The sequence below is a fragment of the Microcebus murinus genome, chromosome 20 (assembly GCF_040939455.1).
Source record: "Microcebus murinus isolate Inina chromosome 20, M.murinus_Inina_mat1.0, whole genome shotgun sequence".
NCBI lineage: Eukaryota > Metazoa > Chordata > Mammalia > Primates > Cheirogaleidae > Microcebus > Microcebus murinus.
In genome coordinates, this window is record NC_134123.1 from 42,029,919 (window position 1) to 42,102,007 (window position 72,089).

Below are 72,089 nucleotides of genomic sequence, written 5' to 3' on the forward strand. Positions count from 1 at the left end.
AAATCATAGCAACAACATCCAACCCAACAGAATGATCAGTAATCTACCTTACCTATCAGTTCTCTCAATAAATGTGAATGGCTTAAACTCTCCACTCAAGAGACATAGGCTGGCTGAATGGATAAGAAAATACAGGCCAAGTATATGCTGTCTTCAGGAAACACATCTAACCTGCAAGGATGCATATAGACTAAAAATAAAAGGGTGGAGATCAATATTCCAAGCAAATAGAAGCCAAAAGAAGGCTGGTATGGCAGTTCTAATTTCAGACGATTTAGTTTTTAAACCAACAAAAGTAGTAAAAGACAAAGAGGGTCATTATATAATGGTGAAGGGCACAGTTCAAAAAGAAGAGATAACAATTTTAAATATATATGCACCCACCTTAGGTGCACCCAGATTCATAAAGCAAACCTTACTGGAGCTAATCAAAGGGATTAATAGCAACTCCATAATCGCCGGAGATTTCTTTTTTTTTTTTTTTTTTTTTTTTTTTTTTTTTTTTTTTTTTTTTTTTTTTTTTTTTTTTTTAGGGGAGTTAATACAGTTGTATTGCTTTTTAATACAGTTGTATCGCCGGAGATTTCAACACCCCACTGACGGCACGAGACAGATCCTCCAAACAGAAAATTAATAAAGAAATAATGGAGTTAAACAAAACTCTAGAACAATTGGGTCTGACTGACATTTACAGAACGTTCTACCCAAAATCCACTGAATATACATTCTTCTCATCAGCTCACGGGACATTCTCTAAGATTGACCATATCCTAAGACACAAAGTAAACCTCAAGAAATTTAAAAAAATAGAAATCATACCATGTACCTTCTCAGATCACAGTAGAATAAAACTAGAAATCAACCCTAACAGAAACTCACATTTCTACACAAAAACGTGGAAATTAAACAACCTCCTACTAAATGATGACTTCATCAATGAAGAAATCAAGACGGAAATAAAAAAATTCTATGAAGAAAACGACAATGCAGAGACAAGTTATCAACTCCTCTGGGACACAGCTAAAGCAGTTCTGAGAGGAAGGTTTATCTCCATAAATGCCTATAACCAAAAGACAAGAAGATCACAAATAGACAATCTAATGAAACGACTCAAAGAGCTGGGAAAACAAGAACAGACCAACCCCAAACTCAGCAGAAGAAGTGAAATCAACAAGATCAAATCAGAACTAAAGGAAATTGAAAACAGGGAAGCTATTCAGGAGATCAATAAAACAAAAGTTGGTTCTGTGAAAAAATAAACAAATTTGACACACCATTGGCTAACCTAACGAAAAGTAGAAAAGAGAAATCTCTAATAAGCTCCATCAGGAATAAAAAAGGAGATATCACAACTGATCCCAAAGAGATACAAGATACAATTTATGAATACTACAAAAATCTTTATGCACACAAAATGGAAAATGTGGAGGAAATGGACAAATTTCTAGAAACACACAGCCTCCCTAGGATCAATCATGAAGAAATAGATTCCTTGAACAGACCAATCTCAACAGCTGAAATAGAAACAGCAATTAAAAATCTCCCTAAAAAGAAAAGTCCCGGTCCAGATGGCTTCACACCTGAATTTTACCACACTTACAAAGAAGAACTATACTTATCTTGCAGAAACTATTCCACAACATCGAGAAGAACGGAAACCTCCCCGACACCTTTTATGAAGCGAATATTACTCTGATACCAAAACCAGGAAAGGATGCAACAAAAAAAGAAAACTACAGACCAATATCCCTAATGAATATAGATGCAAAAATTTTCAACATAATCTTAGGTAACCGAATCCAGACGCTTATCAAAAAAATAATCCACCACGACCAAGTGGGATTCATCCCAGGTATGCAGGGATGGTTCAACATACGTAAATCTATAAATGCAATTCACCACATAAACAGGAGCAAAAACAAAGACCACATGATTCTTTCAATAGATGCAGAAAAAGCTTTTGACAAAATTTAACACCGTTTCATGATACGAACACTTAAGAAAATAGGCATAGAAGGGACATACCTAAAAATGAACCAAGCCATATATGACAGTCCCATAGCCAAGATCATACTGAATGAGGAAAAATTGAAATCATTCCCACTTAGATCTAGAACCAGACAAGGCTGCCCTCGCTCTACACTTCTATTCAACCATAGTGCTAGAAGTCTTGGCTACAGCAATCAGACAGGAAAATGGAATCAAAGCTATCCAAATAGGGGCAGAAGAGATCAAACTTTCACTGTTTGCTGAAGACATAATATTGTATCTAGAAAACACCAAAGATTCAACCAAGAAACTCCTGGAACTCATCAATGAATTTAGTAAAGTCTCAGGATACAGTATCAATACACAGAAATCAGAGGCATTCATATACGCCAACAACAATCTAATTGAGAACCAAATCAAGACTCAATTCCCTTCACAATAGCAACAAAGAAATTAAAGTACCTAGGAATATACTTAACCAAGGAGGTAAAAGACCTCTACATGGAGAACTATGAAACCCTGAGGAAGGAAATAGCAGAGGATGTAAACAGATGGAAATCCATAACATACTTGTGGATTGGCAGACTCAACATAATCAAAATGTCTATACTACCCAAACTGATCTACAGATTCAATGCAATACCTGTTAAAATCCCATCAGCATACTTCACAGATGTAGAAAAAATAATTTTATGCTTTGTATGGAACCAAAGAAGACCCTGAATATCAAGAGCAATTCTAGGCAACAAAAACTAAATGGGAGGCATTAATATGCCAGATATCAAACTATACTACAAAGCTGTAGTAATTAAATCAATATGGTATTGGCACAAAAATAGGAATATTGACCAGTGGAACAGATGTGAGAATCCTGATATAAAACCATCCTCTTATAGCCATCTAATCTTTGACAAAGCAGACAAAAACATACGCTGGGGAAAAGAATCCCTTTTCACTAAATGGTGCTGGGAAAACTGGATCGCGACCTGTAGAAGGCTAAAACAGGAACCACACCTTTCACCTCTCACAAAAACCAACTCACGCTGGATAACAGACTTAAACCTAAGGTATGAAACTATTAGAACTCTAGAGGAAAAAGTTGGAAACACTCTCCTAGACATCGGCCTGGGCAAAGAGTTTATGAAGAAGTCCCCAAAGGCAATCACAGCAGCAACAAAAATAAATAAATGGGACATGATCAAACTACAAAGCTTCTGCACAGCCAAAGAAATAGTCATGAAAGTAAACAGACAACCTACAGAATGGGAGAAAATTTTTGCATCCTATGCATCCGATAAGGGACTGATAACTAGAATGTACTTAGAACTCACGAAATCAGGAAGAAAACATCAAATAACCCCATTAAAAAGTGGGCAAAGGACTTGAACAGAAACTTTTCTAAAGAAGACAGAAGAATTGTCAACAAACATATGAAAAGATGCTCAACATCTCTAATCATCAGGGAAATGCAAATCAAAACCACAATTAGCTATCACTTAAACCCAGTGAGAACGGCCTTTATCAAAAAATCTGCAAACAATAAATGCTGGCGTGGTTGCGCAGAGAGAGGAATACTCCTACACTGCTGGTGGGACTGCAAACTAGTTCCACCTCTGTGGAAAGCAATATGGAGATATCTTAAAGTGATACAAGTGATTCTACCATTTGATCCAGCAATCCCATTAATGGGAATCTACCCAAAGGTCCAATGACACTCTACAAAAAAGACACCTGCACTTGATTGTTTAAGGCAGCACAATTCATAATTGCAAGGCTGTGGAAACAGCCCAAGTGCCCATCAATCCAAGAATGGATGAAAAAAATGTGGTATATGTATACCATGGAGTACTATTCAGCTCTAAGAAACAATGGTGACATAGCACATCTTATATTTTACTGATTAGAGCTGGAACCCATACTATTAAGTGACGTTTCCTAAGCATGGAAAAACAAGCACCACATATACTCACCAGCAAATTGGTATTAACTGAACAGCACCTAAGTGGTCACATAGGGACTATAGTAATAGGGTATTGGGCAGGGGGGAGGAGGGAGGGGGGCGGGTATGAGTGAGATGTGCACATAATGAGTGAGATGTGCACCATCTGGGGGATGGTCATGATGGAGACTCAGATTTTTTGGGGGGGGAAATGGGCATTTATTAAAACCTTAATATCTGTACCCCCATAATATGCCGAAATAAAAAAAAACACACAAATTGTAAACACACATGGATGTTCTGGGCCAATCGTTTCCAGATTTTTGAATTTCACAGACTAGTGAACTTACAGGAAATACGAATGAAGGAGGTGCCCTGCGTTTGTTAGTATTTCTTTTCTTTTTTTTTTAGTTTGGCTTGGAGGAACAGTCTATGCTGTTGATTTTGTGTCCTGTTATCAGCTGTTGTTCTGGGTGGTGCTGGGTTGGGTAAGCCTGCCCTCAGGCAGTTAGCAGGAGTCAAAGTTCTGTTCTCTGCTTCCAGGGAAAGCTGTCAGGGTGGGGCTAGAATGGTCCTGCTCAGCCAGAAAGTCTGGGTGTGGGGGTGGGATTGTCTGAGACCTGTAGTCTGGAGAGGGCCTCGCTTCTTTCCACCCTCCCCAACTCCACAGCTACTCCTGAGCCTCTGCCAGCAGGCCAGACCACAAGCCACCAGGCCTCCCCGGACTGTGATGCCAGCGGGGAGGTTCCCTGCACAGGAACGCCACCTGGGTTAGGCACACGGCCTCCTCCTGGGAGGAGGGTTGCCCTCTAGGATGCTGATCTGCCCCTGGAGGCACACACACCTCAGTAGGCTGTTCACGTATAACCCTTCTGTGCCCTGGGCAATGCTAGCCCTCGGTGCAGGGGATCTGGTCTGCAGATCCCACCTCTGGGTCCCAGAGTTCAAACTGTATTTCCACCAGGGAGAGGATTTCCAGTCCCAATTCACCCACAGGAAGCCCAAGCTGGGTCTATGTCTCTCAGCCTCTGAGTCAGCACCGTTTTCCTGGGAACTACGTGCCAGCAGCACCTGGGAGGGCAGGCAGGTAGGGAGCTCACAGTCTGAGTTCCCCTGAGTCAGCTGTAGGGTCCCAAAAGGGAAGGTCCCATTCCCTGGAGGTGCCTCTGGCTGGTGGCTGTATTGTCTCTCTGGGCAGCCGCGGGTAGGGCCGGCGGAGGGGAGGAGGAGGCAATATGGCGCCTGCCGTGCGGCTCGCGTCTGTGCACACGAAGGTGCCCGGAGGATGTTGGGAACCTGGTGCCACGTCTGCTACAGGCTCACCGCTGGCTGGCGGCGGCGGTCTCTGGGCTGATGTCCGCAGGTCTCTCCACCCACTGGGAAGCCCACCAGCAGTCCCAAATGCAGGGGAAGGGAAACAGCAAATCCACCTACCCTTGCCGCTGGTCTCTGGGCTGCTCCGGTGGTCTCAGCCTCCAGTTCTCCTTCGCAGCCTCCTCCAGTGGTGTCTCAGGTACCCCTCCTTCCGGCCCTCGTCCGCTGTATGCTCATCTTCTTGCTTCTTTCCTCTAATTTCTGCTAGAATCTGTCCTTTCTGCAGAGACACTCTATCTGGCGGTGTTATTCGTCCGTCATCTTGCTCCACCCTCTTTTTTGCCATTTTTTATCTTCATTCCCTTCTACAACTGTATCTAAGCCATTCTTCTTTCTGCCTGTGCTGGGGCTACAATATTCTCACTGTTGTAGTCACCCCCAGCCAGTTCACACAGTATTTAAATTGTTTGATGATAAGTGTAGCGTATTTTTAATTAGGAAGAAAAAAACATTTTAACTAGAAATCCTGAGACCAGGCACAGGCTATACATATAGTATTCTGATTATTTAATTAAGATTAGAGAAATTCATTGTCCTAAGGTTAAAGTAAGAGCCTTAAAGTCCAATGAAAGATAAACAATTCTGAAGGCCAGAGGAGTAAATCAAGAACTCTGCATTTTTTGCTTAGTAAAAGCAAACTGTTACTAGATCCTGACATATAATGCCATAAATATGAAAATAATTACACTAAGTGAAGCATTAATATTAATAAGTGTGTGATGCATATGGTAAATACTATATAAAGAAATATGAGAATTTCACAATCTCTTAATAGGGAGTTTAAATAGCTCTGAATTTAATTTTCTCTGAATTACTTATAGTACAACATATGCATCCATCTAGAATCTATTTATGAGTGTGTATTTCAGTGTTAGAATATAATAGAATGCTTTCTCTGGATTGAAAATATTTGAAATAGTCTTTATTTATCTGATGTTTCAATCTTAGAGAATTTATTTTACATAATTTTATCTCCCTTTATTTTAGCAGGTGCAAGGCACAGTACAGAGTTCTCATTTTTAGTCATCTAACTGTGGCCAACAATTCGGTCATTCTCTCTAGAGGAATCTCAGGGATCATCACCACTTTTTGATTGAAATTTTCATTACTGATTTTGGAGGCAACCCTGTTTTGTATGCTCACAGTGACCAGAGTTGAGACAGTGAGCACCACACACCTCTTCAGTCTCTTCCATAACACGATCATCAGCACCAGGAAGTCCAGGTGTCTTTAGCTTTAAGTGAAAGCATTAAAACCCCTTTGATGTTCTATCCTGGATTATAAGTCGGCTGGTAAATATCAGAGTTCTATTGCTTAGGACTGACAAATTGAATGATAAAAACAGCATTCTCACTCTGTTGCCTTGGCTAGAGTGCCATGGCATCATCCTAGCTCATAGTAACCTCAAACTCTTGGGCTCAAGCAATCCTTCTGTCTCAGCCTCCCTAGTAGCTGAGACTACAGGTGTTTGCCACAATCCCCTGCTAATTTTTCTGTATATTTTTATTTGGCATATTAATTACTTTCAATTTTTAGTAGACACATGGTCTAATTCTGGCTCAGGGTGGTTTCAAACTCCTGACCTTGATTGATGCTCCTGCTTAGCCTCCCAGAATTCTAGGATTACATGTGTGAGCCACTTGGCACAGCCAGCACAAACTCTATTTCCACCAACAGCTCACTTAAAGAATTGGCTCAATTAGAAAAGTTAATTCCTTGGGATTGGAAATCTTCTGTTCCAACAGTTATATCTTCACCTAAATTTTTATAGTTCACCACTTGGGGCAGGGAAAAGATGCATCAGCAACCCTAGCTAAATGGGTCTACAGACCCACCAATACAAATTTCTGACACAAATTACGGGTCAGGAAATTTGGTTTGGTATTAATGCACAATTAAATTATGATGATCAGGCTATTTTGCAAATTCAACAGTGCTGTATTAAAGTGTGGAAAAAGATAGCTTCTCTTAGGCTGTATCTTCCTAAATAAATGTTAAACAAAATGTTAATGAAACTTATGTAGATTTAATTGCTAAATTGCAAGAAATATCAGGTGCAAGCAATGATTAGTCCTTCTAATTTAAGAAATATGATATTAGTACATTGGCTTTTAATAATGTTAATTCTAAATGCCAGCAGCTTTATGCCCAGCATAAGGAAACATCATGGTGCCACCGCTGCCATGGCTGCTGAGCCACCCGGGCTATGGCTGTGCTCAGCCAGGCACCCCAGCACCAGCTCCCCACCACCACACCCCAATGGCACCTTATGTAGCAACTGGGGCACCTGGCTGCTGAAATATCTTTTAAGAAATTCCCAAAAGGTTTGCTCAGACATTTAAAAGGCAACTTTTGGCTGAGACTGTTGGCACAAAAGGTAATTTTAGAGAACAAAAACCATCTTGTGACAATGGCCTGTTAATACCATCTACATATATATATATACATATATATATATCTACTGATATATATATGTATATATATATTAGTTATATATATAATCATTTATATATATATATATATTTTAGTAGATTATATAGCTTGCTGGACTCTGAAAATTGCAGAAATGTCTACAGAACTCATATGTTCAACACTGTTTTTCACTCCTAGACACATTGTAGAATATATTCCTTCCTCAATGAAAGAATGAGTGAATGAATAAAATATATAGTGGAGAACATCACAGACCTTAACGTCAGTGTTTAGGTACTTACTAAAACCAGGGGTGGCTTTATTCTCTGCTGGAGGTACTTTTGTTTTTGTATTTAAAAAATACCTATATTATAAAAAGTATCTAGAAAAATAAAATTCATAGAAATGAAAATTAAAATGGTGGTGCCAGGGACTGAACAAATGGAAAAATGGAGCTATGTTTACTGGGTGTAAAAAAGTTCTGCAAATTTCTTTCACATAGTGTGAATATACTTAACACTACTGTACTGTATACCTAACAATGTGTAAGATGGCAAATATTATATTGGGTGCATTTTACCACAATACAAATTGTAAATTACCTATATAGTCACCAAGTGGTTTAGAATAGGACAGGGTTATTCTTTCTATATTATCACATTGGTGATATTGGCCACATTGGCCAGAATGTTTTCTCAGTCATGAACCCCCATTTTTGTTTACATTTTTGCTTTTATTCAGATAACTCATAGAGGGTTTTGATTCTATGTATGTGCTTAAAATTGGGAGAGGTTTTATTCCTCTTTCAAAAAATTTTTTTAGAAAATAGATATCCAATCTGAGTTGCAATATTATGTCCATTACCTTGTGGGTTTGCCCTACACAGCAAGCCCTTTCCTTGCAGCATTCAGGGGCAGTTCTAGTAACAAGGAAGGTCCTCAGAAGCCAGAGCATGTGAGTGGAGCAAGAAGAGGGTGGGGCATGAAAGAAGATCCTGAGAGGTGAGAACATGGTGGAAGGGGTGTAGACAGAAAAATGGGTGACCTGAGTGATCTCTACTCCAGCTGAGGAGAAGCAAAGGAATGCTTTTGTCTCAGGACAGCAGAAGACCCTGGACCAGGCCAACTGCCAGAGAGTACTGAGAGAGCCCTGGACTGGATCAAGCAGTGGCAAGGCCACCATGGCACACCAGAGAGAGAAGGTGATCTGAGATGATATTTATCAGAACTAAATTGATGTTGTGCCAGGTGGCTTAGAAGGTGGAGAATGGGCTGGGTATACATACACCTAATGCTTGCAGTGCTCACCATCTGGGGGATCAACATAATGGAAGCTCTGACTCATGTGGGGCAAAGGTCATATACATAATGTAAACATTTTACTCCTATAATATGCTGAAATAAAAAAAAATTAAAAAGACCTCAATCTTTTCGGAAAGGTACTACAAGGAGCTACTAACCCAAAATGTCTATACTCATCATTACAGAAATGCCCTCCAAAAGTGAGAGACATGGTGATTGGTACAATGGGCAAGAGTGGCGAGGGCACCCCAGGAAGGAGGAGTCAGGGGTGAGGATGGGGGTTGCAGGTGATAGTGAAAGAGAAGACGTCTTTTTGCACACCCCAACCTCTTTCATAGACTTCAAAAATAGTAAATTTGGAAGGGGTGTCTCATTCCATATCACAGTGGTAAGTAGGCTTAAATCCCATCAATTCCTTAATATTTCTCTTACCCGACTCCTATGTTCTTACCTCAGTAAGAAATACCATTCTGCACTTCATCTCACTTCTAATATTACCTGAATCTACCTCTCTCCTTCCTCAATGCCAAAGCCTCAGCAGGGCCCTAGTCACTGCCACCTTGACTGGTCTGATGGGTTTCCAACTATGCTTTTCCCCTGAAAGTTGGCTCCTCCAACCCATCCCCTACACCACTACTAGCTAGAGGGATGCTAAACAGCCAGTTTTAACACATCAATCCCTCCATAAAATTCTTCAGAGCCCTCCACAGTCTCTGAGCTTTCATAATCAGTAAATCAGCTCCTTTGGATTGGACTCTAATACCTGATAGTTTCCTTCCATACTCTCCTTCATCATTCCGCCTGTGTTATTTTCATAAATGTTTAAGTATCTACTATGCAGCAGCCACTGCTGAAGGATTCTACACATGACCCATGCTCTCTCACCATTTACAAATAAATGGAATTCCTAATTACACCATGCCATTTTCTACTTCTTTACCTATACAAACATTGTGGTTTTTTTTTTTTATTCTCCAACTCCTGTGCCTAATTAACTACAGTCCATAGAAGCCTGACTACAGAGATAAAATATAGTGTGTTTTCTTTACTTATAACTTACCTGGTTTTCTTTAGGAGCCTCCAGCGACAAATTTCAGGAAAAAAAAATTAAGTCCAATTCCCATTTTACAAATGAGAAAACTGAGAGTCAGTAAGCATAAAGAACTCGTTCAAAGTTATATACCAAGTAGAGGAGCTTGAGTTGCCCAAAAGTGGTACTTATAAGTATGCCATATGCCTCTTTTCCAAATGACTTGTTTATGGAAATTTTTGCATTACTTATAGGAACTTTTGGCTGTGAAGAAGTTTTGCTATATACTGAGTGGCAAAAATTTGGTCCATTCAACCAATTTAATTAATCCCTTCTGACAACTTTAAGACTTTATAAGGAAGCACAATCACTCAATTAATGTCCCTTAGGCAAATGATACATTGGGGTAAAGTGAGAGAATACTAGAACTTGTATAGATGTTTACTTTTATCCTTAAATGTAGTGATGATGCTTTGCTAATATACTGATACTAGTAAATAAAGAGTATATGTATGAATTTTAGGGGTGCATGCCCCAAAGTATTTTACTCTAGGAGTTTGAGAGAAATAGTATAAGGACCCTGTTCTCTACTGACATCTGCACCTTTCTTTCTATTCTCCACACAAATCGCACCACTTGAGCCAAAACTCACCAAGCTCACACTCAGGTTCTTCCCACATATCCTCACACAGTGCACTCATTACCTTCATCCAGGCACCTGATCAAATGGATCTCCCTAGGGGCACAAGACCCACACCCCACCCCACCATCAACTCTCCTTCCACTATTCCTGTTTTACTCCTCTCCATCACAGTTACATTTACCTGACATTATATATTTGTGCCCATCACTACAAACAGAATGAAAGCTTACAAAGCCTGGGAGTCTTCTCTGTTTTGTTTCCAGCCTTTTCTCCAGTGCAGTAGGAATTATGACCTGAATGGATGAATGTAGATTTTGCTCTCTGTTACCATGTACACTCCTGAGTGTACATCATCCTTTGGCTAAGCTTGTTTGGCTGCCTTGTGGGTTTGTATTATGTACAGGCCAGTACTGTCTCTTCCTATGGCTGGTGTCTGCTTGGCATCCAAGAGAACATTCTTCAATACTGAAAATGTTTGGTATCCATGCAATAGTATAAGCTGTAGTCTTTAAACACATGTTGCTATTTAGCTCTAACTAGCTCTTAGTCTAGTGTAACTAAATTATTGTATTTGGTTCTTCAGAATGTTTACTGTAATTGTGAGAGGATTTCAATTTATAGAACTTTAATTAAGGTAAAAATATTTCCAATATACATGTTCAAATACAACAGTGATTATGCTCTCTCCTCCAATGTGTCAAGTGTCATATTCTAGAACTCCTTTATGATTCCTTAGTAAATCCTGGTGAAATGCAAATGTAATTATTTACTGAAACTAAAAGAAGAAGGGCAGGGCAAAAATGAATTTAAAGTGCTGGAAAGTGCCTTGTGATTTAATTTAGAGTAATTATGTACAGATTGTCAATATATCTCTTTCAATCTGTCTCGAAAGTTAACAAGTAAGGAACAACCACGGCAGAACAACCAGACATCAAGGGTGATGTCATCCTTTCTGCCTGTTTCACAGAACCCAGGATCCCTGGCTTATTTTTGTCCTCACCATGCTGGAAATCCTGGTCCTTTCTGGAAACACCACAGTCATCCTTCTCATTCAGCCCTACCCACCTCTCCACTGCCGTATATATTTTCTGATGACCAAGCCATCTATCATGTAGCAGTTCTATATGTCCATGTTTGTTCCTCAAATGGCCCTCAACTTTCTCTCTAGGGATCATGACATCTCTCTCACTAAATGTGGCATTCATCTCTTTCTTCTCATCACCCTGTCAGCAGCAGAGTGTCAGATGCTGGCCGTCCTGGCTTAGGACTTCTACGTGGCCATCTGTCACCCATTGCACTACCCCATCCACATTCCCCATGTTCTCCGTGTTCTCCTGGTACTTCCATCTTGGCTGAGGAGCGTGCTCAATGCCTTGATCCATGTGCTCGGCCCTCTGACTTTCCATAACTTCCCTTACAGGAAAGGTCATCATTTTGTTTCTGTGATCCCAGCTGTATTTAACAGTCTCTGCTGACACGTCCCTCTATATAAGGGTCTTTTTATCCACGGTGTTATTTTCCTCTTCCCTCCTATCTTAGCTATTATGGCCTCCTATGTATTTATACTGTCCACTTGACTAGTTGCAGTCTCAAGCCTGGGGCACATGGAAACTCTTGCTACTTACTTCTCTCACATGCCCCTGGAGTCTCTAATCTATGTGGCTTCAATTACCAATTCCCTTCTACAAAAGTCTCATTCCCCTGAGCAGGAGAACTGGCCTCTGTCATCTACACCATCCTAATGTGAATGCTCAACCCACTCATCTACAATCTGACAAACGGGGATGTCTTTGGAGCCCCCAGGAGAGTTCTCAGAAAATAGGGAATATGATATATTTAACTTTCCACTGAAAATACAAATCTAAAACAATGAAACATATACATTGAAATCTTGGGATTTACCATATGTAGAGAGACATATTCATATGCATTTAACTATAAAGTCAGATATTTTGAGGAACAGATCATGGACAAAAAGAAATGATCCTGCCTTGAAAGTTGATATGTAAATTGGTCATTTTCTTCCTTTTATTCATTTCTGTATTTGTACTAAAATATAATATATTTGGAATGTGGCTTATTTGTGCACTATATCAAATATCCATTTCTTATTCCTGTGCAATCATCTTATTTGGTCATTGTTATTTACTTTCCTACATTTTTGTTTTTAATTGACAAATAATTGTATATGTATATATTAGACACAGTGTGATGATTTCATCTACGCATACTTTGGGAAAGATATGATAAAACTAATTGACATTTCTCAAAAGACAGAAATCAATGTTCAACAGATATATGTCAAAATGCTCAACGTATCTAATCATCATGGAAATGAAAGTTAAAGCCACAATGAGCTATTTGCTCACACCTGTGAGAATGCCAGTTCTCAATATGATGATTGCTAAGTGCTGGTGAGGATGTGGGGAAAAGGAAACACTTGCATATTGTGGCTGTGAATGTAAATCAGGATAGACAAATTTATTTGTATTACAATAAATCTGGGGGGGGGTACCAGTTGTGTTTGTTTCTTTGATGAATGTATGAATTATATAGTGTTAAATTCAGAACATTTATTGTATCAATCATTCAACAAATGTAGGTTTCACCCAGTAGATAAGATTTGATCCCTCAATCCCAAACACCATCCTCCCTTCTTAGCCTTAAAATCTATTTTCTCAACACAGCCATTGTAGAAAAGAGTATAGAGATTCCTCAAAAATGAAAATTGAATTACCATATGATCCATCACTCCCATTTCTAGATGCATATTCAATTGAAGCAAAACCAGTATGTAGAAGATATATCTGTCCTTCCATATTCATTACAAAAATATTCATTCTAGCCCAGGTATAGAAGCAGCTTAAGCGTCCACCAGCACATGAATAAATGAAGAAAATGAGGTGCATTTACACAATGAGCCTTCAAACAGAATGAAATTCTCTCATTTGTGACAACATGTTTTGAACTGGAGGACATGATGCTAAGTAAAGTAAGCCAGGCACAGAAAGACAAATACTGTATGATCTCACTTATCTGTGGAATCTAAAGAAAGCTGATTTCATAGTGTGAAGTGTGGTTACCACAGAGAGTGGGATGGGGAAAGAGAAAAACAAAGGGTACGGAATATCTGTTTGTGCATTTTTTAAAATTCATAGACCTCTAAATAGATGAACCATGGTATCTTTACATAATTATCACCATTAAAATGTAGTAATATTCTAATATTACTATTGTAGACAAGGTAATAATTTGTATTTTTTAATATATAATTTTTTCCTAAATTTTAAATTTCCCCTAAAATCACCCTAACCTTAACTTCCTGGCATGAGATTACTAAATCAAACTTTATTGATACATAGATAATTTTCAAATAAACTTGACTTTTTTGCTTAAGTTACTTTGAAATCATACTTGATTGACTTTTATATTTGCTTTGTTACTCAATATTTGGTATTTTTATAAAGTTTAGGAAAGAAGTATGGTTTTTATATTCATTTTTTTATTACAAGAAAATATGAGAGTACAAACATTTTAGTCACATTTTATATCTTTGCCTCTCCCTACCAAGGGTTAGAGTTATGCCCTTCTTCTTCATGGAGATCAAGGCATCCCTAAGATGTGGGTCTTCCTCCAAACTCCTGAATCCCTGATGAACACCACCACCATTTGAGCACCATACTTTTAATCAATTAGTACCAATTTGATGACTAGTACATGTGGAGCCAGTCTTCTGAGCTTGTGTCACTTCACTTTGCATAATGGGCTCACTCAATTCAGGAAAATATAAGCAGTGCTAGCTCCTTGTCATTTCGTAAATTGAATAATATTTCACTGTAAACATATACCAAATATTAATAATCCACTCATATAATGACAGGCTCTTGGGTGTTTTTTATTATTTTACTTTAAAATTGTAACATGCTCATTAATTTTATTTCATCAGAATTTGTATCTTCAGAAGTGTAGATTATTATCAAATAATCAACTGGTGTCCTGAAAATTTCATCACACTATAGGAGCTCTTTCTAAGAAAGGCCATGGAGAAAGGTGAACTGCAATGCAGATGAAAGCTAATGACTTATTAATTACACTTAGGATACCCTAGGTCACTTTGTAAATCTTATTATGCCTTGGCTGGGGAAATGCTAGATTGATAAAGCATTCCCTCATTCCTCAGGTATAGAAGTGGCTCAGGGGAGAATGAAGGGTGGAGCAGAACAAAAATGGAATGGCAGCCTTATCCATCTCTCCAGGTGGAGCAATTGCTGGAAACAGCACCAAAATGGGGCACCATTGTCCCCAAAAGAACCAGAGATCCTAAGTATCTGCCTAAGATTTGAATATCCTTTTGAAAGATTTTTTAAAAAAGGTTTTTTTAGAATATTTTTCTGAAACTGAGAAACATCTCTTTGAAATGATATATCCAGGTAGATAATTTCCTATCCCACAATTTCAATAAGATGGGATCCTAACTTCAGAGAGCACCTAGCTTTAAGTTGCCAAATTATCTCCTCCTGCATTGATTTGAGACACTTGTATTTTATTTGAATTTAACCAATAACCATAAAAAGAGTCTCACTAGTTACCAAGTAAGTATACAGTGCACTCTTTATTACAAAATAGGACTGTTTAGTCTTCTTTCTTCAAAGCAAATTATTATTTATCTAGATAACATGTATGTAAAAGTTAGGATTTGCTTAGTTATGTACAATAATAACTTTATGTGTTACTTTGAAATCTCTCAGTGGATTCGCACTGTGCACATCACATTCTGATTTAATTGAGTAATAAAAGGGTTTTCTTTTAATTTTCTTCAAACTTTGTGGAGAGGTTTTCTTAGTTGGAATCTCTTTTAATATTTCCTGAACACTTTCCAGAATTAAAAATGCAACATAAACATAAAATGTGCCCACCACTTCTAAATTAGTAAGGCTTTGAACACCAGATTCCTTCTTGAGCTTCCAGTCTGTAACCTGCAAGTCTGCAGCACAGAGCTTCACTGTCCCACATCTGCACACAGTAATTTCTCTAGGCCTCTTCGGTGTCTACTGTCCCTCCAGAGCATACTTAGAGCAGATTCCCTTGAATACACTCTCATAGGATAATAATCAGTTGTACTATCCTTTCTATAAATGTATCTCACATCTTTAAAACTGAAATGGAGTCAGAGACCATGGGGCTCAGACACAAATGGGAACAAGATTATGTGCACTGTGTGCAATGCGTAAACTCCCTTTCTGCCTTCTCTTCTTGTCCAAATGCCAGGAAATGTGCAGTGAGTTCTACTCAATCCAGGCCTCTCTAGAGACCTAAATCTGCAGCTCTGAATTCAGAATCCAAAGTCTGAGGTTCCTCAGAAAGCATTAGAGCATGTCCCAAGGAGGAATTTCTCTTCCTGTTTTCCTTCCCTCTCTGTCAAAGCAAAGAATACAGAAGTTCCATCCAAACTAGACATGGCCTCAACCTGGAATTCACAAGACAGGGACATACTTTGGACTAAGGATGTACAAAAATCTCAGGGGAGACATATGCTGCAGTGTAAGAGATCAGCATGGACTTGTAAGTCGAGCTGGAAAAGACCTTTTTAGGGTGAGTGTAGACAATTTTCTGGATCTTGTGTCATCTTGTATTATACTTGAGTGAGAAGAATAGAAAGGCTGGCACCACATCTAAAATTTTCTGTAAATTATTGGACAGTTACTACTCACCATTTCTGGTATAATAAGGAATACATCACACAATTTAAAGGCTTTTTCACAATGCAACAAACCATACTTCTGAGCACATAGCACATGCTCAGTAGACATTGCATTATGCTGCTCTTTGCTTTGGAAATTAAGTATATGTTGTGATGAGTGTTGGGCAAAAGGCAGTATGTATGCTGTGCTTGCTGTCTCTACCTGAGTGCTACTAATAATGGATCTAGGTTGAGCAACATCAGCACTAAAAGGGGACCTGACAAAGAACCCAATGAATGTACCCCTTCCACACCAGCTGACCACATTTCTTAGAGTGAGGCCCACAGTACCACATGATTTATATTCACAGTGATGTCTCAGAGACAATTTTAAGGTAATTGCCTCTTATCCCAGGCTTTCAATTAGGATAACCTGGCTAGATTGAAGAAACACCATCACCTGCCTGCTGGGCTGGGTGGGAACATCCATGTGGTTTTAATTGTGCCCCAAATAATTCCAATTTGATACCAGGGTCAAGCATTAGGACTCCTACATATATTCATGAGAGTTCAGTTTAGCCTTGTTACAGTGTAAACAAGGTTCTTCTGTCTTGGTTTTGGTAGAGGCAGATCAGTGTGGTCCAGATTCCCATTCCTGTTGCAGAAATGCCTGGCACCTGTAGCAGGGGGAGGTAACCGGAAGAAAAGACAGGAGAACCTCACATTTTGGTCTCCATAAAGGAGCTGATCATAGATGTATGTTTCCTTTGACAAAGAACAACTTAGTGTAGCCTTTCCACATTTTATGTTCCTCCTGCTTGTGAATGTTTCAGAAACAAGGGAAGAAATTGTGCTGATGCCATTAAGTGTAGTCTCAGGATTTAATTCTAATTGTTCTACACAATATCAGCTGAAAAGAAATTTCAGAGTAGGAGTAGAGGAAGAGGAAATGGCTGGTTTTCAGGTAAGTGTGTCCCAGATTAGGGTTTGGGTCCACTCTTTTTTCCAGAAATGCATGTAGAACGTAAGCTTTTTGAACTTGTAAACCTTTACTTCTTTACTTGTGATGTGTATGCCTAATAGCTTTGTAACTACATTTTTTTTATTTTTTCTTACAATAGTCAAAGTTCTCTGGGAAATCCTTCCTGTACAGGGCCTGCTGTACATTCTCTCCCACAAGCTTGTTAATACAATAACCAAGTTTTATAAGAAATGTATGACATGGCCGGGCGCGGTGGCTCACGCCTGTAATCCTAGCACTCTGGGAGGCCGAGGCGGGAGGATTGCTCAAGGTCAGGAGTTCGAAACCAGCAGGAGCAAGAGCGAGACCCCATCTCTACTATAAATAGAAAGAAATTAATTGGGCAACTAATATATATATAGAAAAAATTAGCCGAGCATGGTGGCGCATGCCTGTAGTCCCAGCTACTCGGGAGGCTGAGGCAGGAGGATTGCTTGAGCCCAGGAGTGTGAGGTTGCTGTGAGCTAGGCTGATGCCACAGCACTCACTCTAGCCTGGGCAACAAAGTGAGACCCTGTCTCAAAAAAAAAAAAAAAAAAAAAAGAAATGTATGACATGTAATATTAAAAATGTCCCCTTCATGACAGGTCAAGATAGAATAGTGTGAATGTTTGAGATTCCCATTGAGGATAGGATAGAGTCTTTGGATTTGAGTGAGGAAGGGAAACAGATACTCTCAAAGTTTGATCTAGATGATTCATCATCTCTACCTAATATATTATTAGGAAAGTTCAGAAAGAAGATAGCATTGATTACCTAAAATAACCAGAAGATTATGGAAAAAATATAAAATAAAAGATTTGCTCTGTATGATACTAAAGTATTTACATACATTATTAAAGGTAACAAAACATAGGAAGTATCTACATCTGAAATTTGCGTAAATCTAATGATTTTTCATGGCTACATATTGTAGGCCGCTACCATCCCAGCAGTGATTTTGTATCCTCCTCTTTGCAATGGCGCCTAACACCAATTTGTCCCACTAAAGTTATGTTAATTTCATTCATTTGCTTAAGATGCTTTCTGACAGATTCATTCAATATAAAGTTAATTGTTTTTTTTTCTTTATCATTAAGTGCCTTGTGGAGATTTACTTACTGATGTGCATGAGCCATCACATTTATTCTGGAAGCTCTAATTTCTTCTTATAGCTTGCTTTGAAAAATGAGGGCTATTATCTGTGTTCTGTTCAGATGAACTGAGATAAATTCAAAGTTTGCCACTTACTGGATGATGACAAAATACTCTCCTTAGGCAAGAAGCATTGTTATCGGTAGTTAGTTATATCATGTGACATGCAGAAATTCAGACCTCACCCCAGATCTACTGAATCAGAGTCTGTCTTTTAACAAAATCTCCAGTTCTTTATTGTACTCGTAAAAATTAGGTGAAACTTTCAAACGCTCTTTGTTCCTCTATGTGAGTAATATGCACAATTCATTGATAGGATGTAAATATAACACCCATAAAGTAATATTACTATTGTAAGGCCCTAAATTTTGTATTAAATACTTTATCATCCAAAGCATAATCATATGCACAAAGTTTCATACATCTTTTGCGATCCTCATTCCTGTGAATAAGAGAATATATGCAAGAATATCAATGTACTAAAAATATCTTATTGGATAATTCCAGTCCCTCATATGTCAGAAACAGTTCTCATAACTCATTTTCCTTGTAGTCAAATTATGAACTCTCTCTATGGCCACTTGGGAAATATGTGTCTTTTTACAGGAGATGGTGACATTCCAGGATGTGGCTGTAGAATTCTCTCCAGAGGAGTGGGCATGCCTTGACAATGCTCAGCGGAATTTGTATAGAGATGTGATGTTAGAGAACTATGGAAACCTGGTCTCCCTTGGTGAGGATCACTTATATACACAATTCCTATTCCACATTAAGGCCATGAATTTATTTTTGCAGAGAGTTTCTTAAAAGTTTCTACTTTACATGAATGAATTTTATATCAATGGTTTTAAAAAAACATTTGAAGATTTTTGGTGTATAAAATAAAATCATTAGATATCTCATATTATCTTGAACCTTTCCCTTTCTTGGGCTAATATATATATTTCACACTAGATTAGTGGTTACTCTAGAAATCAGGGTATATAATAGTTGCCTGCACCTTAGAATATAATTTCCACCTCTTATTTATTTGGTGCTAGTGGTAATTGGTGCTCTCATTATAAATTAGAAATAATTTTTTATGATTCTACAGGGTGTGTGGGAAAAAAATATGTTTCTAAGGAATTTTCTACAATATTCTATAATGTTATCTCTACTAAGGATAGTACTACATTAAGAATTGGGAAGACTTCAGCAAATGTCATGTGCATTTTTTTCTTACAAAACAGGTCTTGCTGTCTCAAAGCCAGAGCTGATCACATGTCTGGAGCAAAGGATAGAGCCCTGGATTATGAAGAAAGAGGAAACAACAGCTAAATATCCAGGTAGGTGAGATTCAGTGAAGCAGATAACAAATGTTAGAGAGGTAAAGCTCAAGGAGTAAGGCAGATATTAAAAAATGGTTTGGAATATTCTGCTTTGTTGGAAATAATTTTTAGTAGCCTTGTATGTTTCTCTTTAACTTACAGAAGGACATCTTCTGTCCCATGCTCTTAAACTCTCTACAAAGTCTACCCATGCACTGATTTTCCTTAGAATTCAGCAAGAGCCAAACTTCCTGTCATGGCTTTTAATGGACTCTATTATCTGTCAGTATTTCTATTGTTTGGGGTGATATGAGAATATCTGTACATATTTTGAAGACCTGTACATTAAATCATTGTTTGACAGTTTGCTCTGCTGCCTCTTCTGGAGTAGAGTGGCTGATCCTAGCTCACTGCAACCTCAAACTTCTGTGCTCCAGGGATCCTAATACCTCAGTCTTCTAAGTAGCTAGGACTATGGGCATGAGCTACCATTGCAAGCTAACTTTTGTTATTAATATATATATATATATATATATATATATATATATATATTTTTTTTTTTTTAAATGGAGTCTCCTTATGTTGCTGGGGCTCGTTTCAAGATCCTGGCCTCAAGTGATCCCAAATTCTGGGATTATAAGTGTGATTCACCATGCCCAGCTCCATGTTTGAAGTTCCATTTGTTGCCCCATTGCTATAATTTGTAAATGGGGAATAAGAGATATTAGGATTTGTTTCAATAATGCTAGAAATACTAGGGAAAGATGTTCATATTGTCTGCACCATAATTTGTAATTCGAAGCTTTCAGAGGCAATTGACAGAAATTCAGACTCACCAATTATATAGAAATGCATAGCCTCTTCCTAAACATTAGAATATCTAATGTTATTTCACTTCTAAATATCCTTTATTCTAGTACAAAATAAGAGTAAAATTGCAATTTTATTATACCCAAATTCACAAACAGTAATATAGTTTATTTTGCATATTCACCTCATAGAATTTTTAAACATACTGTCTCATTGAGTGCTTCAAATTGCTGAATATATTTAAAATCATAATTGATACATAATATTTTGATAACTTATATTTCCTAATTTTCCCCTAATTAATACTATCAGGAATGTGTCATTCCTATTGCGTATATGTGTGTGTGTATATACATATGTGTGTGTGTTTGTGTGTTTACCAGGTGGACTTTTCCACAAATTAGAATTATATAACTATATACATTTATTGTATATGCTGTAATGATTTGATGTGTGTATACATTGTAAAATAACAGAGTTAAAATAATAAACATATCCATCATCTCACACATTTATCATTCATTTATAGTGAGAATATTTAAGTATAGTGAGGTCTATGGTCTTAACAAATTTCATGCATATAAATCATTGTTAATAACTGTAACATTATTAATAACTGTAAAGATGCCATGAATTAGATCTCCAAAACTTATTCATCTTATAACTAAAAGATTTTCCCTCAAACATTTCCCTACTTTTCTTGCCACCACACCCTGGGAATCACTGTTGTACTATTTATTTTTATAAATTCAACTATTTTATATAACCCATAGCAGTATTTATCTTTCTGGGAATGGCTTATTTTACTTAGCACAATGCCTACCATGTACATCCATGTTGTTCAAATGGCAGGATAATTATAATTTTTATGGCTTAATAATATTCTATGGTATGTGTCTGTATACTCATTTTTTGGTCTATACAACATAAACAGTCATTTAGTTAACATTTTATTGGCAAATGTGCATAATACTGCGATATACATGGGTGTGCAGAATCTTCTTAAGATACTGATTTTACATCTTTGGTTATACTCATAAGTAGAATTGATGAATGATAAGGCAGTTCTATATTTTTACAATTGTTAATGAATCTCTATGATGACATTGCCAATTTATGATCAATAACAGAGTACAGGGATTGCTTTCTTGCATACTCTTGCCCGCACTTGTTATATCTCTTCTTTTGCACATTAGCCATTTTAACAGTTGGGAAGGGGATACCTTACCAAAATTTTGCTTTGTGTTCACATGATGTTTTAGTGATGCTGAATTACTCTTCATGTTACTTGTAAACTTGTATGTTTTCTTTGAAAAAAATTACACAAAGTTTTGCTTATTTTTGATTGGATTAGGATGATAATATTGTATTGGGTTTTGAATAATAGGAGTTTCCTATATATTTGGGGTATGAACATATTATACAATATAAAGTTTGAAAATTTTTTCTCCCATTCTATGTTTTCTTATGTTTTTTGTTTCCTTGCTGTACAGAGGATTTGAAGTTTGATGCAGCTCAAACTTTTTATATTTTGCTCCAGTGCTTATTTTGTAAAATCCATAATACAAACAACAAAAAAAGATAATTTCAAGACTTATATCAAGGTTTTCTCACATTTCTTCTTTTTATTTATGCTTTTTATAAAAGAAACATTACACTTTTAAGTCTACCATTTAAATCATTAATAAATCTCAAGTTAGTTTTGGTGTATCATGTAAAAAAAAATAGTATACTTTTATTAATTTGTTTGTGGGTATCCAGTTTTCCATCACCAAGCCTTGAAGAGATCATACTTCCTGCATTTGCATTGCTAGTGCCTTAGATAAAGATTAGTTACCTTATATGCTTAATTAATTTCTGAGCTCTCCATTCTATTCCTTTGCTTTTTGTGGTCGTTTTTATACACATATTTTTTTTGTTTTTATTACTATCACCTTGATATATATTTAAAAATCAGAAAATGTAATGCCAGAACCTTTTCTATTCTTTCTAAACATAGTTTTAGCTCACCAAAGGTATTTGTGATATGAAACAAATATTAGAATTTTTTTGTTAATACTGTGAATAATACCTCTAGAATTTTGATAGGGAGTACATTGAATGTATGCATTGTTTTGGATAATATCTTTCTATTTACTGATGTCTTCTTCAATTTCCTTTATTAATATCTTCTAGTACACAGTGCAAAGGATTTATTTTTACCACTTGGTTAAATTTATTTCTTATGAATCTATTATCTTGATACTATTGTATCACAGTGTTTTCTTTTCTTAATGGATAGTTTGCTAGTGTATAGAAAAACAATTGATATTTGTATGTAAATTTTATATCCTGTGAGTAGCTGAGTGGTTTTACTACTTTAAAAAAATTTTCCCATCTTCTTTATGGTTTTTGGTATATAAGATAAGGTCATCTGCAAACAGTATTATTTTTACTTTTCTGTTTCTTATTTGAGTGGATTTTTGTTATGTTCTTGCCTAACATGTCTGATTAGATCTTGTAGTAATATGATAAAATAGAAGCATTATGAGTGGTTGCACATTATCCTTATATTGGTGTCTGTGCATGTGACGGATTCAATACTTTTCCAGTTTTTATAAACTGATTTTGGAAGGTAAAGATATTTGCTTTAGTGTCCTGGGTTTTCAATGGATAGTTGCTGTAGCTAGGTAACAAGGCTGCCCCTTGCTCTGCAGTGGAGGGTGCATTTGGTGGGTCACTTCTGAAGTACTAGGGCCATTTTTAATCCTCTCTTGTGTCTGGGTAAACTGGTTTCCTTCAGGATTTTGATCTGTAGGACACTGACTAGGGCATGGTTGTATAGTGAGTCTGCATATGGTGGGGCTGATATTAGCTGTGTGGATGGGTGTGGCTCCGAATGAATGCATTGGAAGTTTCCCTTCAGGTCACCATGTGGATCTATGCACTGAAAGAACTGGACATGGACTGTAGTTGAGACTGCTGCAGCAGAGCCACAGGTCTGCTTTACAGATGATAACAAGACTAAGTTATATAGGCCTGCCTTCATGGCTGCACATAGGTGTGTCTCTCCCAAAGTCACTGGATGAGCAGCACCACTCCAACTTTCACAGGGAACCACTGGAGACTCTGTGTATCAAAGATGATGACCCATGTTATAGTCTGTAGTCAGGACAAGGAGTCCTTAATTTTGCCAACTAGATGAGAGCCTGAAATTCAAAATGACCTTCCTAGATCTGTGCTCCCTCTATGGTTTAATTACCATCTATTTTAGTCCCAAATTCAGAAAAAAATAATTTTCTGTGGATGGCTGCCAAATTTTTGTTGTTTGGGATAAAACAAGTGGATATTTCCCCTCTGACCATATTGTTCATTTTACTCTTCTTTTTTTTTTTTATTTCATCATATTATAGGGGTACAAATGTTAAGGTTACGTATATTGCCCATGCCCCCTTTCCCCCACCTACCCTCCGGACAGATAAATGTAACTCCTATATGTCCAATTAAGTGTTGATTCGTTAATACCAATTTGCTGATGAGTTCATGTGGTGCTTGTTTTTCTATCCTTGAGATACATCACTTAGTAGAATGGGTTCCAGCTCTATCCAGGAAAATACAAGAGGTGGTATATCACCATTGTTTCTTTCTTTCTTTTTTTTTTTTTTTTTTTGAGACAGAGTCTTGCTTTGTTGCACAGGTTAGAGTGAGTGCCATGGCATCAGCCTAGCTCACAGCAACCTCAAACTCCTGGGCTCAAGCAATCCTACTGCCTCAGCCTCCCGAGTAGCTGGGACTACAGGCCTGCACAACCATGCCTGGCTAATTTTTTCTCTATATATTAGTTCGCCAATTAATTTCTTTCTATTTATATTAGAAACAGGGTATCCCTCTTGCTCAGTCTGGTTTTGAACTCCTGACCTTGAGCAATCTGCCTGCCTCAGCCTCTGGAGTACTAGGAATACAGGCATGAGCCACCATTCCAGGCCATCACCATTGTTTCTTAAAGCTGAATAGTACTCCATGGTATACGTGTACCACATTTTATTAATCCACTCATGTATTGATGGGCACCTGCGTTGTTTCCACACCTTTGCAATTGTGAACTGTGCTGCTATAAACATTAGAGTATAGGTGTCCCATTTGTTGAGTGTCATTTGACCTTTTGGGTAGGTTCCCAGTAGTGGAATTGCTGGATCAAATGGTAGATCTACTTGTATCACTTTAAGGTATCTCCATATTGCTTTCTACAGAGGCTGAACCAGTTTGCAGTCCCACTAGCAGTGTAGGAGTGTTCCTATCTCTCCACATCCACTCCAACATTTGTTGTTTGGGGGAGTTTTTGATAAAGGCCATTCCTACTGGACATAAGTGATATGTCATTGCAGTATGCTCAACATCTCTAATCATCAGGGAAATGCAAATCATTTTCCTCTTTATGTATTTTTAATTTTTGATCTGTTCTAAGTCTATTTTTTTATACAATTAGAATCCAAGTTTCAGAATAATATGGCAGCATTGCCATTTCTCTACATTCTCACCATATGTATGTGTATATATATATAATTACTTATTTAAAAATTTTCAATGTAATGGATATGAGGTAATATCTCATTGTGATTTTGCTTTGCATTTCTCTAAAGATTAATAATTTTTAGGACCCTTTCAAATTCTATTTGGCCATTTGTATATCTTCTTTCCAGAAATGCCAGATCAATCCATTGTCAATTTTTTAATCAAGCCATTCACTTTTGTTGTTGAATTGTAGTCATTTTTATATTTTCAGGATGTTAAGTCTTATGAAATATGCAGTTTACATCTATTTTTACCCATTTCGTAGGAGGCATTTTTACTCTATCAAGTTTTTTCTTTGTGCAGAAATTTTGAAATTTGATGCAATCTCATTTATCTTTTCTTCATTTTTTTTTTTTTTGAGACAGAGTCTCGCTTTTTTGTCCAGGCTAGAATGAGTGCCGTGGCATCAGCCTAGCTCACAGCAACCTCAAACTCCTAGGCTCGAGCGATCCTTCTGCCTCAGCCTCCCGAGTAGCTGGGACTACAGGCATGAGCCACCATGCCCGGCTAATTTTTTATATATATATCAGTTGGCCAATTAATTTCTTTCTATTTATAGTAGAGACGGGGTCTCGCTCTTGCTCAGGCTGCTTTTGAACTCCTGACCTTGAGCAATCCGCCCGCCTCGGCCTCCCAAGAGCTAGGATTACAGGCGTGAGCCACCGCTCCCGGCCTCTTCATTTTTATTGCTTATTCATTTGATGTTACATCTACTAAAACAGTGTCAGGACCAATATCATGACTTTTCCTTTATATTTTCTTCTAAGAGTTTTATATTGTATTTCTTATGTTTTAGCATTTAATTCAACTAAAATATATCCTACATATAGTGGAAGGAAAGGACCCAACATCATTTTTTTCTTTCATAGATATTCAGTTTTCCACAATATTTGTTGAAAGGGCTATTCTTTTTGATTGTGTGGTCTTTGTAATCTTGAGGCATGTAATTTGATCATGGACACAAAGATTTATTTCAGGGTTCTCCATTCTGTTATTTCATTTCATATTTGTCTTGGTGCCAGTAACATGTTGCTTTTATTCCTGTAGAGTTGTTTTCAAATCAAGAAGTGCAATGCTCCATGTTTTTACTTTCAAAAACAGTCTTGGTATTTACTATTCCAATACACTTTAGAATTTATTTTTATATGTATCCAAAATAAGTATTAATGGAATGTTATAGACATTGCATTAAATTTGTAAATCACTGAGAATGGTATTGACATCTTACAATTTCAAATTATCTGACCATTGAGCATGAATACCTTTAAGAGTGTGTTTAATTTTGATATATTTTTCTATTAGCCACTTTATATTTCGCTTTTGATTTCTACTTCCACTTCATTTTTTTTTTCAGAAAATATATGTTGAATATTTTTAGGCTTCTTCAACTTGATAAGATTTAATTGTCGTAATATAATTTGCCATGTATGATTTAAACTATTGTATATTCTGCTGCTTTGGACTGAAAAGCTCCTTAAATGTCTTTTACATCTAAGTGGTCTATAATGTTTTTCTCATTATCTGTTTTCTTATTGATCTTCTATTAAATCTTTGTACTTAGTGAAAGTGAGGTCTTGCAGTCTCCTATAACTAATTTGTTGCTAGTTGTTTCTTGCCACACTTCTGTCCGTACTTTTGTTCATATTTGCTTAACATATTTAGAAGCCCTAATATATAATATATATGTAAAATATCTATGATAAAATATGTACAATAAATGTATATCATCTGTGTTTGTGTATTCTATAGATTTATCCTAAATGACCCATTTTATCATTATCTTATAGCAGTCTTTGTCTCTTCTGCTGGTTTTTCACTTAAAGTGTACTTCTCTTAATTATGTCCATGATATCCTCCCCTAAATACTTACATAGATTTTTTTTTATTACTCTCTGCCAATATGACATTTTAGAGCTAAAGGAAGGCTTTTGTAGGTGGCATATTGTACGGTTGTTTGTTCTTTATCCATATACTTGTCTTAGTTTTCTTTAGAGAGTCTAAAACATTTATATTTAAAGTAACTTCTGAAGAAAATGAAGTTATTGCCATTGGTTAATTCTTTTCCATGTGCCTTGTCAATACATTATTCCTCATGCCTGTCTTACTCTGTTTATTTTTGTTATCTTAATTTTGAAGTGACATGCTTTGATTGCTTTCCAATTTGCTTTAGATTACATTCTATAGGCATTCTGTTTGTTATCACATTAGGAAATGGAGGCTACTTAAAATATTTCTGTTACAACAATATATCTTAATCTCATAACAACTTCAGTTCAAGTGAATACAAAACCCACATATCTTAGAGTGCCACATTTTGTTATTAATGTCACAAATGATGTGTTTTTTATTTTATATATGAGAACAGATTTTTTTCACACTTGTGCTTTTGTTTATTTTTAATTCTATAGAATAATTATGAGGGTTTATGAGCCATCATGGTCCTATAGAATTCTATATATGTATACAGATTTATCTTTAATACAGAGCTTTATGTTTTTAAGTGTTTATTATGCTACCCAACATCATTTCATTTTTCATCACAGTGGACTCCATTTACTTTCTTGTGGGCTGTTCTAGTGGAGATGAACACCATTGGCTTTTGCTTAGCTTGGAAAATATTTAGTTTTTGTATTGTTTTTGAAAAAATTCTAGATAAAGTATTCTTAGTTGATAGTATATTTTTTTTATCACTATAGCATTTTGAAAAATCTCAGCTGCTTTATTCTCCAAATAATCTTCCTGCCACTGTCCCACTATATTCTTCTTCTAGGAGTCTTTCTTAAATATATTAATCTATTTGATTATGTTCAATAAATCCCATAATCTATCTTCACTTGTCTCTCTTTTAAAATTTTGCTTCTATGACTCAAGATTTATACATGAAATGTCTTCAACTTTCTGATTCTTCTGCTTCATTAACAGTGCTTCTGTGCTTGCCTAGTGAATTTCTCAACTCAGTAATTGTATACTTGAGGTCTACAATTTTTATTAGGCTCTTGCTATACTTTTTATGGCATTGTTTATATATCACTTTCTTCAGGCAACAGATTGTGTTGGCAGTGTTTTGTTATTTCTTGCAGAGGATGGTTCAAATGATTATGTTTCATTTATTTCAAATACAGTAAATATCTCCATTTCTTAAGACTTGATTCCCAGAGATTTATATTTTTTGTGGATGTGGGACAGGTTTTGTGAATCATCTGCTTGCCCTGAAATCTTATGATAAGTTCAGTTAATTTTATCTTTGTTTTTAACTAGACTTTGTAATTTTGTGTGGTGATATTAAACTCGGCTCACTTTAACACTGTATGGGTTAACATTTAAATAAGAAATAGCCATTTATCCATCGCTAAAATAATTCTCTATGTGTTTGTGTGACCAGATGTGTAATGATTATGTATATTTTGTTTGAAATTTAAATATTTGTTATCTTGGTTTGTGCTCAATAGTTCTTTTGTCTTCACTAGGTGATTAGTCATGGAAATTGTAATTTCAGCAGCTCTTTATCTGTGAAAATGTATTATATTTGTGTAAGAAAAATAATTGTGTAAGAAGACTTCAAGATCACTGATGAGAATCAAGGCTTGTTGGACTTTCCAAGTAGAACATTGAGGATTGAACATAGGGGAGTGGAAGATGATTCCAGGTCAGCATGGAACAGTATAGACAGAAATAAGTGGAGTCTAGAACACTAACACAGGTAGTAAGCAGTTGAGAGAGAGGAGGATAGAAGGTCGAAACTCACATAATCAAAATCAGAGGACTTCTGGAGCCCAGGGAAAGAGTAAGGGGTTTTGACCTCCCCCACCCAAGTGCCTTGGGAGTGCAATGGATCAGGTTTCTCATCCTATGGGAGTGTGCTAAGAGCAACACGAGAGCCAGAATCACTACACCTGGACACCCCCTCCTCTGCATCTGCTACACTCCAGGCATCCCAGAAAGAAACCTTTTGGTTCAAGGTTCTCATACATGTGTGACCACACTCACCCCATAGCAGCTGCCAAAGCACCTTGTACTGAGTGACTCAGCCTGCCTTGGGCAATGGGTAGAACACTTCCAGCACAATCTGGACTGAATGACTGAGCATGCTTGGGCAGTGGGGTGCAAAATGCCAGCCAATGCTGTCTTCTAAAGTGTAGCTGGTGCTACAACTCAAAGTGGAGGAGGGTGGTTTGACACACAAACAGCTTCAGAGTGCTACAGGAAGACCATGGCACCTTCTCACCACAATAGTCGATGCTGGAATTGTCTGTGCAGAGATGCCCCCCTTTCTGTGCCAAGGGTACATTTTCACCAAGCTCCATCAGCATGGCCTTAGCTTGTGATCTACCCATTGACAGGCTTTTCATGCTATTTCTATTTTTGAAAACATGAAATTGAGAATTTGAAAGGAATTGCATTTAATCTGTAGATCACATTGGACATCTACACAACATTAGGTCTTCTTCCCTTGAACAAGAACGTGTTCAAGAGTGTGTTGTTTATTTTCCTATACTTTTGCATTTTTTTTTGTCTTTTTTGTTATTTATTTACAGTGTCATTCCATTCTGGTCAGAAATTAAAGTGTGTAAAATTTCAGTTTTCTAAAATTGGTTAAGGCTTGTTTTGTGTCTGAAAAGGTAGTTTGTAGGAAGAATGTATAATGAGCTATCAAGAATATTGTATATTCTACTATTATTCAGCAGAATGTTCTCTATATATCTGTGAGGTCTAATTGCTCTCTAGTGTTTTCAAACCTCCTGTTTTCTTATTAGTAATTTGACTGGCTTTATTATTATTGAAAGTGGAATACCACGGATCCTATCATTTTTTCTGTCTATTTCTTGCTTCAATTGTGTCAATGCTTTTTTATGTATTTGAGAACCTTTATATGAGATATAGATAGATATCAGATATACCTATTATATTTAAATGGTTTGCAGTGAATGATCTCTGTTTATATTAAATGTCCTTGTTTGTCTCTTGTGGCAGTTTTGACTTAAAAGTATATTTTATAAACTATAACATTTTGTACTACAAAAGTAATGCGCCTAATATAATTTTGAACTCCACTGGTGTTGTATGCTTAACATTTTCGTGGTATATCTTGTTATTTCCTTCCACTTTTTGTCTATTTCTTTCACCAGGTATGAAGTCAAGTCTCTTTAGAGAGAATATAGATGGATTTTTTTTAATTCCTTTATTTGACTGTGTCTTCTGACTAGTAATACTAGTACATATATATTTGCATAATTTTCTCAAAGGGATGGATTTATAATTTCCCTAATAATTGTTTTATATAACTTTTGCCACTATATTTTCTTTCTTCCCACTCCTTTCCCCCTCATTGCACCTCACTGATTTTTAGTGATACATGTTTTTACTGAGGCCACCTTTTTTGTGTGTGTCTTTAAAGATTTTTCTGCTGTTCACTGTGAGAATTACATAAAATATTTTGAAGTTGCAACTTATGTTAAACCGATAACTACTTAACTTCAATTGTATACAAAAATTCATAATCTTTACATCTGCCCTCAACTATATGATATGGATGTCAAAAATTATATCTTTTTATATTGTATGTCACTTAACACATGGGAATGATCATTTTTATTTTGTCTTTCAAATTTTATAGCATAATTAAATGTTTTTGCACCATCAATATAATACCGTGGGGTTTTAGTTTTCATATGTGCATATCTTTCCCAGAGAGTTATGTACTTGTCATGGAAAATAGAAACCAGCTATTCAAAGGTCATCAAAAACCAGATATATGGACTCATGTGCCATTGGTTTGAATCTCTTTTGAAAGGGAATCCAGGAAATGGAATTTTACTGCTAAAGTGATAACTCTGTATCAGTGGGGAGGAAGGGTTTTGCTGGGTAAATGTAACAACTGTTCCTTCCCCTTCCATATGGTTCTTGGTGTCATTCACATCTGGGATGCCATGAAATATTATCACTGATGATTTCTCAATGAATCATGTTTGCAAGTATATTTTGAAGGTCTTACATCTAAGATGCAAGTAAGATTATGGTATTCTATTGCACATTATTGCTAATGTGCTTGCCATAGTTTTGCACATTCAAATTGTGAAGTATATTTACCTAAGTATAATTAGTGAGATACTTTGTTCTTTTCATTTATTTCAGAACTGTCTTCCCATTGCACCCAAGAACTACTGTCAGAGCAGGGTATAAAAGCTTCATTGCAGAAATCAATAATGAGACTAAATGGAATCTGTAACCTTGACATTGTACATTCAAGAAAGGACTGGGAGTGTGTTGGTGAGTGTAAGCGTCAAAAAGTATGTTATGATGGTCTTACCCAATGTTTGTCAAGTAACCATAGGAAAATCTTCAAAAGTTATAAATGTATAAAAATGTTTAGCAAATCTTCAAATCTAAATATATCTAATATAAGACATACTAGAGAAAAAAATTTCAAATATAATGAATGTGGCAAACCTTTTAACCACAGATCAAACATTCTTGGACTTAGGAAATTTCACACTGTAGAGAAACCCTACAAGTGTGAAGAATGTGGAAAACCCTTTAACTGCTACCCAAAATTTACTATACATAGGAGAATTTACACTGGAGAGAAATCCTACAAATGTCAAGAATGTGGCAAAGCCTTTACCTGGTGCACAAATCTTACTCGAAATAAAAGAATTCATAGTGGAGAGAAACCCTACAAATGTGAAGAATGTGGCAAAGCCTTTACCCAGTGTACAAATCTTACTCAACATAAAAGAATTCATAGTAGAGAGAAACCCTACAAATGTGAAGAATGTGACAAAGCATTTATCTGGCTCAGAGACCTTACTCAACATAAAAGAATTCATACAGGAGAGAAACCATACAAATGTGAGGAATGTGACAAAGCCTTTACCCAGTACATACACCTTGTTCAACATAAAAGAATTCATAGTGCAGAGAAACCCTACAAATGTGAAGAATGTGGTAAAGCCTATACTCGGTGCATAAACCTTACTCAACATAAAAGAATTCATACTGGAGAGAAACCCTACAAATGTGAAGAATGTGGCAAAGCCTTTATCTGGCTCAGAAACCTTACTCGACATAAAATAATTCATACAGGAAAGAAACCATACAAATGTGAGGAATGTGACAAAGCCTTTACCCAGTACACACACCTTGCTCGACATAAAAGAATTCATAGTGCAGAGAAACCCTACAAATGTGAAGAATGTGGAAAAGCCTATACCCGGTGCATAAACCTTACTCAACATAAAAGAATTCATACTGGAGAGAAACCCTACAAATGTGAAGAATGTGGCAAAGCCTTTATCTGGCTCAGAAACCTTACTCGACATAAAATAATTCATACAGGAAAGAAACCATACAAATGTGAGGAATGTGACAAAGCCTTTACCCAGTACACAAACCTTGCTCAACATAAAAGAATTCATAGTGCAGAGAAACCCTACAAATGTGAAGAATGTGGAAAAGCCTATACCCGGTGCATAAACCTTACTCAACATAAAAGAATTCATACTGGAGAGAAACCCTACAAATGTGAAGAATGTGGCAAAGCCTTTATCTGGCTCAGAAACCTTACTCGACATAAAATAATTCATACAGGAAAGAAACCATACAAATGTGAGGAATGTGACAAAGCCTTTACCCAGTACACAGACCTTTCTCGACATAAAAGAATTCATAGTGCAGAGAAACCCTACAAATGTGAAGAATGTGGAAAAGCCTGTACCCGGTGCATACACCTTACTCAACATAAAAGAATTCATACTGGAGAGAAACTCTACAAATGTGAAGAATGTGGCAAAGCCTTTACCTGGCACATAAACCTTACTCAACATAAAAGAATTCATACTGGAGAGAAACCCTACAAATGTGAAGAATGTGGCAAAGCCTATACCCAGCGCATAAACCTTACTCAACATAAAAGAATTCATACTGGAGAGAAACCCTACAAATGTGAAGAATGTGGCAAAGCCTTTATCTGGCTCAGAAACCTTACTCGACATAAAATAATTCATATAGGAAAGAAACCATACAAATGTGAGGAATGTGGCAAAGCCTTTTCTCAGCACACACACATTACTCGGCATAAAAGAATTCATACAGGAGAAAAACCCTAGAAATGTGAGCAATGTGGAAAAGCCTTTTCCCAGTGCTCAATCCTTACACTACATAAAATAATTCATAGTGGAGAGAAACCATACAAATGTGAAGAATGTAGCAAAGCCTATATCTGGTGTAGAGACCTCAATCTACATAAAACAATTCATACAGCAGAGAAACCATACATATGTGAAGAATGTGGCAAAGTCTTTATCTGGCTCAAAGACCTCAGTCTACGTAAACGAATTCATACAGGAGAGAAACCATACAATTGTGAGTAATCCGGCAAAGCTTTTACCCAGTGCTCACATATTAATCTACTTGAAAGAATTCACCACAGAGAAAAATTCTACAATTGTTACAAAATCTTTAATACCTGCTCACATTTTACTCATCATCAAAGAAATAAAACTAGATAAAAGTGAGATAAATGTAATGACTTTGGAAATACTTTCCCAAAATATTAGCTTTAAAATATACAACAGTACTTAAAGTAAACAATAATAATATAGAGTGCTGACAATACCTTGAGTTATAACAGACATTTTATTAGACATGGGAGAACTTACCCTGAAAGTAATGCTCCAATATTTTCTCATTGTTCAACATCACAAAATTTTTCATAGATAGAAACCTTACAAATATAATGAATGTGAAAAAATATTTATGCAAAAGGCATACCTTTAGAGAACAACAAGGAATTGATACTTAAAACTACTTTACAGATATGATAAATTTCAGAATGCATTTAATCAAGAATCAAGTCTAAACAGAATCAGAGGACTCAAAGGGCAATGCACTTGGGCTCTAACACATTCACAGATTTCTTAAACCAAGTTGTTGAGTATAGAGATTAAACCAGTTAAAATAGATAACTTATTTGTATGTCAGTTTTTAAAACAAGAGATTTTTTAAAGTTATAATGACATGTAAAATATACTTTCTAGTCAGGTTGGGATGCAAATGTAATAAAGTATAATTTTTTGCGATTTTTGATAAGGAAATACTGATGTTATTCAACTTTAAGAACAGTGGATGCTATGCTTTCATTTTTAGTGTGTATGTGAATGCCTATGGTTAATGATAGCTACATCACAGTTATTAGAAGTCTTTGTGTATTAAGTACACATCATTCATGTACTTTCCCATGGAAAATTAAAATCACTGAAATGTAAGATGTCTGAAATAGAGAGGTGATTTGTAGTTGACTTCTAAAAAACAGTTTTTCAAGTGATATATGATATAGGTATATAGACTAATATCCTTCTCATTATAATCAGAATGAAACAATGACAATATTACAAATAACTTGTTTTACTAATTGTACATTAGAATAATGAAACAGTGAGTTTTGAAATATTTTAGATTACATGTAAACTTAATTTGTTTTATTAAATTAAAAAATATTTTATTGTGTCATCGTGATGTAGATTGAATGAACTGTGAATTTGCCACCAACATTAATCTATTGTATGTTACTCAAAGTTGGGGGAAATGATTGTAAAGATGTATTATTGGGTTACATAGTAAAATTAAATCATTTGTGATCCTGTTTTCAGTGACTTCAAATATGTAATTCTTTGAAGAATAATGTTCCCAAAGTTTTTTATTATTATTTTTATAATTTCATTGTAACTGTAATGCTTATAATAAAGTTTGTGCATTTTATGTAAAGCCATACATTTTTGAATACTGAATGAGTACTTGTTACACTTTATCCTACATTTTTTTTTCAACATGCGACCTGTCTGGCCAGTGAAACAGAAATAAACACTTTTTTTAATTTCTACTGAATCAAATATACAAATACATCATGGTTCAGATGAACTTTAGTTGTATTAGATTTGCAGAGTAAGTAATTATGTTTGTGTGAATGAGGATGTATACATATTTTGAAAAGAAAAGGAGAAATATTGAAAAAATAGGTAATTTCATAATTGTTGAGAAGTTACTAGCAAACAAGAAACTCCAAATATTTTGAAAGCAAAGGGTTTTTTTTTGCTTTATGTTGAATTAATTTGTTTAAAATTGTAAAGTTTCTAATTCAGAACCTGCCCATGCCAATCCTCTGTTCTTACATGCTTATTACTTATGCTAGGCCTACTCTATTATTTTATTATTTGAAAATTTGTTATGTATTGTATATATGTCCTACTCTGCAATTATAAGAATGATTTTTATAAAATTTAATTGTGGCTCCAGGTAAGAGATTGAAATATCCAGGGTGAAAAATGTCACTGATTTGCATGTGGAGTGAGGGGACCTGCAGAACAAACTCTAGAATTTATAAGTGGGAATTCTGCTTCTTTCATTTCATAATTGTCTCCAGCATTTTTTCCTATCTTTTTATCTTTTTCCTATCTTTTTCCTTCTACAAATGTATCTAAGCCATTGTTTTTCTGCCTGCAATTGGGCTGCAACATTCTCATTGTTGTACTCACCCCCTGTGAGTTCACATAATACTTTAAAAGTTCTGATGAGAATTGTAGAATTATTTAATTACATGAAAAAAATTTAAGTAGAGATCTTGAAGCCATATATAGGCTATACATGCAGTATGCTGATTACTTAATTAAGATAAGAGAGATTCAGAATCCTAAGCTTAAAGTAAGAGCCTTAAGTATAAAGACAGATATACAATTCAGAATGCCAGTAGATTAAATCAAGAACTCAGTATTGTTTGCTGTGTAAGAGCAAACAGTTATTAGATCCTAACCTGTAATGCCATAAATATGAAAATAATTACAATAAGTAAATAATGAGTGTGTGATGCATATGGTAAGTACTATATAAAGAAACATGAGAATCTAACAATCTGTTAATTGAGAGTTTAGGTAAATAAAGAAGATTGATTTTAATTATTAAGTACTTCATTAATTATGAAGTACTTATAGTACAACATATGCATCCGTCTAGAATCTATTTATGAGTGTGTATTTTCAGTGTTAGAATATAATAGAATGATTTCTCTGGATTGAAAATATTTGGTTATAAAAAAAAAAAGAAAATATTTGGAATAATCTTTCTTTATCTTTTATTTCAATGTAGAGAATTTATTTTACATGACTTTATCTTCCTTTACTTTAGTGGGTGAAGTGCGTAGTCCACAGTTCTCATTTTTAGTCATGTAACTGTGGCCAACAATTTGATCATTCTCTCTAGAGGAATCTGAGGGATCATGGCTGCTATTTGATTGAAAATTTCATTAGTGATTTTGGATGCAATCCTGTTTTCTATGCTCACCATGGCCAGAGGTGAGACAGTGAGCACCACATGCCTCTTTAGTCTCTTCCATAACATAATGATCAGCACCAGGAAGTCCAGGTGTCTTTAGCTTCAAATAAAAGTGTTAAAGCCCCTTTCATGTTCTGTGCTGCAATATTAATCTGTTGGTAAATATCAGAGTTCCTTTGCTTATGACTGACAACTGGAATGACAAAAGCATCATTCTCACTCTGTTGCCCAGGCTAGAGTGCCATGGAATCAGCCTAGCTCATAGCAACCTCAAACTCTTGGGCTCAAGCAATCCTTCTGCCCCAGCCTCCCTAGTAGCTGGGACTGCAGCCATATGCCACAATGCCCTGCTAATTTTTCTATATATTTTTACTTGGCCGATTAATTTCTTTCTATTTTTAGTAGAGACACAGTCTTGTTCTTCCTCAGGCTGGTTTCAAACTCCTGACCTTGAGTGATCCTCCTGCCTTGGCTTCCCAGAGTGCTAGGATTACAGGTATGAGCCACTGCACCCGGTCAGCACAAACTCTCTTTACACCAATAACTCGTTTAAAGAATTGGCTCAAATGGAAAGATTAATTCCTTGGGTTTGGAAATAAATTTCTTTTGTGAACCGTTATATCTCTGTGTAAATTTTTAAAGTTCACCACTTAGTGCAGGGATTAGATGTGTCAGAAACCCTAGCTAAATGAGTCTGCAGATCCACCAGTAAAAATTGATGGCACAAATGATGGGACAGGAAATCTGGTTTGATATTAATGCTTAACTAAAATATGATGATCAAGTTATTTCTCAAATTCAACAGTGCTGTATTAAAGAATGGAAAAAGATAGCTTCTCTTAGACTGTAGCTTCCTATATAAATGTTAAACAAAATGTTAATGAAACTCATGTAGATTTTATTGCTAGATTACAAGAAAGATATGGTACAAGACATGGTTAGTCCTCCTAATTTATGAAATATGATTTTACATATATTGGCTTTTAATAATGTTAATTGTAAATCCCAGCAGCTTTATGCCCAGCAAAATTAAACTGCATGGTTCCACCACTGCCATGGCTGCTGAGCCACCCAGGCTGTGGCTGTGCTCAGCCAGGCAGCCCAGCACCAGCTCCCCACAACCGCACACCAATGGCACCTTATGTAGCAAGGGGAGCACCTGGCAGCTGAAAAAACTTTTACGAATTTGCCTAAAGATCCAGTCAGACGTTTAAAATGCAACTTTTGGCTGAGACTGTTGGCTCAAAAGATAATTTCACAGAACAAAGACCATCTTGTGACAATACATATACCTATATATATATTTGTCCTGGTCCTACAGGCACATTAATATTAATTAATAATTTGGTCATATTTCTATTACATCAAAAAGAGTATCAATACATAGAGATAGAATTGATTCAGCTTATTGGAAAGTAATTTCAGTTATGATGAGTTTCACTTCCAATTATAGTATTCAGGCTGGAGTAGTATTGCACAATTTCTGCTATTAATATGTAAATTAAAAAATCTAATGTTTTAAGACAAGGAGGATTTGGAAGTACTGGAATAAATGTATATTAGCAAACCTTTATTAATGACCAAAAACCTCAATTAGAAATTAAGGTAAATGGCAAATCTTTTGTTGAACTTATAGATACTGGAACAGATGTTACAATTTTTCTAAAGGTTTCTGGCTAAGGGTTGGCATAATAATAGATTTAAAAGATTGTTTTTTACTATCCTTTTGCAAATATCTGATAGAGAAAAATTTGTCTTAACCATACCTGCTTTAAACAATCAACAGACAACTAAATGGTATCAATGGAATGAAAGGGAAACAATTCTATACAAAATTTATAAATAAAAATGACTTAAAACAAAAGTATTTTATTAAGAGATAATTTTGGATAATTTATTGTTTTTTTTAAATCAAGTACATTCAATATGTGAATGAGCATTAAAAATTAAGTGTATGTAAAAGTTAAAGGTTATAAAACATTTATAAAATCTTAGCTTACAGTCAAATTGGTTAGAATTAGGTGGATTTGTTTATAAGATTTTATTAAAGTTAACTATCATTGATACACTAATAGAATGAAATTTGGTTTTCTCTTTCAATATAGATTGTCATGATATGAATAGAAATAACAAGATTTTGTATTCACCTTTTAATAAATTGCGAAAATGAAGGCAAAGAAAAAAAGACAGACTCAGCCTGCTTTTTAACTTGTACTATAGTCTGTCTATTAGGTCTTATACTTGTTTGAAAAACTGAATCTCCTGTCTCAAGGAATGGGATTTTTGCATTTTGAAAAATATTTGAATTATTAGTTTGGCTATAATTTTATAGGAACCTATAAACTTGTTTCATGATGACAAAAGTCTTATGATAAAAAATTCATGACTTCCTGCTTTTTAAGCTTTCATTAAAATTTAATGTTACTAAAAATAAGAATTCTGGTCAATGCATGCAATTCTACATATAAGATACAGCATAGAATAAGATGTTTGTGATAGGAAAAAATATAAAAGAAAAAGAATGTGTTCTTGTTAAAATATATATTTTGTCTAATTCATGGGTTATTTAAAGATTGAATCAAAATAAATTTAAAAACAAAATAAAAAGAAAATTTCACTTGTGAGTAAGAAAAAGATGTAAGAAGTCAAAGAATTTAACGTTTTATTTAGAATTTTTTTTTTATTTTTGGCTGACAATAAATCCGTTCTTTTTATTATTTCCATAAAGAAAAGATAATGTAAAGAAAGGATATTGCATAGAATATTTTGTTCTAAAAATGACTGGTTATTCAGGAAAAAGGAGTTAGGGCAAAACACAAAGTTTTAAGGTATGTTTTATAGATGCTATGTGATACATGCAAGATGGGATAAAGTTTATGAAAAGAAATTTATTAGGGAATTTTGACTAAAACAAAGATCTTTGTTAATATTAATTTACTCTTAATAAAATGGCCTGCGTACTCATCTTAATTCTTTAACATGTTTTTTTTTTAATTTAAAAATTATGACTATGTAAGGTTTTTCTTTAATTTGGTAACTAACCTAAAAAAAAAACAGAAACAGACTAGAACAAATGAGTGGCCAAGTCCCTGAAAAAAATATTATTCCTCTTACTAATTCACAAATTCAAATGGCTATCAGTGAAATCTGGATTGGCAATCAGATATATCTGCTTTTATAGAAAAAATTGATAATCACTGTCCAAAAAATAAATTATTCAGATTTCACATTTAACTCAATAGATATTACCTACAATAGTAAAAACATACTCATCAAACCTTAAAATATATGTTATTTAAACAAAAAGGGGGAGGTATATGATCCCCCAGAGATAGAATAAATTAAGCCTTCTTTAATTTTTTTGAGTTATCATAAAAAAGATACTTTAACAGCAGTATAAGGTATTGGAAAGGGAGCCATCCACCAGATACTTTCCCTCACTAGCCTATCTGGTGGAAAGGTGATAGAGAAGAATAAATGGAAAGAAGGATGGGTGAAGGTGTGGGGTAGAGGTTTTGGCTTGTGTTTTGACAGATGATGGACAAACAGTCTGGATTCCAAGCAGAAGAATCAAACCCAGAGTGGAAACCCAAGGTGAAAAAATGGAAGAGACCACCAGAAGTGAACCAGGCCCTGGCTGAGGGCATTAAGAGGATGAAAATAAAGAATAGGAAGTGCTGAAGCAAGAAAACATCCCAGCCATGGATCATGACATGCGGACAGCTGAAGAGGACCTATGAAGAAGCAGACAGAATATTGAAGTTGATGTCTGTACCTAAAACATCTGTAAACCTCTTTCTTCTCATGATCTGCATAGTGAGCATGGCAGTAAGAATGTCTGATAACCCCACTTATCATTACTGGGCCTGTATTCCCAACCCAACTTTAAATAAGATTGTCAATCGGGCTGGCATTCCTTTCCTAGTATTTAATAATGATTCTAATTGGCTACCAGGACCTTACGATTATTGTGGTCCAATGAAACTCCACGAATAGGACACTATAATTAATAAATATGATGATGAAACATAAGGCCCTCCCATATGTATTGGTAAAGGTATTCATTGTTTAAAATCTGCTACTCAAATCCATCTAATCACCTGCAACTCTACCAGTGACAAAACAAAACCCTGGTTATTTCTTTTAACTGTCTCCTTTTTTTTGCTTCTGGACATATTACATTTGCACCTACAGATGTACCCATCTGTAAGGAGGTAGTAATTTCTGACCCTAAATCCTGAGTACAATGGAGAAATTGTAAAAGTCACATGGGACGCATTCTTACTGGCTCACCTTCTTGAGGTTATGTATTAATTGAACTGGAGTCCCCACGGACATCCTGCCTCATCTTATAAAGTTAAAAAACTTCGTTATAAAAAAACCTGTCACCTCGATGTCTATAACAGACACTAACTTTGTAAGTCATGTTACATGGCTCAATTATGGTATGAGCACTCCAGCTCCTCATAGTTTAGATGGCTCTATTCATCAGCAACTGTGGAAATTATCGGCTGCTTTACACCCTTTGCAGTCCTGGATTACCACAAACACATTAGATATAAACAGCAGCGGAGAGTGGAATTTTTACCTAAACTCTACTCATTATACTCAACCTTGTGTTAAATTGCCTTACTTATTCCTGACTGGACATGCTATATATGATGCACCCTCCTTCCTAGTGACTTATAACAGCTGTTCTTATTTTTCTCTATTGATTATTCCATAAAATTCAATCCTCATAAAGAAACACTTTATATTCTTAAAGCCAGAGCAGGGCTGTGGTTACCTGTTAAAATGAATAGAATTTGGTAGGGATCCTCAGCAAAGTTTGCTTTGGATAAACTACTTAACCACATTCTTAAACTTACAAAAAGATTTATTGGTCTATTAATAGCAGCTACTTTGGGAATTATTGTTGTCACTGCATCTACCAACACAGCTGGTGTAGCATTACAACAAACAGCTGAAACTACTGAATTTGTTCAAAAAATTGGCATTATGAATCAAATCAATTATGGTCCAATCAGAATCAAATTGACAGCAAATTTGCTGGTTAAGTGGCTGACTTACAACAAGCAGTCACCTTACTGGGAGACCAGGTCATAAGTCTGCAAAAGCAACTTAGGCTCTGTTGTGATTGGAATATCACTCAATTGTATTTCTCTCTCTCTCTTTCTCTCTCTCTCTCTCTCTCTCTCTCTCTCTCTCTCTGTGTGTGTGTTTATACACACACATATATAATCAAACTGTATTTCTTTGGCATCATCCTAGCTCACAGCAACCTCACACTCCTGGGCTGTGGCAATCTTACTTTCTCTGCATCCCAAGTAGCTGGGACTACAGGCATGCACCACCATACCCGGCTATTTTTTTTTTCTATATATATTAGTTGGCCAATTAATTTATTTCTATTTATAGTAGAGATGGGGTCTGTATCTTGCTCAGGCTGGTTCAAACTCGTGACCTTGAGCAATCTGCCTACCTCGGACTCCTAGAGTGCTAGGATTACAGGCTTGAACCACCGTGCCAGGCCTATGCAGGTTTTCTATTTCTGGTTTTAAATTTTCTGAAAATTAATATCTTTATAGAACTTACCCATTTGTCTGAAGCTGTCAAATGTATTGATCAAATTGTACAGACTATTCCTTTAGAATAAATTTAAATCGGTATGATTTTTAATGAAGTTCCACTTTTATTCATTATATTGGACATTTATGTTTTCTTTTATCTCCTAGATTAATCTAGCTAGAAGTTTATCCAGGGTGTTGATATTTTCAACAAACCAGCCTTATCTTGATTGGCTTGTGGAGTCCTTGCTAGGTAAAAAACTCAGACATGAAATTCTGAAATATCTCAACCAGCAAATGGAGTTATATTTACTCTGAGTAAAAAAGTAGTGGAGATTTCTTTCACATAGTGTGAATATACTTAACACTACTGTACTGTATGCCTAACAATGTGTAAGATATTATACAGGGTGTATTTTACCACAAAGTCAAATTTTATAGTACCTATATAGTCAGTCACCAAGTGATTTAGAATAGGAGAGGATTATTCTGTCTATATTATCACATTGGTGATATTTGCCACATTGACCAGAATGTTTTCTAAGTCATGAAACCCCCATTTTTGTTTTTATTTTTCCTTTTTTCAGATAGTCCTAGAGGGTTTTGATTCTATGTATTTTCTTAAAAGTGGGAGAAGTTTTAGAACTCTCCCAAGACTTTTTTTTGAAAATAGATATCTAAGGTGAGTTCTAATATGTCCATTTCCTTGTGGGTTTGTCCTAGACTGCAAGCCCTTTCCTGGCAGTATCCAGGGGGCAGTTCTAGTAATAAGGCAGTTTCTCAGAAGCCAAGGCATGTGAGTGGAGCAAGAAGAGGGTGGGGAATGAAATAAGATCCTGACAGGTGAGGAGAAGGTGGAAGGGATGCAGCCAGGAAAGTGGGTTACCTGAGTGAGATCTTCCCCAGCAGGGGAGTAGCACAGCTGTGCTTTTATATGGATCCAACAGAAGACCCTGGACAGGGCCATCTGCCAGAGAGTACTGAGAGAGCCCTGACCTGGATCAAGCAGTGGCAAGGTCACTATGGCAACCAGAGGGAGAAGGTGATCTAAGATGATATTCATCAGAACTAAATTGATCCCATCTAGAAAGGAGGAGAGCGTGAAGGAGTGAATGGGTACATACACACTTAATGGTTGCAGTGCTCACTGTCTTGGGGATGGACACACTTGAAGCTCTGATGCTTGTGGGGCAAAGGCCATATACATAACTTAAACATTTTTACCCCTGTAATATAAAGAAATAAAAAGAAATATTTGAAATAACTAAATCTTGTGGGAAACATACCACAAAGAGCTACTAAACCAGAAAGACTATACTCAGCATTACAGAAGCCCCTCCAAAAGTGAGAGATGTGGTGATTGGTACAATGGGCAAGAGTTGGGAGGGCACCCCAGGAAGGAGGAGTCAGGGTCTGAGGGATGGGGGTTGCAGGTGCCAGTGACAGAGAAGACGCCTTTTTGCACACCCCAAACTCTTTCATAGACTTCAAAAAATAAATAAATTTTGAAGGGGTCTCATTCCTCATTACATTACACATATTAGCTATGTAAAAATTCATCCACAATGTGATTCAAAAATATTGTTGTGTGAAAAAAGCAGAATGGCTTTTGATAACATTTCTTTGCAAATAATTATATTTTACAAGGTTTTCACATTTTGATTTTATTTGTATTTTGGTTTGTTTTTAACAAGCTAGAGGTTTTACATCAGGCTTCTGATATTGTTTTAGACCTTTGAAAGTTCACAGGTAGTAGCTTCTAGGCCTGTGTTACTCCCCTGATAAAACAAACTTACCCTCCACTCTTCACTGAGCACACTCCTTGGGCAGTTTTATCTAGTCCTGTCACATCAGCTCCCCCTAAATGCTACAAATGCTAAAATGCAGCTTCAGGTCCACACACCAAACCACAGCCCAGAGGTGGTTGCCTTCCCTGGGTAACACATACTCACACTTAGCAGGTGGAAAGCTAGGCTCACTCTGGACCTTCTTTTACACCCTCTTTGGTACTTCAGATCATCTTGTCTCAGCAGAAGACACCACAATCATTTGTCCTCTGAATTTGAAAGCCCAAGGGTCATTATCAAGGCCTATCCTTCACTCCATATTCTTAACCACTTTGGTTCTGTGCTTACTGGCCATTAAACCTTGCCCTCAGCTGGCACTCACAGTCAGCCTGATAGTTTGAGCTGTACATTGATTACGAATCCATTTTGCTCTTGTGTGATGAAGAAAGCTTTCAAGCACTGAAAGCTTGCTTTACTTTAAGGCAGCTTAGGAAAATAACTATAATAACTCATAGTAAGGACTTGTTAAAAGGTCACAGATACATAGTAATATATTAGGTGAGCATACACACTGCAACTACAGAGATAAAAGCTATAAAAGTAAGAGCTTTTGGCTGTCGACTAATGTAGACACTCAGCTGTGCACCTTCATATCAGGGCTGTTGACTAAAGTCCATGCTCAGCTGTGCATGTTCATCTGTGGCTGTCAACTATAGTTGATGCTCGTATCAAAGTTGTTAGTAGGCTTAAATTCCTTCAATTTCTTAATATTTCTCTTGCCTGACTCATATGGTCCTACCTCAGTAAAAAATACCATTCTGCACTTCATCTCACCTCTAATATTACCTGAATATACCTCTCTCCTTCCTCAATGCCAAAGCCTCAGCAGGGCCCTAGTCACTGCCACCTTGATTGGTCTGATGGGTTCCCAACATGCCTTTCCCGTGAAAGTTGGCCACTCCAACCCATCTTCTACACCTCTACTAGGTAGAGGGATGCCGAAAGGCAAGTTTTATCACATCAATCCCTCCATATAATTCTTCAGAGGCCCATATAATTTCTGAGCTATCAGAATCAGTATAGAAAGCTCCTTTGGATCGTACTCTAATTCCTGATAGTTTTCTTCCATACTCTCCTTCATCATTCTCCCTGTATTATTTTCATAAATGTTTAAGTATCTACTATGCACTAGCCACTGCTGAAGGATCCTACACATGTCCCATGCTCTCTCACCATTTACAAATAAATGGATGTTCTAAATACATCATGCCATTTTCTACTACTTTACACATACAAACATTGCGATTTTTTTCCCTGAACTCCTTCATCAATTCGAGTGCCTAATTAGCTACAGTCCATAGAAGTGTTACTACAGAGATAAAATGTAGTGTGTTTTCTTTACTTATAACTTACCTGGTTTTCTTTAGGAGCCCCCAGTCTCGAATTTCAAGAAAAAAAATTAAGTCCAACTCTCATTTCACAAATGAGAACACTGAGATTCAGTAAGCATAAAGAACTTGTTCAAAGTTATACACGAAGTAGAGGAGCTTGATTTGCTCGAAGTGGTACTTAGAAGTATGCTATACAGCTTCTTTCCAAATGGCTCGGTTATAGAAGTTTTTGCACTGCTTACAGGAGCTTTCTGCTGTGAAGAAGCTTTGCTATGTCCTGAGTGGCTAAAATTTGGTCCATTCATTCAATATAATTAATCCCTTCTGGCAACTTTCAGACTTTATAAGGAAAGAAAATCTCTCACTTAATATCCCTTAGGCAAATAATACATTGGGGTAAATTGAAAGAAAACTAGAACTTGTATTGATGTTTACTTTTACCTTTAAATGTAGTGATGATGCTTTGCTAATATACAGATAATAATAAAGACTCTCATGTGCATGAATTAGGGTTGCATGCCACCAAGTTTTAGACAAACAGTAGGGACCCCTGTTCTCTACTGACCTCAGCTCATTTCCTTCTACTCTCCACCCAGCTCATTCCACTTGAGCCACAACTCACCAAGCTCACATTCATTCGGCCCAACCCACCTGTCCACTGCCCTATATATTTTCTGATCAGCAAGCCATCCCTCATGTGCCAGTTCTCTAAGTCTATGTTTGTTTGTCAAATGGCCCTCAACTTTCTCTCTAGGGATCATCCCATCTCTCTCACTGACTGTGGCATTCATCTCTTCCTCCACATCACCCTGTTGGCCGCAGAGTGTCAGATGCTGGCCGTCCTTGCTTAGAACTGCTACGTGTCGTTATGTCACCCATTGTGCTACCCCATCCACATTCCCCATGTTCTCTGTGTTCTCCTGGTGCTTCCATCTGAGGACAGTGCTCAATGCCTTGATCCATGTGCTCTATCCTCTGACTTTCCATTACTTCACCTCCATGGAAGGTCATCATTTACTTTCTGAGATCCCAGCTGTATTTAAACTAGTCTCTGCTGACACTTCCCTCTATATAAGGGTCTTTTTATCCATGGTGTTATTTTTCTCCTCCCTCCTATCTTAGCTATTACGGCGTCCTATGTATATATACTGTCCACTCGACTGGTGACAGTCTCAAGCCTGGGGCACATGGAAACCCTGGCTACTTACTTCTCTCACATGTCCCTGGAGTCTCTATTCTATGTGGCTTCCATTACCAAGTACCTTCTACAAAACGCTCATTCTCCTTGGCAGAAAAAGTGGTCTCTGTCATCTACACCATCCTTATTCCAATACTTAACCCTCTCATCTACAATCTGACAAATGGGGATGTCTTTGGAACCCCCAGAAGAGTTCTCAGAAAATAGGGAATATGACATACTTAACTTTCCACTGAAAATCCAAATCTAAAACAATGAAATATATACATTGAAATGGTGGTATTTACCATATGTAGAGCACATATTCATATACATTTAACTATAAAGCCAGATATTTTGAAGAACAGATAATAGACAAAAAGAAATCATCCTGTCTTCAAAGTTGATATGTGAATTGGTCATTTTCTTCCTTTTATTCATTTCTGTGTTTGTACTCCAATATAATATATTTAGAATGCAGCTTATTTGTGTACTATATCAAATATCCATTTCTTATTCCTGTGCAATCATCTTATTTGGTTATTGTTATTTATTTTGCTATATTTTTGTTTTTATTTGAGAAATAATTGTATATGTACATGTTGGACACAGTGTAATGATTTTATCTAGGCATACTTTGGGAAAGATGTGATAAAACTAATTGATATTTCTCAAAAAGCAGGAATGAATGTTCCACAGCTATATGTCAAAAACCTCAACCAATCTAATTGTCATGGAAATGAAAGTTAAAGCCACAGTGAGCTATTACCTCACACCTGTGAGAATGCCTATTCTCAATATGATGAATGCTAAGTGCTGGTGAGGATGTGGAGAAAAGGAAACACTTGCATATTGTTGCTGTGAAAATAAATTAGGACATCCAAATTTATTTGTATTTCAATAAATTAAGAGGGTATCAGTTGTGTTTTTTTCTTTGATGTCTACCCCCCAGCCCTGAATCCCTGGTGAGCACCACCACCATTTGAGCACTGTAGTGTTAATCAGTCAGTACCAATTTGATGGCAAGTATATGTGAAGCCCATTCTTCTGATCTTGTGTCACTTAAATTTGGATATTGGGCTCACTCAATTCAGGAAAATATAAGCAGTGCTAGCTAACTGTCATTTCTTAAAATTGAGTAATATTTCATTGTAAACATATGCCCAATATTAATAATCCACTCATGAATTGATGGGCTCTTGGGTGGCTTTTATTTTTTTACTTTAAACTTGTAACATGCTCATTAATTTTATTTCTTCAGAATTTGTATCTTCGCAAGTGTAGGTGCTTATCAAATAATCAACAGGTGTCTTGAAAGTTTCATCAAACTATAGGAGCTCCCACTAAGAAAGCCCACAGGGGAGGGTGAACTGCAATGCAGATTACAGGTAATGACATATTCATTACCCTTAGGATAACCTAGGTCACTTTGCAAATCTTATTACGTCTTGGATGGGGAAATCCTATATTGATAAAACATTCCCTCCTTCCTCAGGTGTAAAAGTGGCTCAGGGTAGAATTAAGGGTGGAGCAGCACCAAATTGGAATGGCAGCCTTATCCATCTCCACAGCTGGAGCAATTGCTGGAAACAGCGCCAAAACAGGGCACCATTGTCCCAAGAAGGACCAGAGATACTAACTATCTTCTTAAGATTTGTAAATTTTTTGAAAGATTTATAAAAGTTTTTTTTTTTAAATACTTTTTCTGAAACTGAGAAACATCACTTTCAAATGAAATATCAAGGAACATAGCTCCCTATCCCACAATTTCCATGTGAAGATGGGATCCAAACTTCAGTGAGCACCTAGCTTTAAGTTGCAAAATTATCTCCTCCTGCATTAATTTCAGAAGCTTGTTTTTTATTTGAATTTAACCAATTATCAAAAGAAGAGAGTCTCACTAATTACCCAGTAAGTTTATGGTGCACTGTTTAGGACAAATAGGGCTGTCTAGACTTCTTTCTTCAAAGCTAATTATTATTTATCTAGATAACATTTATGTAAAAGTTAGGATATCCTTAGTTATATACTGGAACGACTTTATGTGTCCCTTTGCCATCTCTCAGTGGATTGGCACTGTGCACATCACATTGTGATTTGAGTAATAAAAGGGTTTCTTTTAATTCTCTTTTAACTTTGTGGAGTGGTTTTCTTAGTTGGATACTCTTTACTATTAATATTTCCTGAACACTTTCCAGAATTAAAACTGCAACATAAACATAAAATGTGCCCACCATTTATAAATTACAAGGGCTTTGAATACTAGATTCCTTCTTGAGCATCCAGTCTGTAACCTGCAACTCTGCAGCACAGAGCTTCACTGTCCGGACATCTGCACACAGTAAGTTCTCTAGGCCTCTTTGGTGTCTACTGTCCCTCCAGAGCATACTTAGACCAGATTCCTGTGAATACACTCTCATAGGATAATGATCAGTAGTTCTATATTTCTCTAAATGCATCTCACATCTTTAGCACTGAAATGGATTCAGAGACCATGGGGCTCAGATACAAATGGGAACAAGATAATGCACTCTGGGTTGGACACATAAACTCCCTTTCTGCCTTCTCTTCTTGCCCAAATGCCAGGAAATGTGCAGTGAGCCCTACTGAATTCATGCCTCTCCAGAGACCTAAATCTGCAGCTCTGAATTCTGAATCCAAGGCTCCTCAGGATGCATTAGAGCAGGTTCCAAAGAGAAATTTCTCTTCCTGTTTTCATTCCCTCTCTGTAAAAGCAAAGAATACAAAAGTTCAACCCAAACTAGACCTGGCCTGAACCTGGAATTCACAAGACAGTGACATACTATGGACTGAGGAAGGACCAAAATCTCAGGGGAGACATATGCTTCAGTGTAAGAGAACAACATGGACTTGTTAGTTGACTTTGAAAGGACCTATTTGGAGTGAGTGTAAAGAATTTTCTAGATCTTGTGTAGTGTCATATTATAATTGTGTGAGAATTGAAAGAATGGCACCACATCTAAACTTTTCTGTAAATTATTGTACATTTACTACTCACCTTTCTGGTATAACAAGGATTAAATCACACAATGAAAATGCTCTTCACAGTGCAACAAACCATGCTTCTGAGCACATAGCACATGCTCAGTGTACATTGCATTATGCTGCTCCTCACTTTGTAAATTAAGTGTATGTTGTCATGAGTGTTAGGCAAAAGGCAGTATGTATGCTGTGCTTGCTGTCTCTACCTGAGTGCTACTAATAATGGATCTAGGTTGAGCAACATCAGCACTAAAGGGAGACCTAACAAAGAACCCAATGAATGTACACCTTCCGCACAAGCAGACCACATTTCTTTGAGTGAGGCCCACAGTACCACATGATTTATATTCAGTGATGTTTCAGAGACAATTTTAAGGTAATTACCTCTGAGCCCAGGTTTTCAATTAGGATAACCTGGCTAGATTGAAGAAACCCCATCACTGGGCTGCTGGGCTGGGTGGGAACATTCATGTGGTTTTAATTGTGCTCCAAATAATTCTAATTTGATACCAGGGTCAAGTATTAGGACTCCTGCATATATTCATGAGAATTGAGTTTAACCTTTGTTCTCAAGGGAAGTCACAGGTTCTGCTCTCTAAGGTTTGGTAGAGGCAGATCAGTGTGGCCCAGATTCCAATTCCTGTAGCAGAAACTATTGGCACCTGTAGCCGGAGAAGATAACCAGAAGAAAAGACAGGAGAACCTCTCATTTTGGTCTCCCTGAATGAGCTGATCATAGCTGATTCTTTCCTGTGACCAAGAATAAGTGAGTGTAGTCCTTCTGCATTTTATGTTCCTCCTACTTGTGAGTGTTGTGGAAAAAGGAAAGAAATTGTGCTGACTCCATTAAGGGAAGTCTCAAGATTTAATTTTAATTGTTCCACACAATCTCACCTGCTAAGACATTTCAGAGTAGGAGAAGAGGAAGAAGAAATGGCTGGTTTTCAGGTAAGTGTATCCCAGATTAGGGGTTCTGTCCACTATGTCTTCCAGAAAGCCTTGTAGAAGTTTAATTTTTTGAACTTGTAAACCTTTCCTTCTTTACTTTTGATGTTTATGCCTAATAAGTTTTGTAACTACATTTTTTTTTCTTATGGTAGTCAAGGTTCTCTGGGAAATCCTTCCTCCCTATGTAAGAGAGGCTGCTGTATATTCTCTCCCACAAGCTTGTTACTACAATAACCATGTTTCATAAGAAATATATGACATGTAATATTAAAAATGTTTCCATCGTGACAGGTCAAGATAGCATAGTGTGAATTTGTGAGATTCCCATTGGGAATAGGATAGAGTTTTTGGATTTGAGTGAGGAAAGGAAACAAGTACTCTCAAAGTTTGAACTGGATGCTTCATCATCTCTACGTAATATATTATTAGGAAAGTTCAGAAAGAAGAAAGCATTGATTGCCTAGGATAACCAGAAAATTATGGAAAAACTATAAAAGACTTGCTCCGTATGATGCTAAAGTGTTTACATACATTATTAAAGATAACAAAACATGGGAAGTATCTGTATCTGAAATTTGCATAAATCTGATGATTCTTCATGGTTACATATTGTTGGCCACTACCATCCCAGCAGTCATTTTGTATCCTCCTCTTTGCAACAATGCTTAACACCAATTTATTCTGCTAAACTTATGCTAATTTCATTCACTTGTTTAACATGCTTTCTTACAGATTCATCCAATATAAAGTTAATTGTTTTTTTTTTTTTGTTCATCATTAAGTGTCTTGTGGAGATTTACTTACTGATGTGCATGAGCCATCACATTTAATCTAGAAGCTCTAATTTCTTATAGCTTGCTTTGAAAAATGAGGGCTATTATCTGTGTTCTGTTCAGATGTACTGAGATAAATTCAAAGTCTATCACTTACAGGATATTGACAAAATACTCTCCTTAGGCAAGAAGCATTGTTATCAGTAGTTATATCATGTGACAGGCAGAGATTCAGACCCCACCCCAGATCTACTGAATCAGAGTCTTTTAACAAAATCTCCAGTTCTTTATTGTACTCGTATAAATTAGGTGAAACTTTCTAACTCTTTTGTTTCTCTATGTGAGTAATATGCACAATTTATTGATAGGATGTAAATATAACACCAATAAACTTATATTACTGTTGTAAGGCCCTTAATTTTGCATTAAATACTTTATCATCCAAAGCAGAATCATATGCACACAGTTTCATACATCTTTAGTGATCCTCATTCCTGTGAATAATAGAATATGTGCAAGAATATCAATGTGCTAAAAAATATCTTATTCGATAATTCCAGTCCCTCTTATGTCAGAAACAGTTCTCATAACCATTTTGCTTGTAGTCAAATTAGGAACTCTCTCTATGTCCCCTTCGGAAATATGTGTCTTTTTACAGGAGATGGTGACATTCCAGGATGTGGCTGTAGAATTTTCTCCAGAGGAGTGGGCATGCCTTGACAATGCTCAGCGGAATTTGTATAGGGATGTGATGTTGGAGAACTATGGAAACCTGGTCTCCCTTGGTGAGGATCACTTATGTACAGAATTCCTATTCCACATTAAGGCCATTATTTTATTTTTGTAAATAGTTTCTTAAAAGTTTCTAATTTACATGAATGAATTTTATATCAATGCTTTTATAGAAAATTTGAAGATTTTTGGTGAAAAAAGGAAAATCATTAGATGTCTCATGTTATCTTGAACCTTTCCCTTTCTTGGGCTGATATGTATATTTCACACTAGATTAGTGGTTACTCTAGACATCAGGGTATATAATTGTTGCCTGTACCTTAGAATAGAATTTCCACCTCTTATTTACTTGGTGCTATTGGGAATTGGTGCTCTAGTCATAAATTAGAAGTAATTTTTTTTTATCATTCTACAGGGTCTGTGAGAAAACCACATGTTTCAAAGAAATTTTCTAGAATCTTCTATAATGTTCTCTCTACTAAGGATAGTACTGCATTAGTAATTGAAAAGTCTACAGCAAGAGTCATGTGAATTTTTTTCTTAAAAAAACAGGTCTTGCTGTCTCAAAGCCAGAGCTGATTGCATGTCTGGAGCAAAGGATAGAGCCCTGGATTATGAAGAAAGAGGAAATGACAGCTAAATATCCAGGTAGGTGAGATTCAGTGAAGCAGATAACAAATGTTAGAGAGGTAAGGCTCAAAAAGGAAGACAGATATTAAAAAGTGGTTTCCAATATTCTGCTCTGTTGTAAATGATTTTTAAAAGTCTGTGTATGTTTCTTTTTACCTTATAGAAGGACATCTGCTGTCCCATGCTCTTAAACTCTCTAAAAAGTCTACCCATGCACTGATTTTCCTTAGAATTCAGTAGAGCCAAACTTCTTTTTATGGCTTATAAGGGACTCTATTATCTGTCATTATTTCTATTTTGGAGGGGGATATGAGAATATCTGTACATATTTTGAAGACCTCTGCATTAAACCATCTTTTGACATCTGCTGTCCCTTCTGGAGTATAGTGACTGATCATAGCTCACAGCAACCTCAAAATTATGGGCATCAGGGATTTTACTACCTCAGTCTTTAAGTAGCTAGCAGTAACTATGGACATGAGCTACCTTTGCAAGGTAATTTTTGTTATTAATAATTTTTTGGAAAAAAATGTAGTCTCCTTATGTTTTTGAGGCTGGTTTCAAGATTCTGGCCTCAAGTGATCCTCTTTCCTTGGCCTCCCAAATTGCTGGCATTATAACTGTTATCCACCATGCCCAGATCCATGTTTTAAGTTCCTTTTGTTGCCTTATTGCTGTAATTTGAAAGGGGGATATTAGAAATATTAGGATTTGTTTCAGTAATGCTAGAAACACTAGGGACAGAAGTTCATATTCTGCATCATAATTTCCAATTCGAAGATTTCAGAGGCAATCCTTCAGAAATTGAGACTCATTAATTTTGTATAATTGCATAGACTCTTCCAAACATAAGAAAAGTTAATGTTATTTCACTTCTACATATTCTTTTTCCTAGTTCAAAATAAGAGTAAAATTGCAACTTTATTATACCCAAATTCCCAAATAGTAATATAGTTTATTTTGCATACTCACCTTATAGAATTCTTAAATATACTATCTCATTGAGTGCTTCAATTTGGTGAATATATTTATAATCACAATTGATACATAATATTTTGATAACTTATATTTCATAATTTTCCCCTAATTGGTACTATCAGGAATGTGTCATTCCTATGTGTGTGTGTGTGTGTGTGTGTGTGTGTTTGTAATAGGTGGACTTTTCCACAAATAAGAATTGTATAACTCTATACATTTATTGTTTATGCAGCAATGATTTGATGTGTGTATACATTGTAAAATAATAGAGTTAAAGTGATAAACATATCATCTTTGGGGGAGTGTGTTTTCTGTTTGGTTCTTCATATTTCCGGAGTTCCTTCAGTGATTTCTTCCCATGTCGATCAGTTGTTGTTTCTTTTCTTTAGGTTTTTGTTTGGGTATACACACATCTTGTTTAGTTTCTGAGCCAGTAGGTGGTTTCTGTGGGTGAGATTTGACCACTCCCTGCATAATGAGTCAGTAGGTGCCCTGAAAAGGCTGTGCAGGATGTCATTCATGTCAGTAGGTGGCGCTTGTTTGGAGGAACAGGCTACGCTGTTGTTTTTGTGTCCTGTTATCAGCTCTTGTTCCTGTAGGGAGGCGCTCTAGTGTGTCAGGTGGTGGATGGGGCCCTGGGACTTCCAGGTGTGTCCTTTTCTCCCTTTCAGGGAGGGCTGGTCTAGGAGAGAGTCTGGGCGGAGCTGTGTTGGGTAAGCCTGCCCTCAGGCACCACCAGTGCTGTTAGCAGGGGTCAAAGTTCTGTTCTCTGCTTCCAGGAAAAGCTGTCAGGGCGGGGCTGGAATGGCCCGGCTCAGTCAGAGAGTCTGCGTGTGGGGATGGGGCTGTCTGAGACTCGCAGTCTGGAGCGGGCCTGGCTTCTTTCCACCATCCCCAACTCCGCAGCTACTGCTGGGCCTCTGCCAGCAGGCCAGACCACAAGCCACCAGGCCTCCCTGGACTCTGATGCCGGCGGGGAGGTTCCCTGCATAGGAACAACACCTGGGCTGGGTGCACGGCCTCCTTTTGTGCTGACAGTTGCTCTCTAGGATGCTGATCTGCCCCTGAAGGCACACAGACCTCAGTAGCTGTTCACATATATCCCTTCTGTGCCCTGAGCAATGTGAGACCTCGGTGCAGGAGATCTGGTCTGCAGGTCTGACCTCTGGGCCCCAGAGTTCAAACTATATCCCCACCAGGGAGAGCAGTGCCAGTCCCAATTCACCCACAGGGAGCCCAAGCTGGGTCTATGTCTCTCAGCCTCAGGGTCTGCCCCGTTCTCCTGGGATCACCATGCCAGCAGCACTCGGGAGGGCTGGCGGGTAGAGAGCTCACAGTCTGAGTTCCCCTGAGTCAGCTGCAGGGCCCCAAAAGGGAAGGTCCTGTTCCCTGTAGGTGCCTCCGTCTGGTGGCTGTATTGTCTCTCTGGGCAGCCATGGGTAGGGTCAGCGGAGGGGAGAAGGAGGCAATATGGTGCCTGCTGTGGGCCTTGGGTCTGTGCACACGGAAGTGCCCCAAAAGATTTGGGAACCTGATGCTGCCTCCGCTACAGGCTTACCACTTGCTGGCAGCTGCCATCTCTGGCCTGGTGTCCGCAGGTCTCTCCACCCACTGGGGAGCCCACCAGCAGTCCCAGATGCAGGGGAGGGGAAAGGTGACTGATCCACCAACCCTTCCCGCTGCTCTCTGGGATTCTCTGGTGGTCTCAGCTTCCGGTTCTCCTCCCCCACCTCCTCCCATGAAGTCTCCTGTGGTCTTAGGTACCCCTTCTTCCGGCTTTGTCCACTGTATGCTCGTCTTCTTGCTTCTTTTTTCTAACTTCTGCTAGAATCTGTCTTTTCTACAGAAACACTCTGTCTGGTGGTGTTTCTCGTCCGCCATCTTCATCCTCCCCCCTCTGACCACTTTTTATATTTAATATCCTTGTTTGTCTCTTGTGACAGTTTTGATTTAAAGTATATTTTTAAAACTATAACATTTTTTACTTCAAAAGTAATGTGCCTAATATCATTTTGAACTCCATTGCTCTTAGATGCTTAATGTTTTCCTGATATATCTTGCCATATCCTGCCAGTTTTAGTCTATTGTTCACACCAGGTATGAAGGCATGTCACCTTAGATAGAATATAGTTGGCTTTTTTAATCCCTTTATTTAAATGTGTTCTGACTGGAAACACTAGTACATAAATATTTACATAATTTCTCAAAGAAAGGACTTACAATATCCCTAATGTTAATTGTTTTATATAACTTTTGTCACTATCTTCTCTTCCTTTCCTCTCCTTCTTTGTTCATTGTGTCTCAATGATTTTGATTTACATTTGGTTTCTTTGCCCAGCTTTCTTTTTGTATGTATAAACATTTTTTCTGATATTCACGGTTAAAAATATGTAAAATCTTTGAAACTTGCAACTTATGTTAAATGGATAACTACTGAACTTCGGTTGCATACAAAAATTTTTAATCTTTACATCTGCCCTCACTTTTATGATATTGATGTCAATAATTTTGGCTTTTTATATTGTAAACAAATTAACACATGGGAATAATCATTTGTTTTATTTTGTCTTTCAAATTTTATATCATAATTAACTGTTTTTCACCATCATTATGATAATGCAGAATTTTATTCTTGATATGTGCACATTTTTCCCCAGAGAATTATGTAGTTGCCATGGGAGATAGAAACCAGCCTTTGGAAAGGCCATAAAAAAATAGATGAGTGGACATGTGCCCATTGTTTTATTCTCTGTTGAAAGGGAATCCGGTAGATGGGATTTTTCTACTAAAGTGATAAATCAGTATGAGCGTGGAGGAAGGGCTTTGGTCCATAAATGCAACAAAGTTTCCCTCCCCTTCCATGTGGTTCTTGGTGGGTGTTTTTCACATCTGAGGTGCTATGAACAATTAGCAGTTATGATTTCTAAAAGAATCATGGTTGTAAGTATATTTTTAAGGTCATACATCTATGATGGAAGTAATGCCATGCTATTCTATTGTGCTTTATTGCTAATGTGCTTTCTATAGTTTTATATATTCAAATTTTGAAGTATATTCATCTGAGTTTAGTTAGTGAGATACTTTGTTATTTTCATTTCTTTCAGAACTGTCTTCCCATAGCACCAAAGGCCAAATGCCAGAGCAGGGCATAAAAGACCCTTTTCAGAAATCAGTAATGAGACTATATGGAAGCTGTGGCCTTGAAAATATACACTTAAGAAGAGACTGGGAGTGTGTGGATGAGTGTAAGAAGCAGAAAGTATGTTCTGATGGTCTTATACATAGTTTGTCAACTTGCCATAGAAATATCTTCAAATGTTACAAATGTATTAAAGTCTTTAGCAAATCATCAAATCTAAATAGATGCAAGACAAGACATACTGGAGAGAAAAGTTTCAATCTTAATGAATGTGGCAAAGCTTTTCATCACAGCTCTGATGTTTCTGGACATAGGAAAATTCATACCAGAGAGAAATCCTACAAGTGTGAAGAATGTGGAAAAACCTTTAACTGTTGCTCAAAACTTATTATACATAGGAGAATTCACGCTGGAGAGAAACCTTACAAATGTGAAGAATGTGGCAAAGCCTTTAACCAGTCCTCAATCCTTACTCAACATAAAAATATCCATTTTGGAGAGAAACCCTACAAATGTGATGAATGTGGCAAAGCCTTTACCTGGTGCAGAAAACTTACCCTACATAAAAGAATTCATATGGGAATGAAACCATGCAAATGTGAAGAATGTGACAAAGCCTTTACCCAGTCCTCAACACTTATGCAACATAAAACAATTCATACTGGAAAGAAACCCTACAAATGTGAAGAATGTGGCAAAGTCTTTAACCAGTGCTCAACCCTTATGCAACATAAAACAATTCATACTGGAGAGAAACCCTACAATGTGAAGAATGTGGCAAAGCCTTTCACTGGTGCACAAGCCTTACTCTACATAAAAGGATTCATTCTGGAGAGAAACCTTACAAATGTGAAGAATGTGGCAAAGCCTTTACCCAGTCCCCACACCTTACACAACATAAAAGAATTCATACTGGAGAGAAACCCTACAAGTGTGAGGAATGTGACAAAGCCTTTACCCAGAGTTCAACTCTCATGGAACATAAAAGAATTCATACAGGAGAGAAGCCCTACAAATGTGAGGAATGTGGCAAAGCCTGTACCCAGTGCTCAACTCTCATGGAACATAAAAAAATTCATACAGGAGAGAAACCCTACAAATGTGAAGAATGTGGCAAAGCCTTTACCCACTCCTCGACTTTTACTCGACATAAAAGAATTCATACTGGAGAGAAACCATAAAAATGTGTAGAATGTGGCAAAGCCTTTATTAGGCTCAGAGACCTCACTCTACATAAATGAATCCATACAGGAGAGAAACCATACAAATGTGAGGAATGTGGCAGAGCATTTCCCAGTGCTCACCCCTTAATCTACATAAAATAATGCATAACAGAGAAAATTTCTAGGAATGTGAGAATTGTGGCAAAGTCTTTAATAACTGCTCACATCTTATCCAACACCAAATAAATCATACTAGATAAAAGTGGGATAAATGTAATGAGTATGGGAGTGCTTTCCCTAAGAATTCGCCTTAAAATGCACAAGAATACTTATACTTAAAGTAAACAATAATTATGTAGAGTGCTGACAATACCATTAGTTATAACAGAGATCTTATTGGACATGGGAGAACTTACACTGAAAAAATGCTCCAATATTTTCTCTAACATTGCCCAACATCACAAAAATTTTAAGAGATAGAGACCTTACAAATATAATGAATGTGAAAAAATATTTATGCAAAAGATATAACTTAGAGAACCACAAAGAATTGATACTTAAAACTACTCTACAGATATAATACATTTCAGAACGCATTTAATGAAGAATCAAGTCTAAACATATATCAGAGGACTCACAGTGCAATACACTAATGCACTAACACATTCACACATTTCTTTAAACCAGGTTGTTGATTTTAGAGAACAACCCAGTTAAAATACTTAGTTGATTTATTTGTATGTTAGCTTTAGAAAGAGAGAGAGATTTTGTGATAGTTATAATTCCATGTAAAATATACTTTCTGGTCAGGGTGGGGTTCAAATGTAATAAAGTATAATGTTTTTGCTATTTTTGACAAGCAAATACTGAAGTTATTCAACTTTAAATACAGTAGATGGTATGCTTTCTTTATTAGCATGTATGTGAATGTGTGTGGTAAATGATAGCTACATCAGATTTATTAGAATTCTTTCTGTATTAAGTAGGTATTATTCATGTACTTTTCCATGGAAAATGAAAAACACTGAAATGTAAGATTTATGAAATGAAGAGGTACTATGGAGTTATCTTATAACAAACAGTATTTCAAGTGATGTATGATGTAGGTATACAGAGTAATATTCTTCTCATTATGATCAGAATGAAAAAATGACAATATTAGAAATAACTTGTTTTACTATTGCACATTATGATAATAAAATAGAATGTAATTTGGAATATTTTTAGATTACATGTAAACTTAATTTGTTTCATTAAATTCAAAATGTTTTTACTGTTTCCAATATGTTGTAGATTGAATAAAGTGTTATTTTGCCACCAACATTAACCTATCCCATGTTACTCAAAGTTGGAGAAAATCGAGTGTAAAAATGTACAATTGATTTTCTCCAACTTTTATTTTTTAATACTTTTGGAAGCATATTGAAAGCACTTTTTGGTTACTCCTTCTTTTACTTTTGGTCATCGAACTAATTGATTTATTCACTTTATCAGGCTACTTTGTTCAGGTAAACACTCAGAAGGATTTATAGATTATGGAGTTGTTTTTATATTTAAATAGAAGAAATAAGTACAGGACAGTGTTAGATATGTAATAAATACTTGATAATTAGCAGTCAATATATCTGTGGGAGTGAGCTTGTGGGTCTAGATAAGAGATTGAAAATGTACAGGGTAGAAAGTCACTGATTTTGCATGTAGAGTGAAGGAACTGGCAGAACAACCAACTCTTGGAATTTATAAGTGAAAATTCTGCTGCTTTCTTTTCCTAATTATCTCAGGGGTTTTGCCAATTTTTATATCCATTCCCTTCTACAACTCTATCTAAGCCATTCCTCTTTCTGCCTGTGCTTGGGCTACAATATTCTCACTGTGGTACTCAAGTCTGGCCGGTTCACACAGTACTTTAAAAGTTCTGATAAGAAGTGTAGAATTTTTTTTAATTTGGTGAACAAAAATTTTAGCTAGAGAGCTTGAGGCCATTTATAGGCTATACATACAACATTCTGATTACTTAATTAAAATTAGAGAGATTCAGTGTCCTAAGGTTAAGGTAAGAGCCTTAAAGGCCAAAGCAAGATATACAATTCTGAGTGCCAGTGGATTAAATCAAGAACACAGTGTTGTTCACTTTGTATAAGCAAACTGTTATTAGATCCTAACATATAATGTCATAAATATAAAAATAATTAAATAAGTGAAGCATTAATAAGTGTGTGAATGCACTTCCTAAGTACTACATAAAGAAATATGACAATTTGGCAATCTCTTCTTAGGGAGTTCAGGTAAATAAAGAGGATTGAATTTAATTTTCTATGAATTACTTATAGTACAACATATGCATCCATCTAGAATCTACTTAGGAGTGTGTATTTTCAGTGTTAGAATATAATAGAATGATTTCTCTGGATTGAAAATATGTGGAATAATCTTTATCTGATATTTCAATCTTAGAGAATTTATTTTATATAACTTTATCTTCCTTTATTTTATAGGTACAGGTGCAGTATACAGTTCACATTTTTAGTATCTAACTGTGGTCAACAATTTGGTAATTCTCCCTAGAGGAATCTCAGGGATCATGGCCACTTTTTGATGGAAAATTTCATTAGTGATTTTAGATGCAATCCTGTTTTCGATGCTCACAGTGGCCGGAGGGGAGACAGTGAGCACCACATACCTTGTTAGTCTCTTCCATAACATAATGATCAGCACCAGAAAGTCCAGGTGTCTTTAGCTTCAAATAAAAGCATTAAAGCCCTTTTCATGTTCTATGCTGGATTATGAACCTGCTGGTAAATATCAGAGTTCCCTTGCTTATGACTGACAAATGGAATGACAAAAGCAGCACTCTCACTTTGTTGCCTGGGCTAGAGTGCCATGGCATCAGCCTAGCTCACAGCAACCTCAAACTCTTGGGCTCAATGAATCCTTCTGCCTCAGCCTCCCTGGTAGATGGGACTACAGGCATATGCCACAATGCCCTGCTTATTTTTCTATATATTTTTATTTGGCTGATTAATTTGTTTTTATTTTTAATACAGACACAGTCTCATTCTTGCTCAGGCTGGTTTCAAACTCCTGACTTTGAGTGATCCTCTTGCTTTGGCCTCCCAGAGTGCCAGGATTACAGGTGTGAGCCACTGCTCCCAGCCATCACAAACTTTCATTACACAAAGAGTTCGATTAAATAATTGGCTCAATTAGAACTGTTAATCCCTTGCGATTGGAAATCTTTTGTGCAAACAGTTATATCTTCACCTAAATTTTTATAGTTCACCACTTGGTGCAGGGAAAAGATCCATCAGCAACCCTAGCTAAATGGGTCTACAGACCCACGAATAAAATTTTCTGACTCAAATTATGGGCCAGGAATACTGGTTTGACATTAATGCACAATTAAAATATGATCAGGCTATTTCTGAAATTCAACAGTACTGTATTAAAGTAGGGAAAAGATAGCTTCTCTTAGGGTGTATCTTCCTATATAAATGTTAAACAAAATGTTAATGAAACTTACATAGATTTAATTGCTAAATTGCAAGAAATATGTTCAAGAAATAGTAAGTCCTCCTAATTTAAGAAATATCAGTTTACATATATTGGCTTTTAATAATGTTAATTCTAAATGCCAGCAGCTTTATGTCCAGCAAAATTAAACAGCATGGTGCCACCACTGCCATGGCTGGTGAGCCACCCAGGCTGTGGCCATGCTCAGCCAGGCAGCCCAGGACCAGCTCTCAGCACCGCACCCCAATGGCACCTTATGGCCCAAGGGGAGCACCTGGCTGCTGAAAAAACTTTTAAGAAATTGCCAAAAGGTCTGATCAGACATTTAAAATGGAACTTTGGCTGAGACTCTTGGCCCAAAAGGTAATTTCAGAGAACAAAGATCATCTTGTGAGAATGGACTCTTAACACCATCTACTGAGATATATATAAATATAGATATATTTGGCCTGATTTTACAAGCACATTAATATTAGTTAATAATTTGGTCACATTACTGTTACATTAAAAAGAGTAATAATACATTTAGGTATAATTGATTCAGCTTATTTGAATGAAGTTTCAGTTATGATGAGTTTCACTTCTGATTATGTTATTCAGGTTAAAGACTATATTGCACAACTTCTGCTATTAATATGCAAATTTAAAAAACTAATGTTTTAAGACAAGGAGGTTTTGGAAGTACTAGAACAAAAGTATATTGGCAAACTTTATTAATGACCAAAAACTTCAATTAGAAATTAAGCTAAATGACAAATCTTTTGTTGGACTTATAAATACTGGAACTGATATTAAAATTTATCTAAAGGTTTTTGGCTAAGGATTGGAATATTATAATAGATTCAAAAGACTGTTTTTACTATCCTTTTGCAAATATCTGATAGAAAAAAATTTGCCTTCACCATACCTGCTCTAAACAATCAACAGCCAACTAAACAGCATCAATGGAATGAAAGAGACATTAGTAATGCAGAGATTGATCAGATATATTTGTTTATTTTAAGTAACTTACATATAAAAATGCATTTAATAAAGTACCTATAGATTTCAGGGAGAGCATAGCACAAATAAACATAAAAATGTGGGCCATAAAGTCTGGAAAAAATTGTTGTATGTTCTCCAGACAGATGTTCAAAATGGGAGGGAAGAAGCCTTCAGGTAAAACAGCAGGAAGTGATAAGGGAGGAATTATGGAATAGATTTTTGGACTTTTAAAACTGCATAAATGTCTACAAAGCTCATATGTTCCACACTGTCTTTTTCAGTCCTAAACACATTCTAGCACACATTGCTTCCTGAATTAATAAATGAATGAATAAAAATGCAGTGAGGAAAATCACAGGCCTTAAAGTCAGTATTTAGGTACTTATAAAACCAGGGGTTTCTTCTTTCTCTCTGTTGGAGATACTTTTGTTATTGTCTGTTTAAAAAATTAAACTATGTTACACAAAGTATCTAGAAGAATCAAATTCATAGAAGCAAAAATTAAAATGGTTGTGCCAGGGACTGGATGGAGAAATGGAGTTATGTTTAATCGGTGTTCTGGAAAAAAAGTTCTCGAAATTTCTTTCACATAGTGTGAATATGCTTAATACTACTGTACTGCATACCTAACAAGTGTAAGATGGTAAATATTATATTGGGTGTATTTTACCACAATTAACAATTTGAAATTACCTATATAGTCACCAAGTGATTCAGAATAGGACAGGGTTATTCTGTCTGTATTATCACATTGGTGATATTGGCCACATTGGCCAGAATGTTTTCTCAAGCATGAAACCCCCATTTTTGTTTTCATTTTTAGTTTTATCAGATAGTCCTAGAGGGTTTTGATTCTAGGTATCTGTTTAAAAGTGGGAGAGGTTTTAGACCTCTCCCAAAATCTTTTTAAAAATATAAATACCCAAGCTGAGGTCCAATATTATGTCCATTACGTGTGGGTTTCCCCTACACAGCAAGATCTTTACTGGCAGTATTCAGGGGAAGTTCTAGTAACAAGGCAGGTCCTCAGAAGCCAGGGCATGTGATTGGAGCTAGAAGAGGGTGGGACATGAAATAAGATCCTGGGAGGTGAGAACATGGTGGAAAGGATGCTGACAGTGAAGTGAGTGACCTCTTTGAGGTCCACCCCAGCAGAGGAGTAGCACAGGAATGCTTTTTTCTGGAGATAGCAGAAGACCCTAGAGCAGGTCAGCTGCCAGAGAGTACTGAGAGAGCCCTGGACTGGATCAACCAGAGGCAAGGCCACCATGGCACACTAGAAGGAGAAGGTGATCTAAGATAATGTTCATCACAACTAAATTCATTGGGTGTTGGTCTAATGGGAGGATGCAGGAGGGGATGGGTATATACACACCTAATGGCTGCAGTGCTCACCATCTTGGGGATGGACACAGAGCTTGAAGCTCTGACTCAGGTGAGACAAAGGCCATGTACATAACCTAAACATTTTTACCATTGTAATATGCTGAAATAAAAAAAAAAATTTAAAAAGAGCTAAATCTATTGGGAAAAGTACCACAAGGGACTACTAGCCCATAATGTCTACACTGAGTATTACAGGAATTTCCCTGAAAAATGAAGGATGTGCTGAGGTGTAGAATGGGCAAGAGTGGGGAGAACACCCCAGGAAGGAGGAGTCAGAGCCTGAGGGATGGGTGTTGCAGGTACTAGTGAAATCGAAGATGCATTTTCACACACCCCAACCTCTTTCATAGACTTTGAGAATAATAAATTGGAAGTGGTCTCATCCCACATTACATTAGACATATTAGCTATATGAAAAGTCATCCACATCATCATTCAATAATTTTGTTGTAGGAAAAGAGCAGAATGGCTTTTAAGAATATTTCTTTGGAAAAAATTATAGTTTGCAAGATTTTTATGTTTCATTTTTTTTTGTACTTTTGTTTGTTTTTAACCACTTCAGTATGGTGTTCACCAGTCATGAAACCTTGCCCACAGGCGGAAGTCATAGTCTGCATGATAGTTTGTGCTTTGCATTGAGGATGAATCCATTTTGCTCTTGTGTGATGAGGAAAGCTTGAAAGCACTGAAATCTTGATTTACTTTACAGGAAGCTTTACTTGTAATGTAAATCAGAATAGGTAACATATACATATATGTTTTCATTACCTTATTTTTAAATGTTCACAATTTTATCTTGATAAATGAAAAATCAGAAAAGTGATGTCATGGTGGTCGGTTTAGTTGATGCTCGGCTGTGCACCTTCCTATCATGGCTGTCAGCTAAAGTCGCTGTGCATGTTCATGTGTAGCTATCGACTATAATCGATGCTCACCTGTGCACGTTCATCTGTGGCTATCAACTATAGTTGACACTTGTACCAAAGTGGTTAATAAGCTAGAGATTTTATATCAGCCTTCTGATATTGTCTTAGATTTTTGAAAGTCCAGAGATAGTAGCCTCTAGTGCTGTGTTGCTCCCTTGATAAAACAACCTTACCCTCCCCTCTTCACTCTGCACATGCCTTAAGCAGCTTTATCTCATCTTGTCACATCAGCACCCCTAAATGCTACAAGTGCTAAAATGCAGCTTCAGGTCCACACACCAAACCACCTCTCAGCTGCCTGCCCTGGGCAACCTATAGGAAACTCACACTTACCAGGTAGAAAGCTAAGCTCACTCTGCAGCTTCTTTCACAACCCCCTGTGGTACTTCAGGACATATTGTCACAGTAAAAGACAGCACAATCATTCACCCTCTTAATTTGGAAGGCTAAGTGTCATTGTCAACACCTATCCTTTACTCCATATTCTTAACTACGCATAAATCCCATTGATTCCTTAACATTTCTCTTACCTGACCCATCTGTTCCTACCTCAGAAAAAGACACCATTGTGCACATCATCTCACCTCTAATATTACCTCAATCTGCCTCTCTCCTTCCTCAATACCAAAGCCTCAGCAGGGCCTAGTCAGTGTCAGGTTGATTGGTCTGATGGGTTCCCACTGTTCTTTTCCCCTGCAATTTGGCCCCTCCAACTCATCCCCTAAAACTCTACTAGCTAGAGGATTTCTAGAATGCTGATTTTATCACCTCAATTCTTCCATAAACTTCTTCAGAGGCCCCCACAGTTTCTGTGCTATCAGAATCAGTATATAAACCTAATTTGGATCAGGCTCTGATTCCTGCACAGTTTCCTCCCACACTCCCCTCCATCACTCCACCTGTGTTACTTTCATAAATGTCTAAGTATCTACTATGCACCAGCCACTGCTGAAGGATCCTACACATGTCCCATGCTCTCTCACCATTTACAAATAAATGGATTTCCTAAATTTGCCATGCCATTTTTTACTAGTTTACCTATACAAACATTGATTATTTTTCTTCCTGAACTCCTTTTCCAACTCCTGTGCCTAGTTAACTATAGTCCAGAGAAGCCTGATTACGGAGATAAAATGTAGTGTGTGTTTTTACTTATAACTTACTGGGTTTTCCTTAGGAGCCCCTAGTCACGAAACTCAGGGAAAAAATTAAGTCTAATTCCCAGTTTACAAATGAAAAAAGTGAGAGTCAGTAAGCATAAAGAACTTGTTGAAAGTTATACAGCAGTAGAGGAGCTTGATTTGCCCAAAAGTGGTATTTCTAAGTATGCTATACAGCGTCTTTCCAAATGGCTGGGTTATGGAAGTATTTGCATTACTTACAGGGGCTTTCTGCTGTGAAGAAGCTTTGCTACATGCTGAATGGTAAAAATTTGGTTTTACAAGCAGTTTAATTAAACCCTTCTGGCAACTTTGAGACTTTATAAGGAAGCACCATCGCTCACTTAATGTCCCCTAGGCAAATGATACATTGGGGTAAAGTGAGAGACTACCAGAACTTGTATTGTTGTTTACTTGTATCCTTAAATGTAGTGATGATGCTTTGCTAATATACTGATAATAGTAAATAAAGACTCTCTATATGCATGAATTATGGGTGCATGCCCCAAAGTTTTTTACTGGTAGGAGTTTGAGATAAAAAGTATAGGGTCCCCAGATCTCTACTGACCTCTGTCCATTTAATTCTACTCACCACCCAACTCATTCCACTGGAGCCACAACTCACCAAGCTCACACTCAGGTTCTTCCCACATATCCTCACATAGTGCACTCACTACCTTCATCCAGGTCCCTGCTCAGATGGATCTCCCTAGGCGAACATTGGGTAAGACCATCAGAACATACTTTCTGCCTCTTACACTCAAGCACACACTCCCAGTCTCTTCTTAAGTGTGTATTTTCAAGGCCAGAGCTTCCATATAGTATCATTATTGATTTCTGAAAGGGGTCATTTATGCCCTGCTCTGGTAACAGGTCTTTGGTGCAACAGTGAGACAGTTCTGAAAGAAATGAAAATAAAGTATCTCACTAACCAGACTCAGGTGAATATGCTTCAAAATTTGAATATATAAAACTATACAAAGCACATTAGCAAGAAAGCACAATAGAATACCATGGTCTTAGATGTATGACCTTAAAAATATACTTACAACCATGATTTTTTTAGAAATCATAATTGCTAATAGTTCATAGCACCCCAACTGAGAAAAACACCAAGAACCACAGGAAGGGGAAGGAAACTTTGTTGCATTTACCCACCAAAGACCTTCCTCATGCTGATACTAAGTTATCACTTTATTTTTATTTATTTATTTTTTTTGAGACAGAGTCTCACTTTATTGCCCAGGCTAGAGTGAGTGCCGTGGCATCAGTCTAGCTCACAGCAACCTCAAACTCCTGGCTCAAGCAATCCTCTTGCCTCAGCCTCCCAAGTAGCTGGGACTACAGGCATTCGCCACCATGCCTGGCTAATTTTTTGTATATATATATATTAGTTGGCCAATTAATTTCTTTCTATTTATAGTAGAGATGGGGTCTCGCTCTTGCTCAGGCTGGTTTTGAACTCCTGACCTCGAGCAATCCACCCGCCTCAGCCTCCCAGAGAGCTAGGATTACAGGCGTGAGCCACCGCGGCCGGCTAAGTTATCACTTCAGTAGTAAAATCCCATCTCCTGGATTCCCTTTCAAAAGAGAATGAAACTATGGGCACATGTCCACACATGTGTTTTTTGTGGCCTTTCCAAAGGTTGGTTTCCACCTCCCTTGACAACTACATAACTTTCTGAGAAAAATATGCACACATTAAGAATAAAATTCTGCATTATCATAATGATGGTGCAAAATATTTAATTATGCTATAAAATTTGAAAGGCAAAATAAAAAAATGATCATTGCCATGTGTTAATTTCTATACAATATAAAAAAGACATAATTATTGACATCGATATCATAAAGGTGAGGGCAGATGTAAAGATTAAGAATTTTTATATGCAACTGAAGTAGTTATTCATTTAACATAAGTGGTAAGTTCAAAAGGTTTTATATAGTTCTCACAGTGAACATCAGAAAAAAAATGTTTATAGAGATAAAAGAAAGCTAGGCAAAGAAACAAAATATGTCACTAAAAATCAGTGAGGCACAATGCAGGACAGAGGGAGAGGAAAGAAAGAAAAGACAGTGAAAAAAGTTATATAAAACAATTAACATAAGAGAAATTGTGAGTCCTTCCTTTGAGAAAATTATGTAAATATTTATGTACTACTGTTTCCAGTCAGAAGGCACAGTTAAATAAAGAGTTAAAAAAAATCCAACTATATTCCATCTAAAGCGACTTGACTTCATACCTGGTGAGAACAGTAGACTACAACTGGCAGGATATAGCAAGATATATCAGAAGAACATTTAGCATCAAAGAGCAGTGGAGTTCAAAATTATATTAGGCACATTATTTTAAAGTGAAAAACGTTACAATTTTTAAAATATACTTTAAGTCAAAACTGTCACAAGAGACAAAAAGGGCAATAAATATAAAAAGTGGTCATTCATGGAGGGTCTTGAAAATAATACATTTATATGATATCTATCTTTATCTCACATCAAGGTTCTCAAATATATTTTAAAAAAGCATTGACAGAAATGAAGCAAGAAATGGACATCAAAATAATACGATACTTTGATGTTCTATTCCACTTTCAATAATAATACAACCAGTCAAATTATTAATAAGAAAACAAAAGATTTGAAAACACTACATAGCAGTTAGATCTAACAGATATATTAGAAACACTCTACATAATAATAGTAGAATACACAATCTCCTTGATAGCTCATAAAACGTTCTTCCTAAAAAACTACCTGTTCAGCCACAAGTCTTAACCAATTTTAGAAAATTGAAATTTTACTCACTTTTATTTTTGAGTAGAATGGAATGAAACTGAAAATAAATAATAGAAGAAACACAGAGAAATTCACAAATATAGGAAAATAATACGCGCTTTAATACGTTCTTCTTCAAGGGAAGAAGACCTAATGTTGTGAAGATGTCCAGATTGATGTCCAGATTAAATGCAATTCCTTTCAAATTCTCAATTTCAGTTTTTGAATAATGGAAATAGCAAACTCTTCCTTCAGAAGTTTTATTAAATATAAATGGTTTAGTCTCTCAAATGAAAAATAAGATGAATGTATGGATAAAAAACAAACAGAACCAATGTATATCCCACCTAAAAAATCCTTCCATTAGCTCTAAAAAGTAAAATGGTTGGACATAATGTAAAAAATTCTACATAAATAATAAGAGGAAGATATTGTGGCCATAATTTAATAAAATACACTTAAAGTCAAAACCAAAAGAAGAGACAAAGACTTTTATAATGACAAAATGGGTCATTTAGGAGAAATCTAGGGCACAGAATACACATAGACAGATGATAAACATGTAATGTATGTATTTTAGCTTAGATATCTTTAAATATATATTATTTATCAGGGCTTTGCATGATATATGATGATTTCAATGATGAATACAAAAATTAGACATAAGATAAATAAGATAAAAAAAGATAAGATAAATAAGAAAACAGATAATGGGAAAGACATTATAGACTAGTTAGATGTGAAAGACATTTACAGAGCTATTCAGTCAAAAGCAGCAGAATACACTATGGTTTCAATCATACATGATAAATGCTATTAGGACACTTAAGTCTTATCAAATTGAAGAAACCTAAAATCGTACAACATATATTTTTTGACAAAATTGAAGTGGAACTAGAAATCAAAAGCATGACATAAACTGGCTAATACAAAAATATGTCAAAATTAAACACACTCTTTAATGCATTCATGCTCAATGTTCAGATGATTTAAAATTGTTAAGATGTCAATACTATCCACAGTGATATACAAATTTAATCAATGTCTATACTAGTCCAATTATACTTTTTTGGAGATATATAAAAATAAATTCTAAAGTGTATTAGAACAAAAAATTGCCAGACTGTTTTAGAAATACAAACAAGGAGGAATAGCACTTCTTGATTTAAAAACAAACCTACATGAATAAAAAAATGAGTGACTGGCACAAAGAGAAATAATGAGATGAAAAAACAGAATGGAGAACCCAGAAATAAAACTTTGTGTCCATGACCAAAATTATGTTCCTCAAGATTGCAATGGCCATGCAATGAAAGAGAAGGGTCCCTTAAACAAATGTTGTAAAAAACTGAATATTTATGAGAGAAAAACCAGATGTTGGTACCTTCCCTTGCACTATATAGAATATATCTTAAATAAATTCAATACTTAAACATGAGAAATACATTAATAAAACACTTAGAAATAACATAAGGGAAACATCACAATATTGGTCCTGGCACTGTTTTAGCAGATGTAACATCCAATGCATAATCATGAAAAAGGAAGAGAAGAAAAATTGGATGGTATCACACTTCAAATATTTTGCAGAAAGGAAAAACTTAGTGGACTAAAAATGCCTCTTAAAAAATGGGTTAAAATAAGGCCGGGCGCGGTGGCTCACGCCTGTAATCCTAGCACTCTGGGAGGCCGAGGCGGGCGGATTGCTCAAGGTCAGGAGTTCAAAACCAGCCTGAGCAAGAGCGAGATCCCGTCTCTACCATAAATAGAAAGAAATTAATTGGCCAACTAATATATATAGAAAAATTAGCCGGGCATGGTGGCGCATGCCTGTAGCCCCAGCTACTTGGGAGGCTGAGGCAGGAGGATCGCTTGAGCCCAGGAGTTTGAGGTTGCTGTGAGCTAGGCTGACGCCACGGCACTCACTCTAGCCTGGACAACAAAGTGAGACTCTGTCTCAAAAAAAAAAAAAAAATGGGTTAAAATAGAAACAAATCACATAATTGATAGAAGTTAACACAAATGACAACTATGATAAGGTATCACCTCACAACTGTTAAAATAGCTAATGTTCCAAAGAAGAGACATAGCAAGTGTGGACAAGAGTGTGCAGGAAATCAATCCCTGTAGATTGTTATTGATTGTAAATGGATAGTGTCATCATAGAGGTTGTTAAGGAATGTAAATAATACAACTCCCTTGTCATTCACCAATTCTACCTATGAGTATAACCATGTAAAATCAGTATCTTAAGAAGATTCTGCACACCCATATATATTGCAGCATTATGCACATTTGCCAAGAAAATGGAAACAAACTAAATGCCTGCTTATGATTAATAGACTAAAAAATGACTGTACAAACACATACCATATAATTTACTAAGCCATGAAAATGATAAATATCTTTCCATTTCAACAACATGGATGGACGTAGTGGGTATTATGCTAAGTAAAATCAGCCATTCCCAGAAAGATGAATACTGCTATAGATAATTTTTTTTAAAGTTGAATTAACAAAAATATAGAGTACAACAGTGGTTTCCAGAGTGTGGAGTCACGAAAAGTGAGGAGATATTTAAGGGTAAACTCTTTATTTATAAGATGAATAGATCTTGGAGATCTATTTATGGCATCATGATTACAGTTATTAATAATGTTTTATATGCTTAAAATTTGTTTAGACCATAGACCTAACTATTAATAAATGTTCTCAATATAATTAAATGGTAACTATGTGAGATGATGGAATAGTTTATTACTTTAATTATATTGTTTTACCATTTATACACACGTAAGTTCACTACAGTGTGTACAATAAATATATACAGTTATACAATTCTTATTTGTGGAAACTTCCACCATTAAACACCACACACACAGAAATATATGCACACATACACACATGAATGACACATTTCTGATGCTACTAAATAGGGGAAAATTATGGAATATAAGTTATCAACGTATTATGTATCAATTAGGAGTATAAATATATTAAGCTATTTGAAGCACTGAATGAGACAGTATATGTAAGAATTCCATAAGGTGAGAAGGAAAAATAAACTATATTATAGTTTGGGAATTTGGGTATAATAAAGTTGAAAATTTACTCTTATTTTATATAACAAAAGGAGTATTTAGAAGTGAAATAACATTAGATTTGCTTACATTTAGTAAGAGGATATGAATTTATATAAAATTAGTGAGTCTGACTTCTGTAGGATTGCCTCTGAAAACTTAGAATTGGAAATCATGATGAAGAAAATATGAATATATGTCCCTAGTGTTTCTGGCATTCCAGAACAAATCCTAATATCTCCACTATTCCCCTTTACACATTTCAGAAATGAAGCATCAAAAGGAACTTAAAACATGGAGATGGGTAGGGAGGATAACGCCTATAAACCAAGGACTTTGGGAGGCCAAGGATAATGGTCACTTGAGATCAGGATCTTGATACCAGGCATAGCAACATGAAGAGACTTCATTTTTATAAGAAAATAATAATAATAATAAAAAGGTCTTGCCAGGGTAGCTCATCCCCA

At 36.3% G+C, this 72,089-nt stretch overlaps 1 protein-coding gene across 1 annotated transcript; it reads left to right on the forward strand.

The window, feature by feature from the left end:
- Positions 1-5,163: 5,163 nt before the first annotated feature.
- LOC142862595 (uncharacterized) lies at positions 5,164-40,154 on the forward strand. Its single transcript, XM_075995595.1, has 3 exons — positions 5,164-5,234; positions 31,652-33,060; positions 40,048-40,154. The coding sequence occupies exons 1-3, from the start codon at positions 5,164-5,166 to the stop codon at positions 40,152-40,154; spliced, it is 1,587 nt and encodes a 528-aa protein (XP_075851710.1).
- Positions 40,155-72,089: the final 31,935 nt, after the last annotated feature.

What these genes read in the sequence shown, in the direction of transcription:
- LOC142862595 (XM_075995595.1), top strand. Translation starts at nt 5,164, where the DNA reads ATGGCGCCTGCCGTGCGGCTCGCGTCTGTGCACACGAAGGTGCCCGGA. An exon ending in TGTTGGGAACCTGGTGCCAC is followed by an intron (nt 5,235 to 31,651) that starts GTCTGCTACAGG and finishes TTTTAACCACAG; the next exon opens with ATCAAACATTCTTGGACTTA. An exon ending in CTACAAATGTGAAGAATGTG is followed by an intron (nt 33,061 to 40,047) that starts GCAAAGCCTATA and finishes GTGTTTTGACAG; the next exon opens with ATGATGGACAAACAGTCTGG.